This window comes from Cygnus olor, chromosome 19 (assembly GCF_009769625.2).
Source record: "Cygnus olor isolate bCygOlo1 chromosome 19, bCygOlo1.pri.v2, whole genome shotgun sequence".
Taxonomy (NCBI): Eukaryota; Metazoa; Chordata; class Aves; order Anseriformes; family Anatidae; genus Cygnus; species Cygnus olor.
The window spans coordinates 2,832,999-2,899,539 of NC_049187.1; the positions used below are offsets into that span (position 1 = coordinate 2,832,999).

Below are 66,541 nucleotides of genomic sequence, written 5' to 3' on the forward strand. Positions count from 1 at the left end.
TGTTTATATACATATATCTGACTGAATGGAAAGATGGGGTGGAATTTTTTTTTGTTGCTTAATATTTCCATGCGTTTTCTGAAATGATTTAACGGGTGGCTGCTGAAGTAGTTTGCGGTAAATGGGTAAGAGGCGTCAGCCTCGGAAACCGTACAGTTAGGCAACTCTCCTGCGTCTCCAAGGTCCCTCCACTAGCTCTTCGGCCGCGTGCAGTACGTGTCCTTGCACTGACACCCCAGTTCTACCTTTGAAGCCTTGCCCGCAGGGCCCCCCGGCTGGGTGAGGCCAGGATGGAGACCCCGGCCTCGCTGCCAGCCCCCTGTCGGAGGTACTTCCCGTGGGGCTCGGTGCTCAGCCAGGCTGAACAAAGTGCTTGGTCAAAGGAAAATGAGGCAGGAGCCTGGCATGAGCAGCTTTCATTCTGGAAGCCTTCCTGCCCATTATTTCAAATGATTTTTTTTTCTTTCTTAATCTACTTCTCAGCTCAGAACTGATTAGAAAATGAGTAGAAGTTGGAGTAATTTCAGCATCTGCATGTTACTTTGACCTTATCCGGTGCTTTCTCTACCCCTGACCCACACATCCTGTCCCAGGGGAAACTGCAGCTCCATACTCACCCTCCCAGAGACAGCAGGAGATGTTGGAGGATGTTTTCTGTTTATCTGAGGTGTGAAATATAATTACTTCTGCTAGATATTGCAAGGGTTTAAAATGATCAATTTTTGTGAAATCTCTGCAGTGGGAGCTGAGCCTTATCTCCTTCCAGTGCGCTGACAACACAGCCTGCGTAGACGAGTCCCCATTTATTTGGTTGAAATTTGCTTGTTGCTTCGTCTGGTGGGACTGCTCTTATTTCTGAGCTTGGCTGTGGCTTTGGGACCAGACAAACCATTAAATCTCTTGGGTCAAGCTCTGAGCTCCAATACCAGAGTATTGGAGGTTTCATCTTATTTTAAAAGGTGCCTGTGCTAAGCCACTGGATGGAGGGGACTGGGTGTAAAACAGCCCAGAGTGGCACGATGCTGGCAGGGATTTCCCTTTTGCAGTGCTCGGAGACCTCGCTGGCAGCGCGGCCATGGGCTGTGGAGGTGCACTGAATGTGTTCTGCAGTGCTGGAGGAGGGTGGCTTTGCCACGGGAACGTCTTCTACTGCCTGCAGCAAGAACATGAGGGCTCCAAAAGGTCTGTTTTGAAGTGACTCTGTAAGGTTTTGTGCATCTGTACGTGTGTGTTTGAGGGTGGCGCTCTGCTATCCATGTGGATGTGTCCCCAGAGGACAGGGGGACAGCACAGAGGTAGGAAGGAGTTCACACAGTGCTCAGAAGCAGGAGCCATGCCCTGGCTCATGGCCATACCCGAGCAGTTCCTCCAAAGTACTTGGCTTGCTCCTTTCCTCCACTATTCCCTTTTCCCCTTTATCATGACATTCTGCAATGCACGCAGCCTCCACCCAGAGCCAACCCTTCCTTGTGCTGCTCGTGTTTGGCTCCCAGCAGAAACCAGCAGAAACTGCCGGACTTGAATGTTTCCTTCCCATCGCCGTCTGTGGGACCTGCTGCAGCAAAAGGGCCACAGGTGGTGGGCTTGGTCCTTCCCCCCCGCCCCAATTCTGCTGAGGTGTGCAGCTCAGGAGCAGAAAATCTCACTGTGGGGAGCTGATTGTGCCAGGGTGGAGGAAAACCTGCTGTAGGGCACCCAGCCAGCCCCCCCCGTGTTTGGCTGCTGTTCCCCAGTCACAATTCCCACAGCTCCACACAGACAATAGTCAGGCATCCCTTGAGCCTCATCAGCCCCGTCACACCAGCAATTTGTCTGGCAGGTCCCTAATGCGGGCTTTCACCCTCAGTGAAACAACAATTTCCTCCCCTTCACAGCACATGCTGTGTGGCACTTCCAAGTCAATCATCTCCGAGCAATCAGAACCAAGATAAAACACCAGTTTTGCAAAGTACAGGGGAAGGAAAGACTGTGTGACAGAGCCTGGCAAAAACAAGGCAGCTTGAAACTACCCAAGGGTGCATCCATCTCCTGCCCCAACACAAAGTCGGGACGTTACAGGAGCAGGATTGCAGCAGACCTTGCCTCCAGCCTTTCAGATACACATTGCTGGGAGCTGTTTGCAGAAACCTTGGAGGAGGAGACGGGGCAAGTTCTGGGGACACATTGATCTGCAGAGGAGTGGTTCTGGGCTGGCTGCTCACTCCCGCCTTCCTTTCGCTTGTCCTGGCTGGGGCTGGGAGTTGCACTGCCAAAAAACAGCGTGGTATCAGCCTGTGCTCACCCCAGTCTTGCTGTGCTGAAGCTGACTGTGGTTGCAGCAGCAATGAGCCTGGCACAAAGTTTTATTTTATTTTTAGCCTGACTGGAAGCAGAAAGCAATAGATATTTTGCCGTTGAGCAATTTCCGTCTCCGTTTTGCAAACTCAAGATGATTCTGCTGCTCAGGTAAACATGCAGAGTGCCCCAAGCTTTGCACCTCTCCTTGGTTTCCCATCTCCTCTGCCCATCCTGAGCCACAGCAAGCAGAGAAGAAAGGCCAAGGCACCTGTATGGGACTTGGGTGGCTGGCGTGGAAGTCACAGAGCCTCCGTGTCCTTCCATCCCTCGGCTGTGTCCCTGACGGAGTCCAGTGCACAGGAGTGCCCTCAGACTGGGATGGTCGCAGGTGTGGTCAGAGCAGCGGCATGTAAATGCCACCTATAAATAACTGCCGTGCTGATGGCGCAAGCAAGACAATTTTGAGCCCATACTGAGCACATGGCTGCAGCTTGACAGTAAAGATGACACATTGAGAAATAATTCTCCTGGTTACGTCAGAGCCAGGAAACTCTCTCAATTAGAGAAATATCCTGTCCATTACGAGACGTACCCACCATTCACTTATCTCAGCACTCTCTTAATCCAAGGCTCCATGCCCTGCTTTGCAAGCACTCGGTAAGGAAGGTTTAATTTTGGAGCTGAGATGCCCCAAGGCTGTAGGCAGTGAAACGTCAGCTTGGTTTTTAGGGATGCTGCTTGTAGGTTGCAGCAAGGCTGCTTTGGTCTTCTGCTGACTTCAGTGGTTTGCAATAGATCTGGCAGCAGCTGCCTCTTTGATTGTGACGATCCCGGTGGTTCCACGTGGTAGGATGCAAAGAAAAAGGCCCATCCTCATAAGTCTCAAAACTTTCTACAAAGTTCTCAATTTTGTTTTAATTTTGATTTTGAGATTTTCCCCATGATTCAGAGCTTGTTGTTTTTCTGCTGTTCTTGCACCGTGGCCTGCTCCTGATTTACCCCAATACTAATGGAAGCAGAATCAAACCCATGATTCTCGTTCCCCACACCACACACAGGCTCCTCCAGTTACCACAGCCTCCTCCACCCTCTGCGCCAGGCTGTCCTGGGGCACCCTCCTGCACCTGCCGGACACCTGATCCAGGGCATGACGCTGTTTTCTTGCTCTCCATCTCCAAAGTCACCAGCTATCTTCCTGTGCTCTGTGGTGGCCACCTGAGAGGGACCCGGGGCTGTGCTGGGACAAAGCTGCTAGCCCAACATGGGGCTCTGTTACTCTGAACTTTGGGTGTTCTCATCCTCCTCCACCCCTTCAGATATAAAGCTCAGTGCTGCTGGCTTCAGCCAACCAGCCCTACCTGCTTTTCCTTTCCATTTTTTTAACCATTTCTGCTTCTCTATCTTCTGCAAGCCCCACTGCTACCTGAGCTCTGCATAGGCTGGGCAGAAGGTGCTGAGGCTGGAGCCTCTCCTAGCCCAGAGAACATGACCGAGGCCATTCACTGGTGTCATCTGTGGTCCTGTGGTGATGGGGACAGTCCGGTCACAGTGGGAGCCACATGGTGCTGGTGCTGCTCTTTGCTGTGTTAACCTTTTTTTTTTTTTCCTTCTTTTTTAGGTGCCACTGGCAGACTTCCCTGCCTGCTGTTGTGCTCGCTGATGTCTCCTGTGGGAACCTTGGCAGGCACCGGCTGAGCCTCTTCTCCAGCTGCTGTGTGGGAAGCCATCCAGGCTGAACCCTAATGGGCCCAAATATCTCAGATGGGTAAATGAGATCTTTGCTATTGAGAGGAAATTGATTTGGAAAATGCAGTGTGAAGTGCAAGCAAAGCATACAACTACTAAGCCCAAGGCTGCATTGCCCTGCTTTCACAAAGCTCCCTGCTATTGTTTCCACTTACTGGGTTATACCTCAAAGGAACGACAACTATATTTGTTTCCACTTACTAGGTGCTCTGCCTCTCCAGAATACATAAAAATGTCTTCCAGTTTCCTGAAGCAAAGACAATCTCTTCAAGTAGTTACACTGAATAGCTCACACTTTGCTAACCTCAAGCTGTAGAACAGGAGTGGGGAAAGAAGGTTTGCTAACATCTTCCCTGGAAATTCACTTTCCTGCACACCATAACACGCAGGGAATCTCTCAGGCCCCACACCAGCCTGCTTTCGATGCTTAGAAAGACCATGAGATGAACATGAGCTGCCCGTCTGCACGACCTGCACCTGCCTGGCACGAAGTGACACCAGTTTCTGGTTACAAGCACAGGGATTCCTGCAGTACCACTCCTGACTGTGCTTGCAAATTGGAAATGCTTCACAAATATCAGCACAAACAACTCTTCTCACATCTATTTCAGTGTAGCTTTTTTACATGATGTCAGTCATTCCTCCAGGGAGCAGAAGCACCTGCTCACGCAGCTACCCACTCCCCACAAATAGCAAGTGTAGGATGGGAACAGTCTAGCTGAGATTAGGGAAATTTGGAGGTGACTTATTGATCCCAAGAGGAAAATTAAGCCTGACTCTTCAGTGCTTTGCTTGTCTGCCATGAATGGAACCTGTGGGAAATGCATGCAAAGCACTTGCACCAGTGGAAGTGGGAAGCCTTGATTTGGTGCTGTCTCACGCTTGTTTTGCACAGATGGGTTCCTTCCAAAAGCTACGAAGTGGTGTAAAACCAGCCTCGTTTCTTGACAATAGAAAGCCGAGGCAGCCCTGCTTCCATAAAGCCCCCCAGAGAAATGACAACAAAAATAGCACTGCAGTCCTTACGGTTTCTCCTGGTGCTGTGCAGAGCGAAGGTCTTCGGGACTGGCTCTCTTTCTGTAACCAACTCTTCAGAGTCCTCCCGGCCTTTCTGAAGATGGTTTTTCAGTGCTTTCCTCCTCTCCTCTCTTCTGGTAATGGAGCAGAGCTCTCTTCTCGTAGCCCTGGTCCCGGCCGCGTCCCACCACCTCCTGCCGTCCCCAGCAGTGAATGAGGTGGCGGCAGGAAGCCCGGTGAGGTCTCTGCACCGCGGTTTCTCGCTCTGCGGTGAGGACGTGGGCATTTCTCACGTGGCAGCAGGTGCTGCGGTGCCAGCTCCTACAGCCACTGAGTGGCAGGCAGGGTTAACGGCTTTGTTTTCGCTCCTCACCCACAAAAACAAGTGTGGGTGCCGTCTTTCACTTTTAAGCTCAGAGGCTCAATTTGTCAGGTTGGACAAGAACAAGGCGTGGAGTGGATTTTCTCAGGGTCTCAGCATCTCACGCATTTGGCAGCATCATTTGGTGTGCCTGCACTCAGTGCTCCCAGGTCTGGCTTCCTTTACACTTTTATTTCACTGTCTGAATAGGGTGGTGGGCCAGACTCTTTTGATCACCTAACCAGAAACGCTGGGTTTTCTTCCAGCAGGGATTTTTTATTTATTTATTATTTTTATTATTTTTTGGCACTGGACAGCTCAGCAAATAATGGATCACTAAAAGAAAAAGAAAAGACTTGTGCAAGGTGTTTGCCCACTTTGCTGTCATGCTGGTTTACTGCAACGACTGTCAAGACTACTGCTGATAATGACATGGGAAATTTAATTATCAATGACAAGGACTTATTCTTGTGCAAGCAGGTAGCAGCTAGCTGAGGTCCTCCTCTGCCTCTAAAGCATGATAGTGCGTATTTATATTTATAAATAACTATAAAATTTCAGCCAAGCTCTCCAAAGGGCAGTTCAGGCAAACACCGAAAGCCTCTGGGCCCCACTCCATTTCGCAATGCTTGGCGGGGGGCACTGGGGGTTTCCTGGGGCAGCACCATGTCCTGCTCAGCACAGAGCCTTGCCAAGCAGCTGCCCTGCTGCCTGCAGCGTGAGCAGAGCCCTCTGAGAGCAATATTTCAGTATTTCAGGCATATTTCACCTGAACTCATTCCTCATGCCTACACATATCAGCTCAGAACTTGGCAATGTGGATGGAATGGGTTTGTGCTGGCATCCACAGAATGAAATGCTGGATGATTTTGTGATGAATGAAAGTGAAGTACTTTGAGGGCTGCATGCAATTCACCCCCTTCATTCCCTGCCATCCTTAGGGCACTTCCCCAGAGGAAATCCAAACTGGTTCAGTGCCTAAACGTTCCCAGACATCCTGGCGATAAGGATCTGGCTTTGGCTCTGCAGGAGGCAGAGCAGATGCAAAGACTGGAGGGGCTCCTTTTGTTTTCTTGTCTTGAGCAACTTATGGGAGGGCTTGGCAATGGCTTGGGAGAAACACAGAGGGACTTTTGGGGCTGGCACAGCTCTGATCAAAATAACTTCGTCTCCTATAAGCCAGGAGCAAGCACAGGATACAGCAGTGCAAAGAAGTGTGGGAAATAACAGCCCTGTGTGGCTACCATAATGAATCTGTGCCCAAAAAAAAGGAAACTGGAGAGGATGACTTTGGTGAGGATATCTCCCTGCCCTTCGGGACCTTCCTGGGCTTTTCCTGTACGAGATGACCAGTATGGGATATCTCCCAGGATCTGATACTGCCTGCTCTTGATGCCCCACTCTGCCTGTCCCTGCTGAACTTGCACTTGTTTTCTGTCCATGCGTTTTTCCATCAACCCCCATGGCCGCCTTTACAGACTCTGTGAACGAAGCCACAGCCCCAGGGCTGGCAGCGGCGACATTCCCAGCTGCTGCAGTGGAGCCAGTTTCCCCCCTGTTTTGAACAGACATGTGGCTTACTTGGGTTTAGCTGAGGTTTAATTTAATTTACTTAAACTAAAGCAGCATAAGGCTGATTAAATTTGAGCAGAGAGCATCCAGGCCAGCTGCCATGGCTACTTCATTCAGCTGAGCGCTGCAGAGCTGGGTGGCCTGGGGCTCCGCGCCTCGTGCCGCCTGCACCCTGCTCCCGGATAACCCCGATAAAGCCCACTGCTGGCTTCCTACTCCCATCTGCACTTTACCAGACGTTAAAAGCGCACCCCAAGGACTTGTGTCCCCTCTTGCTTCTTTATCAGGTCTGAAAGGGCCTTAAAAAATTCCTGTTCTCCCTCTCTGTTGTTGCAGCCTTCTCCTTTGCTCGGGAAATGCGTAGAGTGGTGGAGAATTAATGAAACTGTGACATCCTGGCAAGGAGACTTCTGCTGGGCTGTTTAAAGTTGTTTGCGTTAGCGCTTATTTCACTTGAAGCATTTTGCAATCGACTTGAAGCTCAAGACCACAGTTATTTCACCTGACCGATGGTAACACTCAGTGCTAATTAGAATCAGGCATGATTTTTTTTTTTTAATTCACTGTTGCAGTGTTGTTTGAAATGTCAAATTTAGGTCAAACAAGACAATTTATTAAAATCTGCATTTTTTTCTTTTTGAGCCAAATTGCTCCATTTCAGCATTTTTCAGTATAAAATGTTTCAATGTTACATTTAAAAATGAGGCTACAGTGTTAAATTCAGATACTATTTCATAAAAAAAAAAAAGCGATATAGTTTAATTCCCATGAAAATATGTAATCAGCCTCCTTCTCCCAACTTGTAATCTGTGTTTAGGAAGAAAAAAAGTTTAGAGTAGGTCTGACCTTAATTTTACATTAGACAGAAAAAATAAATGTATTAGTTCTGAATCACACATGCAGCTTTTGGAGGCTGCAGCATTGGTGTCCATCCCAGCCCACATCCAGCATCAGCCTCACAAGGTAGGATGCAGAGCTAGAGGGTGGAAAAGAGGGAAGAGCAAAGGGATCCTCTTCTTCTTGGTAAAGAGATCTGGGAAACCATCTTAGCTGCTCCTCAGTAAGCAGCGTGTACACACAGCCTTCAGACCAGCTTCAAGCACAACTTGCCCAAAGTTTGCTGGTCTCCCACTGCTTTCCGCAAACTCCTTGCATTTCATGCTGTGAAATCATTGTGCATCTTTGGCGTGTTTGCAGCAAGCACCATGCACATGGCCTACCAAAACCCAGGTCTTCTAAAAGCCTTTGTGGAGGCCACCCCACCATCAAGAGACCAGAGAAAACCCCACCAGCTCTGCAGGCTAACACAGGAGAATGTGTTGGGGGAACCAGGGAGGGGTGGGTGTCCATTCTTGCCTTTACAGAGTGAACCAAGGGCAGAGACACAGGGATATCTCCAGCGTAGGTCATCTCCAAGAGATACCTAGTTCTTATCAAGAGCCTTTGGAAAGAAGCCATCCAGATGGATCCCCATCGGCTGCAGAAGTTAAAAGCAGAGCAAAGCCCCATGTCCTGCTGTACCACCTGAGCTGGGAACAATGGTGGCACTGGGGACCCAGCAGGGTCTGCGCTTCTGCAGCAAGGCAGGAGCTGCTGTCCCAGCAGCTAGGAGAGGACAGAGACAGGCTGCAGGGGTGGCCTTTGCAGGGTGTGATCCAGCATATTTCTGAAGGAACTTTGTAAGTCTCAGAGCCTGCCCCGAGGAGACTTCACCCTGCCCAGGCAGTCAGTACCAACGCATCCCTGTCCCCACCACCAGGATGTTTGTTAATGCCCAACAGTACTTTCTTGTTACAGTTTAACCCTGTTCCTCTCTGGCATGTCTCAAGAAGCTATGATAAACAAGGACAGAGTGCCATGGGACAGGTTTTCACTTGGTATTAATTGGCAAAATTCCCCGGAAAAAGAACAAAACATATCCGCAAGGAACCAGACTGGGAAATCACACCATAAGATCAATGGTCTGTCATACCGGAGGAGTCAGGCCTGAAGGCATCTCCCATGCTTGCTGTTGTGATCTGCACGGAATTAGGAATGAATCAAGACTGCAGAACTTGGCTTTATCTGCTGTCTCTCCCAAAGGGCAGGAAGATTTCTAGTCTGGTCCCATGCTGCTGCACTGGCAGATACCTGGCCTAGAGCTCTTTATGAAAGACTTAGCATTTACATGCTAATTACTGGCCAAAAGAAGAGCCAGCTTTCAAACTCTGCAGCTCCTCTTCATTAACTCAGTGCCTTTCCAGGTGCCCGATGAGGGGCTGATTCCCAGATCAGTGTCCTACTAAATCCTCCAGCTCAGTTTCCTCCTCCCTTTCTTTTTTTTTTTTTTCTTTTCTTTTTCTCTTCTTTTTCCCTGCAGAACTACAGAGCTACTCTTCCCCCTCCTTCTCCCTGTCTTTCCCCACTCCTTGAATGAGTCTGGCAGTTTGATTTCTGTTGGTATTAATGTCTATAGGTTCCTTTTTTCTCAGGCCTGGAACTTTGCTTTTACCAACCAAATTTATCTCCATCAGAAATATCGACAGATCAGGGAATTCATCCAGGCATCTCTTATAATTGCTTTTTCCTTTTTGCTCAGTGGCGAGAAGGTCTGTTGCTCAGCAAAACAATATTGGGATCAATGGCCTAGTTGTATTTTCATTTCTTTATTATTAAAATCTTTGTGAAGCTAGTGTATAAACATCAGGAGCAGAAGAAAGAGCTGCAGCAGCCCTCTGTTTTTCTTTGTCTACCTGAGCTATTTCAAAGATCTATGCTGGTGTAAATCAGTGAAGACATGAAATGGAGCATTGCACCAGCTGAGAGGGACGTGCCCCACGCCGAGCTGTGGGGTTGCTGGAGCATCACTGATGCCTGTGATGAGAGCGGGGTAGAGGAAGGCCTCCTGGTCCGCTGGGGTTCTGCGTGCTTCAGCGTTTACATCTGAGGCTGGACGGTGCCTGGGCTCTGAGAGGTGATGGAGATGACAGCAGGTACCTCCACGGCAGGTAGGGTGATGCGTGTCCTCCTCGGCCTGCCTGGCCAGCCTGCTTCTCCTGAAAGAGAAACGGGCAATTGCTCATCAAAATCTGATTCCGGAGTCTTCGAGGAGCCAAAGGAGGGCTGCCAGCTGCTTGGCTCAATGTTTCCAGCCCCCAGCATTCCCTCACTCTGCCAGGGCTGTGCTGTCAGTGCTTCAGCTGCTCTGCTTGGCCTCCACTCCTCTTCCCTTTTGTAGTCCATCAAGCTGTCATGAAATCCCAGGTGAAATGAGGGTCTCCCCTGTGCGTGCACCTCTGCTCTGGGGGTCGTGCTGGGAGGGGAGCTGCTACTGTTCAATTCCCTTGTGCCATGAAGAAGCTCCCAAAGAAAAGGTTGAAATGAGATTTCAGGTTAAAGCGACTCAATCAATACGGCACAATTTGATCCTCAAGAAACAACCACAGTATTCACTCCTCTTCCTTCCCTTCCTATGGAAGGCATCTGTGGTACAATTACTGCTGCCTAGAGGGACCAAAACGGACACATCAGTTAAACGAAGTTTTTTGTAACTACCACCACCAGGCAACTGCCCCAAACCAAAAGTATTTGCATTGCTGGTTCTTAAGATGTTTATTTTATATCTCTTCACCTAAGCAGAGGGAGCTTCTTTGAGAAGGTGTCTGAGGAACATCCCAAGGTTGTGCCCTGGGGTGGCCCTGGTGCAAGAGGGCTGCAGGGCAGCATTGCCTGCTAGGTGTGATGGGTAGCGAGGGCATTGAGCAACACTCCTGACATCAACATTTCGCATTTTTCATAGCTCAGCTGGAAAACCACTGTCTCAAAATGCCAGACCTGTGGTTGAGCTGTGGAATTGGGTTTACTCTGCCTTTTTCTGGCAGTTTCCTCTTGCTAGCGTCATCTCTAAGATGCAGGCCCGAACTGCTGTAACACCCAGCCTGTCCCACAGGGCTGAGGAAGTCATTTCACATGTAGCAAGATGACTAAATCTATTTTTATTAGTCTGCAGAGTATCCAGTTCCATCAGCTTTTTCTTAGCCCTAGAGCAGATGGACAACCCTGTCACACCTCCTGCCTTACTTCCCCTCTGTACCAGCTCCATCCCCTTGCTGTCAGTAATAGCGAGGGCACTGCATTTCCCACACGTCAAGCACAGGTTGGATGAATTCAGCAAAACTAAGACACCTTCTGGCCTGAAAACCCCTTCAGACCCCTGACTGCCAAGCCTTCTGGGCTGTGCTGCTCTTCATCCAAGCACCTAGCAGCGTGCAGACAATTACAGTAAGGACACCGGCGTTCAGCTTTGTTTCTTCCTCCTCCTTCCTTGTGGCCTCTCTGAGCTTGCCCAGCGTCTGTGCCGCAGCTGGGTTCCCCTTTCCATGCCAGCTGCCTGGCAGATGCGTTCAGGAAGCGAGCAGTTCTGCTTCCGAGGTTTTGCAATGCTGACTCCTGCTCCTTGCTGCCCTTTCAGTTACTTCTCCTCTTCCCTTCCTGCAGGCTGGGACAAGGTGTAGCTGTTGCAGGAGCACCAGCCACAAGTGTGGCCGGCACCAGCGGTGTCGTAGCCTCATCCACAAATCATGCCCAGCCCTGTACTGTGAAAGTTTCCCAGGCAGGATTCTGAAGGGATGGGTACTGAAGGGAGAGATGCTGAAGGGACGGGTGCTGAAGGGACAGGTGCTGAAGGGACCAATCCCTTCAACAAAAGGTCTGCATGAAATCGTCGTGTCATATATTTGTGATGACAGGCACTGATACCCACAGTGCTACCCACACAGCTGGCCCAGGGGGTTGCCTACTGGCCACCAGCTACCAGCCACTCCTGGTGTGACATTCTTGCTGTCACCACAAGAGGAAAGCTGTGCGACTATGTGCCTTAAGCAGCCTGTGACACTGCCAGCTCTGCTGTGCACGGAGCATAGAGCTCCCCAGCGCATCTGGCTCCCCGCAGTGTCCCCACGCTGTGAGCTGCCAGGCCAGTTACTGGGAGCAGGCTGGCACAGCAAAGGACAAGTTGGAAACTTGGGACCTTCAAAGGTGACAGAAAAGGCATCCAGGTTCCCTAAGCACTTCTTAAATTTTACTCCAGAATTCTTTGATTTTCTGCAGCATGTGCTGCACATTAGAGTTTGGCCTTAAAATGCCAGGGCTTTTCTTTCGCTTTTGCAGTGGGAGCTGTCTTTGTCTTCAGCAGCAGAAAAGCAGACAACTATTCATTTGTACATACTTCATATGATGCTTTTGTTTGTTGTGTTCTCATCTCCTGGAAGATGTTGCAATTGGGTTCAGCTAAGCAGGCGATATTGTTTCCAGCAGTAGGGACTTAACACTCCTTAGTTTCCTTGAAACTCTCTGGACATATGTGACCAAATGGTCGGGGAAGTCACTGCTTCAGAGAGCTTAAAGCAGTGGAAATGTCAGAGATGTTGTTGACATCTCAGGCAAAGCTATGTAAACATGGCAGAGCCATGCCTCACGAAGCCCATACCCAACTTCAGGATGGTTTCGGAAGAGGGGAACCAAGCCTCTGCTTGCGAATGTTGAAGGAGGCCTGAGCTGCCAGTGCCTCTTGGAGATGCCCATGACGAGGTCAGTGTCGCTGTCACGGGGTTCCCCAGAGCACAGGGTGACGGGGCAGCCTCCCTGCCCGCATGCTGTCCCTCATGCCTCAGCAGGCCTGGGAAATTCAGCCCTTGCCGGTCTGTGGAAGCAGGCCAGGATCAGATATTTTACAGATTTGCAGACTCGGGTGTCTGCTGAATGCACTCGAGTTTTTCCGGTCTGGGACTAGTCGCTGGCACAGGTAGCTGCCTGGGTTTGTCATGCGTGCAAAAACAACACCTGAAAACCTCAGGATGCTTCTGAGTCTTTTGATCTGATGCTTCCAAGGCAAGGCAAGGCGGTCTGAGAATGAATCACTCCAAAGACTGGGGACCTTTCTGGTCTCCTCCTGTCTCCATCCCCATGAAGAACAAGGTGACAGCCACCTGTGGCGCCAAACCAGCGTTGTGTCAGGCCATAGCAGTTCACCCTCTGCTTGCTCCAGGGTGTGCCATGAGCTGGATACTGCTCTGGGAACACTTGTGCTGTGCAAGAACTGAGCGTGGCCAGCACAGCATCTTCTGGCACGTCTCTTCCCAGAGAGCAGGGCCTTAGCACAGACCTTGGACATGCACAGCTGTAGGCAGACATCACAGTCTGATTTCCTCCTTCAGCTGAGGTTAAAGGTTAAGAAGCAGATGGGTAGTTTTGTAATCTTGTTACAGTAATGACCCCATTATATAAATGATCACTTCTATTATACTGTGCTGCTTCCTTTCCAGCAATTCTACAAGGAAACCTCTGTCATGTCCAGATGCTCTGCTTGGGACATTTTGTTACTGCAGCTTCTATTACTCAGAGATGCTGCAGCAGCTGGATGCCTGTTAAACTCATCCCACCTCAACTCCAAAACCAGCCCATGGCTGGAAGGATTAACAGGAGAGCAAACAGGATCATGCCATGACCCAGATCCACATCACAAATTCCCAACTTTGCTTCACTCTGTGGTCAGTGTGGACAGATGACCTTAACGAGCACAGCTATGTCTCCCAGGATTGTCCTTTTCTCTTGATAGTTCATGGGAAACCTGAGGGGTCTTCGAATATCATACTCACACATGCATTCTGCTGCCACCGATTATTTATTCAAAGGGCTGGAGACTACACAGCTACTTTAAGTGAAGGGGAAAGGAAGCTGGTAATATTTACTGGGATATGCTGATTCATTGGAAGTTCACTGGAAGCTCCTCGATGGCATTTTCTTCGAGGATCACATCCAATTCACTGCTCTGGGGAACAACTGAGGAGCCTGCCTCAGACTCAGCCAGGTCTTCCCACCCCACACAGAAATCTGGCGTCCTTGTCCCAGAGGTGGGAAGGGGTTATCCCAGGGAGACGGGCCCCTATAGCCCAGCGCCACACTGTCCTTAATCATTGTGGTTAGAAAGGCACCAATTCTGCATCATCTGTTTCCGTATCTCTACAGCTTTGGTAAGGGAACCTGGCAACAAATGGAGGCCGAGACCCTGGTGAATACTGTTATCCCACCATTTCTCCATGGCAAAAACAGCAAAACATACAATTTCTGACTTAATCAGATCACTTCAGAGGATATTCCATAATGCATTACACATTGTGTGAAAAAAATAATTAAGTGGCACACTAGAAAGCTTTCTCACTCTAAAGATTTATTTTTCCTTCAGATTTTTCCCTGGTTGTCAGGTTTGGGAAGCTCAAAATATTTGTCATTGTTTATTCTCCTTATCAGTTATTCCTTTGGGCATGTCTGTTTAGTTGCCACCATCCCTTCCTGAACAAGTATGCTTTCCCTTATGGGCAAAAGCCTAAATATTTCCAAGAGCTTTCTCCTGCAAGCTCAACCCTGGGGATTTAAGTCACTGCTTGATTTGAAAGGAACGTGGAAATTGCACCAATGGGTAGGGACATCACAGGGGCAAGGTGAGGAAAATTTGATTACAACATAGTCAGCTCTCTTACCAGCGCAGGCTTCTCAGTTCACCCTTTACGTCTTTCTTTCCTCCCTGGCCCTGTCTCCCCTTCCCCTCTGTGCCCATGTCTGGAAGGCATTTCTGGGAAGGTGGATGGGCTTCCCATCAGCCCAGGGGCACATCCTCCCTTCCTTCCCTTATCTTCTCTCTGCTGGGGAAGAGCCTTGGGGGTTCATCTGATAAGGGGATTCCTGGTGCAGCTGAGCTCACGGCTCAGTTCCTCCCCAGGAGGGGACTCCAAGGAAGGATCTGTAAAGCCTTTCATTGACATCTGCTGGCATTGTAAAAAAGCTTAGAGAATAATATCCAAGTAGAGCTTGGTTTCCTTTTTACTGCAGGACTAAAACAGGAACATCTGTCTTAATGACAAATGAACTGATACAAGACACGTGCTTGGTTACTTGGTGCTTCTTTACGTTTCATTGCCATTAAGTTCCCCAAGGAGCAATTTGACATTCTGCCCTCACCTCAAAGCAGAACTGACCTCGAGCCCATGCAGCACAGGGGCAAAGCCCCAAGGAATTGAGTCTGGGACCAGCAGTCCTCTGCCTGCTCCATCCTGGGGCGGGTGGCAGACTCCTTTTGAGTGCAGGTATTTCTGTATGCAGAATTTTGCTGGCTTTTGTTAAAGAAAACATGCTTCCTCTATGCAAATTGCCAAAGAAGAAAACCAAATTTTTGGAATCGTCTAGAAATAGAATTAATAAGTGTAAGATTTATAAATAACAGAAATTAATTGAAAAAAAAAACCACTTAAAAATAAGCACTTAATCTATTAGGTTTTCAAAGTCCAATAGCTTTGTAAGAGAGCATAGACTTGTCTTGGATCATCCATCTGCCATTGGAAATCTTTATCCATTTAAAAGCACAATGTACGTCTTTAGTAATGTTGGAACAAGTAAGGCTATAACATAATGCTGTACATTTTAATGTCTCATATGTTGTAGTCCACCAAGGAGGTTATATCATATTTTAAATTTATTCAATTGTAATAAATAGCTTCAGGAACCAAGGAAAGGCTTGAAAATCAAGCGTGGCTTTGGCACTGAGTTTAAAATCCCAAGTGTTTACCATGGAGTTTTAGATGTTAGACCCAAAGGCATACATAAGGTAGAAATCCTCTGTTCCCATAAATTGGCATTCTTTTTTGGCAATTACATTTGTAAAAAGAAAAACAAACAAAAAGAAGCCACAAAACCAGTTACTGGTGATATTGTTAACATTAAAAAACAAACAAACAAACAAAACAGATCCTTTTGGCTTGGTTTGGAAAACTGCATGTATCATTCTTCTCACGCATCCTCACCCTAAAATGGGGCAGACTCAAGCAGTGCTGCAGAGCTCTGCTAGCATCTTGGAGCCAAGTAAATAATGGAACCTAGCACAGGGAAGACTAGATGGAAATCCTGCTGAAATCATACACTGCTGAACTGTTGACCTATACTGTCAAAGAAAAGTTTTTATTACTTCAGAATGGGTTTATTTAACATGTTCTGGAGTAGGATGCAAGCAGTTTTCCATGCTTGGTAAATATATCTGAGTTGATAGAAAGTGTCTTCTACCCATTCCTCTCCCTTCTCTGAGTTTTAGTAAAGAACTTCAAGAAGGTATGTTTAGGCTAGAACTAAAACCTTTGCTTCAGTGTTGCTAGAAATTTAATTATACGCAGCTTTCTGTAATTTCATCTGGAAGTTATTCAAGCTGCTGCCTCATGCATAACAGCCGTAATGCAATAGCCAGACCATTACTTAGTGCAGTGAACACAAGGGATGAGTAGGCACAAACTTGCTGTAAGAAATTCTTGCTTGTACAATGTAGTTTTACAAATTACCACCTTGCTTAGAAATTCAAAATGGCACCAGCAAGAGCTTTCTTTATGATAGACCCTGATTTAGGGTATAGGCATGAACAGAATTTGCCATTGGATCCTTGATTTGAGTCCCTGTTTCTGGTCTTCATGCCTTTGGTTTCCTTTCACAAATGAACCATTGACAAAGTTTCACTGAGAACAGCATTCAAATTTATATTCTAAGCTCAACTTCAATTTCGCAGATGCTCTTGATCCAATTTCAACTGCACAGTTGCCTTTACTTTACCCTTATGGAAATGTCCCGTGTGCCTTTTTCAGTGCAGCTGGCCTGGAGGGCATTTAGGTTGCTGCAAGAAGCTGCTGGAAATACCTAGCTTGTGTAAAGTTGGGGTCTAAGTTACTGAGCTAAGGTGCGTCCATCAGCCCATCCATCCTTATTTTTTGAACAGGATACACAAAACTGAGTGATATTTCATTTCAGGTTTGGTTTAGACCTCAGTCCCTGGTGTGATTCTGCGCAGCAGAGTGTTGTTAGCAATCAGGTGTTTAAGGACAGGAGGCTCAGTGCACTGCTGGAACCTTTTTCACTCTCATTCCTCCCTTTCATTTGACTGCAGTTTGCTTTCTTTTGTACAAAGCCAAATCTTACTGGGACACAAGTAAAAATGCAATTTTGCATCTAGAAAAAGAAACTAGTCAGTAAAGTAATACCCTTTCTATTGTAAATGTGTTGTTTTTAAATACTTTTTGTTATGAACTGCCTTGCCTGAGAAGCATGGAGTGCAGCTCCTGGCCAGGTATCAGGATGGTGCTGCTGCTTCAGCTGTGGCATTTTGCCACTGCCCTCCCTCTGAGTCTGTATCCAAAATGGACAGATGGGCTAGAAAATGATTTTATTTAGTAGGTAAGTTCTCAGAAGGGAGATTTTTTGCTAAAAATGAATGTCAGTTCAACCAATGATCTGATTGTTGTTTGTTCAGTTTCTCTTTCTCACATTCTTACTCTTAAATGCTAAATGGTCTTGCTAAATGCAAGGCAAGATGAAAATAAATCACGTTGGCTTTTAAGGCAAGCCAAGGCAAATCAAATTCTTTTTGTTGTGTTCTGATCAGTTCTGCTCATTGGAGTGGGGTCAGGCTCACACTAAATTACAGCCAGCTATTTTCACCCTCTGTGGGCTGCTTAATTTGGCCCAAACTGGAGAGGTCAAAGTCACATTAGTGGAAAATCATAAGCCTGGTCGCTTGCAAGCTGATGAGTATAGGCTTGAAAAGACCTACTAGGAAGATGACTCAAGCTATGTCAAGAGTTCCCTGTTTGTGATGAGATGGGTAGGTGCCAATAGCTCTGCCATTGGTTGTACTATTTCTGAGGTATGATTAATTCCTATGTGGGATGCTTCTTGCAACAGGAAGGGAGAGGCTATGTAGTCTATTGACTCCAGATATTCTACTGTTGAATAGGGAATATTTAATTTTAAAATTCCTGCATGTAATTTGTCTGAAATTGTATATACTGACCCACAGGGCAAGGTGTGCTTGCTGTTACCTACACAGCAGTATTTATAGTGGGCTCATTTGACTAAGCACTACAAATTGCACTCCAATCCTGTTTGTTTCTGAAGCAGGTAAGCATGTCTGAAATCATACATTGGTTATCTGGGACAACGCTCAGCAGCAGGCAGTGCAGGCTGGCCATTTTGAAGATACGTGAGCTCTTTGAATCAGAGGGAAAGTGATAGATTTTCCTGGCATTTTAATTGGAAGTTGCATTAGGATTCTTAGTGATTAGAGCCTATTGATTAGAATCAGGTAGCCTATTCCCATCCAGTTTTAACAGAACACTTGGGGGAAAACCAGTCTTTTCCTGGAAGTCAAGGAAGGGAAACTGGACAACATCCATAACTCTGGCCTCTGACCAAAGATAAGAACAAACTTTACCGATCTCTTGATGGCCTCTATATGAAATGAAAAACAATTTGATATCTAAGAAGGTTTTTCTCTTTGTGTCACAGAAGACAAACTTCTTTTCGTTAGTTTTCTCATGCAACCTGAACCCCATGGCCAGGAGATTCAACTCTGTCCAACCTTCATAAGACTCAGGCAGGACTGATCCAGCACTTGGTTCCTTGTAACCATTGTCCTGTCTGACATGGAGCCTCTCAAGAGAAACGGAATGACAATGGGCACATGGGCTTGCTGTACCCCTGTGCATCCCCGTGTCCCATCTGGGGCTGATTTAATGAATTCAGGCTGCTCCTCAAGAGCAGGCACAGTGGAGTCATCTGGTTCTGGCTCTGGCATCCTTCGGTTGCCTTGGTCAAAGTCTCAACCACTGTGATGTTGGGAGGCAATTCCTGGCCTCCTGGTAGGCTCGGTTTTGTTCTGGGAAGATTTTGAACTCGCAGCTGATGTTCAGAAGAGATAATAGGGAGTGAACCCTTCCCTTTGTTCTCTAAAGCATGGTGAGAATTACTGCTGATTGCTGCCAAGGTAATAGCAGGCCTGCCTCATGCATTTAATGTGGTGCTATTAATTCTTCTGGAAGGCCTTTGGAGAGATGTTTTGGCCTCTCCTAGCCAAGAAAACATCTGTGCTTTTTTTCTACGCTCCTGAGGGAGAGATATTGGTTTGGGGGTTTGTCATGTTTCCATGTGTATATTTGGTTTCCTTATTCTCTGCCTCTTTGCTCCAGGCCAAAGTTACTCATATTTTGCAATATTCCTGAAGTAATAAACTTCCCAAAGCTGTTCAAAACTGTTTGCCCTTGCTTCTCTACCAGATCTTCTTGGGAGGTTTTTGCACTGCTGTTTCATGATGGCCATCAGTTTTGGGAATCTGCTCGTTGCTGAGGCTGATGGAGTTCAGGACCAGCTGCAGAAAGGCCACACAAGGGATATTATAAAAGTTGAAGAACTAGAAAATGGCACTGGGAACTCTCCTGAAAGTTAGCAGCCCTCACTGCTGGTGCAGCTTTGACATAGGTGAATTCTGTGACCTTCTACTTCACCTCTGGTTCTCTGCTTTTTACCTTTTTGACTAGTTAAGCCATGAACAAGTCACTAGAGGTTAGTGAAGGAGCTCACCAGGTTGTCTACAGAGGTGTCTATGAGGTGTCACAGGTCTAGCATGCAGCACTGGCAGCATCTTAAGTCCCAGGTTGGTTTTCCAAGGTCTTAAGGGCACTCTTCTCCCTGGTTTTCGTTGTAGTGTGCCACGATGGTGTGCTCCTTTACCTGCCACCCGTGAAGTCTCTGTCTGTGCAGGGCTGACATCCTGCCCTGCTTCCAGCCGTGGCCCCAACCTCAGCTCCCCCCGATGCAGGACTTCCCAGGTGAGTCCTGACTTCACGGCCACCCATTAGTGATTGGAGTCGTCTGCCAGTCTCTTGGCAGACGGGCACCCAGGGATGAAAACCAGCAGAGAGATGTGACAGCCCTATGCAGGGTGTGAGACCCCAGCAGCTCAGCATGCCCATCTGAGCCCGGGATGTGGTTTGGGGTGCTTGGCTCCTTGCCTCTGTGTCGTGCACGGTGACCTGACAGCTGTCCCCGGTCTCCTCAGCACGCCTTGAACTGACATACGAGCAGCCATTGTGTCTACACCATGTGAAAATAAATTAAAAAACGAGACTCCTATTTTCCTTATCTTCGTGCTTTATAAATACAACATCCTGTTCCATTTCATTGGTGTGATAAGCCAAGGATGAGAGTAAATAGCAAAAAACCCCAGACTTCCCTAGTTTCCCCTAAGGTCCCTCTTCCTACAGCGGTATTTCCACAGAAACCTCTCACAGCAGCAAACCAAGCAGAAAAAGGCAGCCAGGAATAATGAAACAAGGAAAGTATCCTTTGCAAGCCAAGGGCAATGGGATTTGGTAACTTCAACATGAGATGAGGAAAGTATTTATGTCTGCGCAGAGGTTTCAGTGCTGGGAGCAGCTTCGTCTTGCAACCTTCAGACGAAGACAGGAAGAATCCAAGTTGGAGGTGGCATCGGGTGTTCCCTGCAGGTCAGAGAGCTGCTTTGTGGCTGGAGATGTTATTTGCTAAAGGTCGGAGAGGATAATTTGTAATGATGTTCACAAAGTGGGGAAATGCTGTCCCGATTTTGTAGCCAGGGTCAGTAAATTGCTGAGGCTGGAATCGATCCAAATGTCACCTTTGTGCATGTATTGCTAATGCATGCCTGAGTGCTGTTATCAAAATTGTTACCTGTGGTGTATTTAGAGTTGGTAGTTGGCATGTTAATGCAAAATAAGCAGAAAGAGAAAACTGGGCTGACTGTGGGGGGGGCTGTCCTCTCTGCCCATTCACCAGGGCATTTTTCCTACGTTTTGTCAAACACTTCCTTTTTTTTTTTTTTTTTTTTTTAATCTATTTGATGACCTTGAAGACAAAACTACCTTGTAAAATTCAAAAGCAACTTTGATTATTTTTTTTCTGTTGCTGACCTATTTCCCTTTTTTATTTTTCCTGCATGTCTCATTTCATTTGTATGTTAAAGGGCTCTTGGTTGTAAGCTTCTTCCTCTGAAAAATAATGTGAGTCATTTTCTGGCTTCTTGTCAGTGGCAAAAATATGCGTAGAACTAACAAATACCTACTCCAAGTGTAATGCCATTTTCTTCGAGGTTTGCAATGTTTGTTCATTGTCATTTAGTATGAAATGAGTGGCATGGTACTGAAATACCGACTCCTTTTGAGAGCATTAAATCCATTATCATTCTAAATTTTATTTCTCTGCAGCATGTTAGGTGTTTCTGTGCAGTGGTTTGAAAATGTTTATTGAAAGAAAACCATTAAGTAGGGTTCAGGACCTAAACTCGAAATTTAACTTGAATAAAAGTTGAATGTAACTAGAAAAATAATCCCAACGAGACATTATGATACACCAAATTGGGTATTTTTCATGGGAATATCATGTTTTAAAGCAAAACTTCTGGTTTTAAGATAAGGAAACTTAAATGAAAAATATCTGTAGGGGAGATGTTTTGAAACACCAACATTGGAAGTGAAATATATTTCTTTAGAAATTACAGAAGTTTTTGTTTCAGCTTCTTCAAAGAAAAAACATTCTTGGGTGGCTTTATTCAGTGAACTTTTACATTTTTACTTTTCGTCCCCCTTTAAGGTAGAAAAAGCAAATGTCAGAAATTGCCCTGGGATGGAAGTTCTGGTTTCGAGTGTGGTACACTGAGGCTTCAAGGCCACAACTGCCTCCATGTTCCCATCATTAAACTTGCTTAGAAAAAATCATTGTTTGTACAAATTCAACCTGTTCTTCCCTCTTTGCTTTGATAGTTTTGCATATTTGAATGTTAAATATTTCAAAGCTGTGAGGACTTTTACCTGAGGAGTAAATGCAGAAATAAGTGGTTTTTGGTTTTTTTGTTTTGTTTTGTTTTTGTTTTTGTTTTCCCCCGTATCTTTCACAGTCGGGCTTGAAGGAAGGCAAGCAAACCATTCACTACAGATCCTATGGCATGGAGATGACCCCTCACATTTTCCTTTGGCGAAAGGATGTAGGATTCCCATGCTTGTCCACTGGCACAGTTAGGTTCCTGTTACCTATGGGCGTCCATCACATTTTTCCAAACCTCAGCCTCTGAAATGTCAGGTTTGATCTAAAACCACCCCTGGGCATGTCAGGGAGATTCAGAGGTGACTTCCCCAGAGGAAAAGCTGTTCTGCAGCCCCTGTGGCAGAGTTCACTGGCGTCCAGCAGCTCCTGCCATCGGGGATGGGGAAACCAGAGTGAGCGATGCTCGCGTGCCTGCTCAGGGGCTCACAGGTGAGTGTGGCTCTCAGCAGCTCCCCTCTTAGGGTTTGGTCGATGGGAAATTGTGGGGCTGGGGCTTTGCACCTCTTGTGCAAGTCAGCCACAGGAGAAGAGGTGTCGAAGACATCAGGCTGTGTTTTGGAGGTCGAATGCCACGACCAGCCCCCTGCTCTTGGCTGAGAGAAGCTGCCTGTCTCAAGGAACTGATAAGACCCAACAAAACCAACATACCCCAAAACAAATATTCCAAAATGAAAATCCCAGTTTGCTCAGTGGTGTCGAAGAAGTGTGAGCTCAGATCCATCTCCTGGCTTTGCTGTGTAATTTTGGAAAGTGGAGTTATGTTTAATTTCCCCGTGCTACGGTCTTCAGGTTTTACATTTCTCCTGCCCTCTGGGTGCTCCGTTGCTTTGCTCCTAGACATTTCCATGCATTTCTGTGCTGTGTTCCTCCTTCCATGTCTCTTCTCTTTTGCAATTGTCAACATATCCCTTTGCATGTTTATCTTGGCTCCAGCCTTAACAGACAAGTCCTTAATTTTGCTTAAGTAAATTTGGGAAAGGAAGAGCACTTGGTGAGGTCCTGGGTGAGAAGCCCTGGTGATACCTACAGTGCTCAGTTCCTGGGGTAACTGCAGGGAGGCTGTCTGTCTGTCTGTGCACAGGAGACAAACAGTCAAAGTCCCAAAGTTTTCATGTTTTTTTTTTGTTTGTTTGTTTGTTTGTGAGTTTTCTCAGCATACTTTGTTTATTCAGTGAGTCTAGTTGAGTCAGGGAAGAAACATCCTAGGGAGGGATCCCTAGAAATAGCGATCCGTTTAAAAAAAATACTTGAAGGACAAAGTTGATAGCGACGAGCCATTCAAGGAGAGGTCTTGTCCAAGAACCTCGGTGCATGAACACTTGCTCAGTTCAAGCTAAAGCTCAGATGCAGCTCAGCTGTGCAGGCAGATGTTGTGCACATGGCTTTTGGCATGGTGCAGAGCAACATTTGTGCTCCGGTGCAGCCAGGCCCCTGCAGTCATCCAGCCTTTACTCACAGCATCTGGCAGTCTGCTCTGATGCAACTCTTGCCAAAAAGACCTTCAGTCCAACATCCCAAACTCCCGAAAGTACAGCAATCTACAAATCACACACTGCATGCAGGATTTATGGCTCTGTCAGACGTTGTTCAGGAAGACTCTGTTTTTGGAGAGATTAGTCAAATAAAAGGTTATCTCCAGAGGAAGAAATTCTTTGGACACCTAATCCCAAAGATTCCTATAGAAAAACGTACTTGGAAAATTCAAAGAGTCTGTGTAGAAGTCTGCATAAAAGCTTGTATACAGCTCCCTGGGGAGAGGAGGTGAGTGTCCTGCTGCCGGTCAGCCTCCCCTGCAGTGATTTACCCCCTCCTCTTGCTGATGCTGCCCCAAGGAGGCCAATGCTTTCTCTGACTGTGGTGTATCAGGAGCAGAGATGCTGCAGGGTCTCTGCAGGAACACTGTATTTATGAGCCAGCACAATTAAACATATTTTTCTGCTTGCTTTGGCATACTGCAGCAGTTGGGGTGCTAATTCAGCTGTTCTCTGGGATCTCTGGAGTGCAGAGTTTGACTTCACTCAACTGGAAACATCTGCAGGAGGTGATGTCTTACTTTATGACAGCATGTTGTCTCATGAGCTGTGTCTATTTAACGGGTCCAAGGGTGCATCCCAGCCATGCCTTGACATCACACCCAGGTGAAGCCCAGCTATCAACAGCCACTGCCCAAAAACCACAGCAATTTCCATTGGGGGGGACAGCTGGATGCTCAGGACAGGCGGCAGCAGCAGCTGGAGCTTGCATTTCCCACTGAGCTGGGTGAGGGAGGCTCTGGCCTGACATGAAATTGTTTGTATTCAGTGTGGAAAAAACTTCCTCTGATGCTGGTGGGATTGCACAGGCTCTGGGAGAGGACAGGGGCTCCTCTGCTGGACGTCAGCCTGTCCCATCGTGGTGAGGATGGCTGACATGCAGCCACTCACACTACTCATGGGAACGTTATTTAAGGGACTTCACAACATTTTATGAACAGCCTCTGGTAATTATTCTCTGGCACCCCCCCTCTCCTGCTTGTTGCAGCAGTTGGTGAAGGTGTTTCATGCCAGCAGATTTCCCCTCGGAGGCCCTGCCACGGCACTGTGGTCTGACATCTCGGCTCTGCATTACTCCTGGGAACTGGTGACGAGCAGCCAGGGGGAAACGTGGGGTGCTAACAGCAAAGCAAGCCACTTGGCTGGATAATAAATGCTTCACAAAAGTTTATTGCTTCACCACAAATCTGGAAGATGGGACAGATATCTGTTACCCAAAGGAGGTGCATGTGGGACCTCTCGCTGCCCCCGTGACTTCAGCGGTTTTGTGGGAGGCCGGGGAAACATCAGGGAACTGCTGACCTCCAAAAGCTCCACGCAGGCTTTGGGCAGCTGCCGGGCTGCAGGTGTACCTGCCTGCAGCTCCTAAGCAGCACTTGTCCCTGCTGCCCCCACCTGTCCCCAGGGCTTGGCAGGCTGCTGGCTTCCTGGCTGGTGACTCTCTGGAGTGAGACCAGAAACTGCAGTTGCTAATTAGAGGCTCTCATCTTGTACAGGTGATAATAAGTCTGAGAATGAAAGTGTATGACCATAATCAAGGACTGGATCAATAGCTTTAGCTCAGGAGCAGAGACAGCCCATATTAATTCAAAGTAAAACCCTCTAGGCTGGGATTAATCTGTCTTCCTTTTTTTTTTTTTTTTTTGTTTTAAATCTAATGATGTGTCTCCAGCAGGGCTGGATGAGGAGAGGAATGTTGTGTCAACATTGGCTTTGGTTTCCCATTAAGACAGCAACAGACTGGACATGAGTGTGGGGAGACACATTGCAGGGCGAGAGGAGAGAAGCCAGCAGGCAGGGATGGATGAGGACACAGAGGTGAGCCCTTGTCCAGCCCAATGGCCGCTGAGCCTGGCTGTGGGTGTTTGCATCTGTTGCAGCAGAAGTTGGAAACTTCTGCTCTGCTGCTTGCTAAGGAGCCTGATGTGTGTGTGCTCCAGTGTGTGCTCTGCTAGCTCATAATAACTGCTGGCAGCTGCATGGCTGTGGACCTTCGGCAGCTTTCCTGAGTGCAGGGTATTCCCCTTGCCGGTGAGGGTTTTCCCAAGGGTATCTGGTCCAAGGCACAAGTATGCTGCAGAGTCTGCCTGCCCCGGGACCATCCTGGAGATTTTCTCCTCTGTCCCCTCTGTGATTTGAGCTTTGCTCACTAAATCCTGACTTCCCTCCCCATTTCCAGTGGGTCACCACAATGGGGGTCATCCTCTTCATAGCCCAAGCTCCTCAGACAGGACACATCCCATAAAAACATCACGGGGAACACAGGAACAACCACTTTTTTACCCAAAGAGGGTTGTATTTCCACTGTATTTCCACTCTGTATCTCCAAATATATTTCCACTCCTGATGACAGACCATCAGGGGTTCTGCACTGCCCCATGGGGAGTCTGAGCATGGTATTCCTGGGATCCTTCACCCATCTGTTCCTGCACTCATCCTAGCTACCTCCTCAGTGGCCGCAGGCAGTGGTGGGCAGGCACAGCCCATGTCACAGTGCAGGGGACAGCAGCAGCCACCACTGGCTCAGCCTGTGCAGGAGGGGGATGTCTGCACCATCCCCACCTGCCCGGCTCCACACGTGGGGGCTCTTGCTGTCTCCTGACCAGCAGCTCCCACATCTGGAGCTGGGGAATGGCAAAGAGGTGAGAGGACAAGCGGCGACCCGGGGGGACCTGTCTGATTCCCTTTTCTTCCCCCCACTGCAGATTTCCTGTGTGACTGTAGACGAGTCATTTAGTGTCTCCGCACTTCCCCATTTGCAAAACCGGACTTTCCCTATCTCACAGGAATGATAAATGGATAAATATGCTAATGAGCCTCAGATACCCTCCCAGTGTAGGCCAACTGAATCCAGTTAAGTGAATACCTCCGCTGAGTAAAAAGCCACAAAATGTCCTGATTTTCTGAGAACACATTAGTTATTCCTAAGAAAACAAGCAATATATTGTATGACGGCATCAGAGCACGTGGTGGTGTTTGGGAGACATTCTTGATAACTAATTTCATTTGGTATTTATAGGATGCTGTAGTTTGGTTTCATTACAGGATGCTGCTTTAGGTTGTTGAATACAAGAAGGAAAGGCTGCAAAGACAGAGGAAACAGAGAGTATGGAGAACATAACGTGTTCTCCAATGTAGACAGTACATATTCTTGTTGAGAACATCGACAACAAGGAGCTCACTAGTGAAGGGAGCCATCTGTGGATGGGGATCAGGGCATCACTTGCAAGTGGGGTACACAGGTCAGAAGAGTGGTGATGGGGATGGGAACCTTGGCTTGGAGGCCAGGCCCATGCAGCAGGGCAGAAGAATCCGAGACATCTCAGAGGGCTGGAAAGCACCAAGGCAGTGCTAGAGGGTTTTGATATGGTTTTGTCAGCTGCTGTATTTTCCTGAAGAGGGAGGTGCAGCACAGAGGGATACACATAGAGCTTGAGCTGGTTTGGAGAAGTCCTCTCAGGGCAGGTGGGCTGATGGGGTGGCACTGGCTTGGGTCAAGAAGGTGTTAATGACAGCTAATTGGCTCCATTAGCCCCAACTTGCTCTGCTCCTGCAGCTGTGTGCTTGGGGAAGATGATATATGGGTGAGTGGGAGAAGCAGGTGGTTGTGTTGCACTGGGGTTCTTTATGCAGGGTGGGAAAGGGGGGTGGTCTGTAGTGTGTGCTAGGGCCCAGGTGTCTGGATGTGCTCATCACTGAAGGTATGGGGAAAAGTGAGGTTATGTCTTGTTTGGGGAGGCTGCAGCAGGCAGTTGAGGGAGCCTGGCTTCTTATGTTGTTTATTTAGTCAACTCTGAAAAGTAGTCTCTTTAAGGACATGATTGGAAAATGCTCAAATAATGCAATAGTTCAGGCTAATGCTTATGTGATGTTTCCTGTTCCATGTGACTCTGAGTTAGTGCTCAGCTTCTTCAGCCAAAGGCTTTCTCTGCACCCTATCCACAGAAGTAGTTGATAGGGATGACTACAGGGTGAGCGAGGAGACATCATCCTGCTGTCTGAGCCTGTTGGCTTGACTTCTGAAATTCCTTGTAAATCCCTGCTGTGTGGGAAGGCGGTGTTGTGGCAGATAGCAACCTTATGCTCCTCCTTAATCCCTGGAGCATGGCTCTCCAAGAAGTGTGGGGTGGGCTCCTGGCTCTGTGGCTGTGTGCTCTGGAGTCAATTGGTAAAGAAGAAAAGAAATACTTGAGTTTTTTTGAGGAGCCACATTGAAAAGGCTAACAAGCCAGCAGTATTCTGGCTGATCTGTTTTCTTTGTGTCTCCCAGATCAAAGACTAAGGGCACATAAAGATGAGGGAAGGAAGGCAGGACAAAAAGGTTTATCTTCTCAGTGGTGTTTCCTATCAGAGACAGGAAGCTAGCTGGGACTATCACCTAGTCCTGACCTCTTTGACTAAGTTGGTCCTTGCAGCTCCCTTTGACACAGGGCCCTGGTAAGGAGCTCTCTGCTCAATGGAGAATGCTCTCCAATGTTGCTGTAAGCTGACCAGCCTCTGGGTTATTAGCATCTGTGCTGATTCCTGTGGCTCCACATCTGACTTAGTAGCGAGGAAGGCCCACAGCTCAGATGCTGTATCCCTATGGGAAGGAAAGACAATGTGGTTGTGGCTTCTGATGAGGTTCCTCTAATGTGATACAGGTTCCTGGATGACAAGCAACAGGAAACGTGGATGTTGACACACAACTGTCGTGTTCCAAAGCCTCAGCCAAGAAGGAGAGTGTGTCCCAGACAAGACTAATCTCATAGCTCCTGTGCTCCAGGTGAGATGTGCTGCCCTGGCTCAAGTGCTTTTCTAATCTTCAGGCTGAAACTGATAAGAGTGTTCTGGCACAGCAGACATGGAATTTAAGGAATCCCTCAGAGGAAACTGAGGCACAAATAATTATTACCAACTTGTTTACAGAATTACTAATCTGTTCACAAGCCTTTGTTTTAGTCATGAGTTTAATATTAAAAGGAATAGGCATGAATGTACTTTCTGAAGTTATTGCTACAGTGGATGGTGATGCAATAGTACAGGAGGGAAATGCAACAAAACCAGTGATCAGACCCATGTGTTTTCCCTAAACAGCATCTTCTACCACTGTTGTTAAAGGACTCGCCTGATACCTTGGGATGTTTCTTGTGCTTTTAAGGTCTTCAGTCTTTTGCTTTAGTGGGAGAATGCTCTGCCTGCTGGGTTATTGGCTGGCAATGTGTCTCAGACCCCAACAGGCCCCCTGGGAGGTATGGGCTGTGTGTAGATCACTTGGTGAAGGGAGCAAAGGTACACTCAGGGCACTGTGTGAGAGCCTGGACATGAGGAACCTGCGGCTTGTCTGCTCCTGGTGTGTGTAGCTCCTTCCCTGGAAAGCAGGAGAGGGGTGAGATGGCCTTTTCCTGGGTCTGTGTGGTTTCTGGCTCTTGCTAGGTCTCTTTAGACTTGGCAATACTCTTGGCTACTGTACTTCTGTCACGTAAAAAGCTCCAGCTCAGAAGAATCACTTTTTAGTGGCACAACCTTGGAAGAAGGGTCAAGGGCTCTGAGAGCCTTTGTGGAGCATGGCAGGGCCTTCCAGTAGGGGACCCCTGGAGGACCTGCACTGTGAGGACCCTCACGGTCTCCAAGGTTGTTAGAAATCTCATTTCTGAGTGGACAAATTTTTTTCAAGAACTTCTGTTAAAGCTGCTATCTCCTCACAAAACCTCTTGTGTTACCAAGTGGTGTTCTGGGAGGTGAAGGGGTGACCTTCAGACACATACCAACAGCTTGTCCTGAGGCAGAGCCATTTGCTCCCGTGACTTCCAAGAATCTGAAGGGAGTGGCAGCGTTGCCCTGAGCATGAGGTTAGTCCGACTGCTGGCTTGATAACAAGTGCAAGAGAGGTCAAAGTTGCCACTTGGATTTCTTCCCCTCCTCCTGCAGCTGCAGTATGGGACTACTCTGAAGGCTGTGTATGACCATCATGGGAAGCTTGGTGTAAGAGAGGCCTGAGCTGAATGAAGTGTGCTGCATGCTGCCAGTACTGTATGTGTAATGGGGTAAAAGTCTGGTTTCCTTCCTCTGAGTGGTGGTAGGTTGCTTATTCAAGGCTTGGAGGAAAGCCACTGAAGGCAGAGTGTTCTCAGAAGCTGGGGTAGCGATTCCTGAGGTCAATAAATGATACTGGAGCCCTTCAGTGAGGACTAGGGGTGTGTTCTGTGAAGCACAAGCTGAAGTTGCTGTTTGTTTGCGACTTCTAAGCTGTAAAAATATAAAACTAAAAGTGTGACTGGTATTTGTACCGATCTGGCACTAGAGAAGTCTTAATGTAAAATAGTCTAAATTGTATTGTCTACTGTGGGAGGAGAGTTATCCTGTGTGGGAGCAGAGGGACCTGGGAGCCTTTGGGGTTGGGGGATGAGTTTCCTTCTAAAGGGGTGGCAGAGGTGGGTAGAGAGCAGAGACAAGCTATGCTGCGGCTGCGCACCTTAAGGAAGCTATCAGTTAGCTTCTTAGGCTACCAGAAGATGGGTATAAACCCATAACTTAGGAAATAAGGACGGCTGGCTTTAACACTTGAAGTTTTTATCCTGGTGATGCACATACTAAAGGGGGAGTGGAGAAATAACACAATTCAGAACTGCTGGGTTTGGGGGTGTCCCAGCAACTGCCTGGTGTCCCTTGGTGTCCCTTTTCTCCTGGTCTGGGCCTGGCTTGGGTTGCAGAAGACACAGGCAGGTAGACCGCAGGCACTGCTTTGACCTGTTCTCTGCCTGCAGGAGGTCAGCCCTGAGGTCACGGCTGACTCACTCCAGTCATGATCATAGCATGTGTGCCTTCCTCTGGGATTTTCCACGAAGTAGGGATCAGGTGCTGGTGTAGCATGATAGTCAGCTTTATCACTCAGGAGATCCACCCTGTGACACAGTGAGGCATTTCTGGGAAGAAATTACATGAAAATTCCTTGTGGCAACTGTGCCAGCGTGCTGCTTTGCCCAGGATCATTGCTGTAAAAATAGTGGGTTTTCCTCAGCTACCTCTTGGGAACTGTCTATGAGAATAAACAAACTAAAACTTCCTTAAAGAACTATGGTGTCCTTGTTGCATTTACAACCTTAAAGCACAATCCCCACGGTGCACCACTGAAGCAAGAAAGTACTCCCACATAAAACTGTGCTTGCCAAAAAAAAAAATGGTTTGTGGTTATGTACTTTGCTTTGAATCATTGCATAAGTGCTTTCCTGAAGTTTGGACTGTAATTGAGGAGCTGGGGTAAGGAATAGTGGATGTGCCAAATGAATAAGCATCCAAATCTGGTTTATGACTGTAGAGGGGCAGCAGTAATGGGATATGCAGGAGATCAGTCCCATGTTCCTAGCCAGAAGTGACAACTAGATGCAGACAGTGGGTAAAGAAAAAGCCTTCTTCAGTCCTCTTTGTCTCACCTCTTCTTTTAACCTCCTCCATTAAAGTATGAAGGGATGACCTCTGAAGGAAAACTAATGAGATGCCACCATGATTAAGGTGGTGGTAACAGCCCAAGGAACTGTCTAGTTTCAGTGGACCTAGATATTTGTACAGACAGGGGAGTTCTCCACACATTAATACCTACTTGCCAGATAATTCAGTAGCAAAGAGGAACAGTCCCACTGCTATAGGAAAAAGTTGTTTCATATCTCCTTGTTTTTGTTCTAGAGATTTCCCTGATTTACATGCAGAAAAGGAAGTGGGACATCTGCAAAAAGTGAAGTCATCCAGCTGAAGGGCTGGGGCATAAGCAGCACTAGCCGTCTCTTTGAAAGGATGCTGTTTTCCATCCTTTGCTTTTAGGAACTGATGAGAAAGGGGAAGTGTAGTGAACAAAACTATTCTGCATGATTTGACAGATAATCCTGCTCTGGCAGCTGTTTGCTTGATTAAGTTCTCTTCCACTTTCACCTTTGCGTACACAACTGCCTCTGTATCCTGCCTGCAGAGGGGAGACCGCTGCGTGCCTCTGTGGTAATCCCCTGGCTAGACCATCAGCAGGAAGCAATGGACCTCTTCCCCTCCTGTGGTACAGGGCAGGGCTCTCCTACTTTAATGAATTTATATCAGATAAAGGGGTGGAATACAAGGGAAAAGCCAGATGTCTTGCTGTAGTCTTGGTTGTTGGAGGGGAACAGCCACAGGGGCTGGTGCAGTAGCCAGCTTCAGGCCCCAGTTCTGGCAGCTGCTGAGAGGCCGCAGACCAAGCTGCTGACCCAAACGGTCACTTTCTCAACCCAGAACTGAAGCTCAGTGTGTGATTCTGACTGCTTAACCTCAGCTGTGCTGGAATTTCTAGTTGTACGCAGTTAATAGAGAAAGGGAGATGTACCCAGAGAGCAAGTCACCCCATCTCCCTCTGACTGTTCAGGAAGTCAGACTAATGGCAGGCTTCCAGACTGCACGTAGGAGCCACCACTAACTTTAGTTGACAGCCATGAACAAAATGTGTTAATGCTTTTTTTTAAGGATTTTTTTCATTGCCATTCTGGCAGAAATATTAGTTTATAGGGTTGGTCAAACGGATCCTGTTGTAAGACTTCAGAATTCAGTTCACCCACAAGTTCTTTTCTGGACTGCAGATGTAGTCCTGCTCAAATGTTATGAAATTCTATACAAATCTCAGAACATAATGAGTTTTTACTAGATCTTACTGGTATTGAGCGGAAAGCAGTTAAATAGGGATTTTTTCATACCAAAGCATGGTAGGTGGTTTTCAGGATGTACTGACTCTTTGGTTTGTGTTTTTTTTTTTTTTTTTTTTTTTTGCCACAGAGTTAAGCACCTTAAATGATGGTGAGATTCAGCTAGCTTTGTCTGGGGGAAGGGAAGGGGGAAGAGTAGCGAGACTATAACTTTCAGTTCCCTGATATATGATTGTACGCTGCTGGACCAAAATATTCTAATTGCAGGCCTTAAAACAAAGGCTCAAGAAAATGTCCAAAATTGGTCCTCAGACGAAGAGGGATGAATTTCACTGCTCCTGAAATATTAGGATTAATAATGTCCTGAGTGTATATTCTGAATGCAAATGTATTAATAGCTTGCATACAAAAAAAAATCTACACATCTTTGAAATCATGTATTATTTGAAAAATATAGCACACTTAACCATGTTGTTATGGGTAAACAAATGTCTGCCTTTCCCAGCTGTAAATATGAGCACTTGGTAGATATTAGAATACAGACGGACTCAGGAATCAAGGTGAATAGAAGTGCTTTTATTTTTTATTTTAAAGCATATATTTTAAAAAATATTTATAAACTTCCTTGTCAGAAGACATCAAAGCCATCTACTAAAGTAAACAGCTGTTAAGTTTAATAGATCTCAACTTTATACCATGTTTTTTGCAATTTCTTACATATAACTGACATCTATATGTACAGTACCAATAAATATGCAGTAAACATTTTCAGTGCCTTTTTGACATATTGATAAAACTCTGCAACCAATGAAAACATAGCTTGATTTGTACAAGAATGAGAGCATCTGGAAGCTAGTTTAGTTCATAATTCAGCAAAACCACCCAAACCTTCCTACTTACGGCACTTAATAATATAGTATTTAATAATTTAAGACTTAATGTAATATTAACTTAATGATGTACTATTTACAGTAACCTGGTGTTTATGGTACTAGGCTCTAACTTTTGAGGCCATGTCTTGCATGCTATTCCAAAGGACTTATAGTAATATTTCTAAGGCAAAATGAATTTGGAACTGCTGCTATTAATAAACTTGGCTTGTTTCTTCACTTTTGAAGAGATTCCTGTCTGGCTTTGGCACCAGGCGTCGAAAAAAACTGAATCAATGGATTCTTAGCTTTGAGAGCCTGTCTGACAGCTGCCGAGTGTGTTGGAAAAAATTGGCTCTTATTCAGCTGCCTGTCGATGAACAGAGACTTTTGAAGTAAAGTCTCTTCCTATGAGTGTTCCTTCCATTCACCCGCTTTGTCTCCTAAGCATCTTGCAGGATGGAGCACCAACTGAGACAGTCTTCAAGCCCTGCCAGAGTGAACTCAAAGCTTCTCCCAAAAGCTGGGTGTATTAAGTGACTTTTGAACTTGTTCCCAGCCTGGAAAATGGGCCTTCATGCAAGAACAAAGCTGGTGAGCAGCATATCTAGCTGTGGTTGGGCACCTCAAGAAGTTAAACTTTCCTACTGTCCCGGGTGAATTTAGTGGAATAACAAATGCATCACATGAAAGTAAGATTCTCCCTTCACCACCCATGTCCATGGATGTAGTTGTTAACACCAAACCTAGTGAAGATTCTGCTCAGGCAGTAACTATCTGGACAGCTTTATCCAGCCTTCTTGGGAAGGGAGTGCAGTGATGTTTTGGGGGCTGGGGAGAGCTGTCCCTTGCTGAGTGCTGCTATTATAATCTCACTTGCATTTAGCTAGTAAAATATTATCTTTTTATACATTCGTCTGCAGCTTTAGGAGACAAGAAGGTCTTATCTCCACCCATTCCAGGGAAGATGGCCTTTTAGAAATCTCTACCCTTGCTAGAAAGAGAACATAGGAATTTATTAAGAATATCCAACTTTTGGATGAGAAAGGTAGGGAAAATGAAGCAAAATCCTCCTGTGGAGGGAACGTACATGCCAGCGTATTTAGACTACAAAGATGGTAACTCAAGCTACTACTGCTATGTTACTGCCATTTCACTCTAAACAGAGTAAGTACAATAAAACAAGGGAATTCCGCTTAGCTCAGGTTAAAGCGGGAAGATTAAAAAAGAAAAAAACACCTTTGCTATTCTTTGAATCTGAGGTAGCTATTGAATTCAAAATAAACGCACCTTTTTGTTGTGGAATTCTTATGGAGGAAAGCCTGTTTCCTACTAATTAACTCTTGGCTGCTCTACTGAAGCTGCCACCTGCCTGACAAAATATCTCAGGTATGCGAGTGGATGAAAGCCAGGGTAAACATGCTTCCTCCATCAGAGTTTCCAAGTGAAAACCTTACTTGAGCCAGAACACATAGCCTTAAATCAGAAATCACTTCTGAATTAACTTAGAAATGCTACTTGGCGTTCAAGCCAGGAAAATGACAAGTTGTGGAGATAAGAAATATGCCTACTGGGACAATGTTTCTGAATTCTTCTAGTGGAAAAGGAAGAGTTTGTGTTCTTAGCAGCAGAGGATTGAAGATAACACCATCCGGGATGAGAAGTACATATCCAATGGGTACTGCTACTACACTGAGAGTGTAAGGACAGAAAAGCTCAGTGCAGAACAGGACTAAGGGTGCCCAGAGCTCTGTTGCCTTCACTCAAGACTTGAACCCTCATTTAGCCAATGCTTCCCAGCTGGGTTACGTCTGACAGTCAGTAGCAGAGAAATTGGAAATGCTGAGTTCCTAAGCTGCCAAGGTGCTCTCATGTATCGCTGTAGTCAGTGCAAATGTTTTTTTTTTTTTTTTTTTTGTCAGCTAGTGATTTTCAAAGCTGGCTGGAATAACATGGTTCCTGTCTCCCTTATCTGCTCAGCTTTGGGCCCTGACTCAGGAGTGACAGTATGACTGCGACGCAGTTTCTGATGAGCATTGCTTTTCCACAGGGCTTTCTTCAAAATATACTAAGAAATGACAAAGGAAGGAAAAAAAAAAAGGAACCAGCTGTTTCCCACACTGCAAAGGGGAAAAATGAATGGAAAAGAAAGTCTGGTCGACTTTTGTTTTGTCTTTCGAAAGGGAAGCCCTATTAACTCCTGGGGCAAAGAAAAATGTTTGAGTTCACTCTGGTGCAGAATTGCTAACTGCAATAACAATGATTAACACACAGCAGCATGGGTGTTTGGCTGTATTAGCTGATCAACCTTATGCGTGCAGTTGGGTTAGTGTCTTTGGAAGGGGACCAGGATCAGAAGCTCTCACATTAGTTAACTTGCATTTTTATTATCATAAAATTTAGAAACAAAAAACTAAGTCTGTTCTACTGGTAAAAGTGAACATCAGTACTGAAGCATAAGACAATATACAATCACTTAATGAAAATACATTACAGTAGCAAAATGCTATACTGGTGCTTAATACCCAGATTTGGGCAAAAATTATTGATGCTGTCTGATTCTTCTAAAGAACGAATTTTCTCCTCATTTCTCATCTGAAATGATGGGCCACCCAGGAGATTAATAAACACAGAGCACAATATGGTCAGTTATACAGAGTTCAAAAATGACAGTCTTTCAAAATATGGTTTATCTGTATTGAAAATCACAAGTAATACCTTAATCCATCCCACTTGGTCTGTGCTGAACTTTGATACTGACTGGTCGCATCCCTTCCTTCTGGGGGTCTACTCAAGCTGATATCTGCTAACTGCGACGTCCAAAATCATCTCAGCAGCCTACTGTTTGTTATTTGGGTCGTGTTTTACTAAGGAACATGACCTTTAACTTTCCACCTCTAGACCCTAATCCTGCCAACATACATGTGCTGACGATGGTCTGTGTGAGTGCTCCTTATTTGGGGGGTTACTCCTATATTGGGGGGTTCCTCCTATAATGGTGTAGTTCAGGGTAAACACAGGTAAAACACATCGCTTTTAATTTGATTTTACTCCTCCCATACACCAGATAGGAAAACTGAGCTCACTTTTACAATGTCACCCATCTTAGGCACATGCTTAAGACTAAGTAAAGCGTATGTTGGTAAGATTGGAGCTGTAACCCTTTATAGCTTGATTTAAATTTACTTGGATATCTATACAGAGAGAGAGTTAATACTTATTATTAGTTTTTAAGGGGAAAGGAAGCAGTAGGTAAGTGAACCATTGTATGAATTTGGGTTATATTTAGTGTTAGCTTTTTGGAGATCAAAGTGAATGGGGAAGAACAAAATCCTAAGAACAAAAATATTTTGATCATACTTCATATTAAAAAATAAAGTTTATTTTTCTTTCAATGGTTTTGTTCTGTATAGTGCTTAGATATCTCTTTTACTGGAAAATGAAAGGGTCATAATCTGAAATCACATAATTATTTTAGTTCATGTAGCACAAGCTGCCTACTTGAACCCTATTCCTCCAGCTTGGAGTTTTTCTTATAACTGTTCTAGTTTCACATCCACCCAAAACAAAACATATTTTCAGTCTGACCACAAACTGAAAGGTCACTTGTTCACAAGGCCTGATTTCATCATCTTCTCATTCAGTTGAAAATGCTGATGTATGTGCATTTTCACATCTCCAGAAATGATTTACATTAAAGAAATTTTCTAATTCAATAAATGTGATTTTCTGAGAACACTTCTGTCCTTATTTAGCTCTGGGAAAATCAGATCACTTGCAACTTGGGTTCAGTCTACTTGCAATATTTCTCTTTGAGCCTGAATTCTATTTTAAGCTGCTTTACCCTGAGGTTGTGCCATTGGCTTCTGTGGAGTCCCTGGGTCAGAATCAGCCCGTGTGCTTGCTATTATACTTGCTAGTCACTATTACAGAAACATTAGCGCTGTACGGAGGGAAGGGGAGAAAGGGAGAATTTCCGCTGGGGTAGATGTGTGCACGTTAATATGCCTGCACCACTTTAAAACAAGTAATGCCAGATAAATTACTTTATGATATATATAAAGTGTGCTACTGTGCTAAACGTGCTAGAAGCTGGTGTAAATAATGGGGTAGGAGAGCTTGCTATGGACTAAAATATTTTTGTGACATGGCTAATGGAACAAGAGTCATACCTGTATTGTTAGAGCAGCAGGCAAGTTTTTGCTTGAGAAAATTATCATCAGTGTACAAAAATGATGTACTTTGTTATAGAAGGGGCTTGTTATTGCCAAAGCACTTCCTAAAACTTGTATGGAATATGTATAAATATATAAACATGTCTATATGTGTATGTATTCCCTAGAAGTTTCTTTTATTATGTTATATACTGCACGCACAATTCCTGTCCCCTGAAACTCCCATTTATCATATTCGGTGCAACAGTCATTAAGTGATGATGACTTTAGATATAATTTTTATGGAAATCTGCTCTACAAGCCTATCAGGATTGCCCTATGGCCTCAGAAGAATGCTACGTTATCTCATTTGTAGAAGTAAAGAGCTTTCTGAATTTCTGTAACTTAGTACAGCTAGAATTTGCACTCCAATTTTCTCCAAGGATACATCAAATTCATCCTCTATAACTTCATAAAAGCTTTCCCACATAGTTGCTGAGAATCACCTGTCCTGGAGAGGTCACTTAAGTCTCCTCTTTATGAGATATGCCATGTTCTTTGGTGTGCTAGTCACATTAAGTGCCTCCATGTGGTGGTCTGCAAGACCTGCAAATGTCATGTTTTCATGAATTTGGATCGTATTTTGGGCACACAACGAAGGGATCAGCAGCTCAGAAGGACTCAGTATGGGATGCTGAGAGAATGTTTGAGAAAATCTAAGAAATGGCAAGTCTTAGGGTTTCCCTGAGAACAACCTTTTCCTGAACTTGCGATCTCACCACATTTTTTGATGGTGTAAAGGGAAAAAATGGGATTTCTGAGCAGTAGGAACAGCCCTGCCAAGGTGGTGAATGATGAGTTGCCCTTTCTGAGAAATAACAAGACCAGATAGTATGCTAGGTGCTGAGTGGATACATATGGAATAACTCCTCTTGTCTCCAAGAGGTAGTTTTAGCATAAAAGACTGAACAGATGAAGGAAACGTAGCAATAAGGGTTTAAAAATGGAAGTGAATCTAGCTAATAAAAGAACTACAGGATGTTTTGGCCAAGAGCATTTGCAGCTACTAGCAGGTACACTACCTTTACTTTCTGCTGTCTTGATCTATTTTCAAATAGCAGTTTTCTGTGCACTGGGATGATTATAAGAGAGAAGTTGTGTGTAGAAATTTAGGTTTGGGCAAAGAGGTGTCCTTATACTTAATGGATAGGGCCAAGAAGGAAGGAAGGTGCCTGAGGGAGAAATGGATCAAGAGGACAGCTGAGATGTGGGTGTGGGGAAAGTGAAGGACAAGTCAAAGAAAGGATGAGAAGTTAACTCTAAGGAGGTTTTGATGCAGCAGCAATGTCAAGGTGTCTTAGGTGGGCTATACTGCACAGCGGACCAACATCTGATGCCTAGGCTTAAGGAGGAGCAGGAAGTAAGAAAGACATCCGCTGAGGAAAGAAGAGCGAGGAAAGATGCCAACATCCTAGCTTTTAATACTGTGTATTTTAATACTGTGCTTAATACTGCCTCGGTGTAGATAGAACAGTGAAGGGTGACTGAGAACCTACTATGGGACCAAGGCACTGCAGAATAGGGAAGGATGGTCAAAAAGCTTGCTTTTCTGAGATGATTTAACTAGATAAAAGATCTGCTAGGATTAAGAAGCATAGTCTTGCTGTTAGCCCAGAAGTGCTTATACCCAAGCAATGAAGAGGTAGAGGCCCAGATATTGCCTGGATTTCCCACCTCTCTGCCTCTCTCTTCCCTTCATACTGTAATCTGCTTGGCCCTTCTCTGTGCTTCTGTTGTGTTTTGCCTTCTCACCTCAAACAGATCTTTATATAGCAATAAATTGTCTCTGCTTGGAAGTGGCTTGCTGTGGCCAAAGCAGCCCACTGCTGGTCAGGCTGCAATGTCGCACGTGGTCTTTTGTAGTTGGGCTGCCTCCACCAGAGAGCTCCTCTGCCCACTTGAGCCCTTCAGCTGCGAGCCCCTGTCCCCAGTCCCGTGGGTTCTCTAGCCTTGGTGCCTCCCTGGCACTAACAGCGTGCTTTTGGGCCCTGCCATGGCTTTGGGTGGAAACAATAGCTAGGGAGTGACGCCTTGCTGTCGCTTCCGACCAAGAAGTAGAAAATGGAGGGAGCCCAATGAGGTAAGGCAAAAAAAAAAAGAGAGCTGCAGTGAGTAAAGCCTGGCCACTAGCCAGCCCCTGCAGAATGGCTGAGTGGTAGGTGCTCAGGTGTGAGACCTCTGGGCAGTTAAGAGTGTGAGGCCTGCATCTACTGGAACGTGACCTGAGTCATTGTCAGTGATGTATTTATTGTGGGAGGAGAAGGAAAGCTGCGGAATTTCCCTGAGAGACAGCAAGTCCATGAAAAAAATAAGTGCGAGATGGGAAGCTGAGTGCTCCTGAGCTCTGCACCTGGCCGTGGCACACCATGATCTTGTCTTTGGATCCGAGAACCTTTTGTATGGGCTGCTGGTTGGCAGCCCTCGCCCAGGCAAAGGCTGAGGAGTCCTTTGCGTTTCGCAGACTGCTGTAGCAGTGGTTGCAAGGGGGGAGAGCACCAAGGCAGTGATTTCTTTAGTTGCACTTGCTTTGCATTAAACGAATTGGAAAACCAGATATTGCAGAAGGTTTCTCTTGAAATTTTGTTGGTTGATTTTAAATAGTGCAGAAAATTTTGTTGCGTGCCTCTGCCTTGTTTTTTTCTGTTTTCCTAATGTTAGGATCTGACAGGGGGATTCCGCTGTCATGCTGAAACAGAAAGCATTTCTGCATGTTCCCTAGAAGTTTTACATAAAGGCTTAAGCCTGCATATTGACTTACATAATTGTAAACAATTTCCTGGAGGAAAAAAAAATCAGGTAGCTTCTGCAAAATGCAATATAATTTTAATCTACTTTACAGGGAAGTTGGAAGGGATTAATTAAGCAGTTAATGATTAATGTGGGTTTTATATTAGTGCAAAGTACTGAGCAAATCTATTTGTAAGGAAATGACAAAAAATAATTACCTTTTAGAACTGAGAATCTGAAGTGAGGTAATGCAAAACTATACTGGAAGTGTTGGGGAAAGTTTAAAACACTTTTTTTTTTTTTTTTTTTGAGATGAGGAAATTGTATATTAGAAGAGGAGTTAGTGATGCAGCTTAGCTGTAGTATTCAGGATAAATAGGCCTATCCCACACATATAACAGGTCCCTCCCCAGCATACAAAGTTTTGAAGAGCTCTTAGCTTTTGCTTTCAAAACCTTCTATTTTCCTCTAGCCTGACTTGCATTTTTCTGGAGTTTTTTGCTTTGTTTCAATTCAGCCTGCGGCTTCAGCTTTCCCTACCCCTTAATTTAAGGCTGCAGAGAGTGCTGCAGGTGAGTGACAGTACAGAAGGAGAACAGAACAGCGACCAGCACCCCAACACGCCCCCACCAAACCAGAGTCCAGCAGGGCCATGTCAGCCCCCACCAGCTGCTGCCAGAGACCTACAGTAAAAAGGCACCGAAGAAGGTTTTGTGCTCCTTAGTGTAATCCACCAGCTTAATGTTGCTAACGTTGACCATCAGCTTGTCCCCTACTTCTAAGGAGACCACGGCTCCCAGATAAATGGGCTGGAACCAGCTGTTCCCTTCTTCACGGAGGGTCTTGGTGCTGGTCAGCAGCTGGGTGGGCTCAGGGTAGCTGTCGGTGACTTTGGTGATGATGGCAGTGACAGAATTCGCTTTCCCTGAACTTTCAATGGGCCCTCGGAAAGTGACCTGAGCATAAACATAGTAGTCCCCAGACACAGGTATCACCAGTGAGTTGCTGAAATAACTCAGGTTGTTCTTGGTAAAGGCCAAGCCTTGCTTGTCTTCCCACTGCAGGATTGGCAGGTGGTTTCCCATGGCGCTGGAAAGGTCTTGTTTCTTCACTGCAGGACAGAGAGAGAGGGAGAAGAGATGGGTTACTTTGCTCTGCCTGGGGAAATCCCACTGAACGTGATAACGGATCTCTACTCCAAAGGGGAATTAAAACACCAGGAGGGAAAGGTTCTTATTTTACAGCTAGAAAGCTGAGACAAAGTTCGCTGCATGCCAACCGGCAAGTGGCATTTTTGGACCGTGTCTAGTGGTGTCCAGATCTGAGCCATCAGGAGCCAAAGCTGGAAGACCTCGGCCAAAGCAGGCTGCCTGCAGGGCTGGACTACAACTGAATGTCCTAAGTGGTGCGACAAGGCCGTCCTTCCCGAAGGCCGAGTCTCACAGCACCATGGGGAAGTACAGACTGCTTTACACCCCGGCTCTCAGAGTATGAACCTTGTCCTTAAGTGAAAGCAGTGCTAGGGAGTTGTACAGACCTGTGCTGCGATGGTTCACACCTGTACATCTTGGTTCAGGGCAGCAGTAAGAGGCATTAGAGCAACATTTTCTTGAGTTGCAATGGACTGAAGTTATGTTTATGCCACCATAGTGCTAACGGAGGATAACAGCCACTATTTGCTTGCAAAAGTTTCACAACAGTCAGCGTGATCTGTCATCGAGCACTGAGACCCCTGAACTTCTCTTCCTGCCAAGTTGCTTTTGGTTAGCCCTTGCACCCAGCTTTCCTTCTGGGTGTTCACAACGAAACCTTTTGCTGTACAACTGCCTTTCGTTTACTGGTGCCCTTTGATTTTACCATAAAACTAGAATACCCCAATGTGCTTTAAAAAGACCAGTTTCAAAGTAACACATATTAAAACCCAGTTTTACCTCAGTGTTTTGAAAATGTTTTGATGGAGCAAAACATTAAGCTTAATGTTATCTTCAGCTTTATTTCTTACTTAAAAACAAACAAACAAACAAAATGGTCTGGCAGTTAACAGAACTCTAATCCAGACCCTAGCATTGGTCTGATCCAAGCAGAGGCTGAGGATGCTCCCCAGGCTGCAGAGGCTCTCAGGAAGAATCAGGGAGCTGCTGCCCTCTTCCCTTCACCTCTCCTCTGCTGCTCTGACTTTATTCACGTGACAGTCAGCAGAACAAGCCCTAGCACTTATTCCTTCTGCACAGCAGCAGAAGAGTTTTCTCTGCCCTTAACTGACTGCCACATAAAATTGTTGTGCTAAAACAGCAGCCGAGGTGGTGGAGAGCATACATACCACTGAGATTCTGCCAGGTATTACAGCAAACCTGGAAAGTTGATGTTAAACACTGAGAAAGACTGAATCAACTGATTTCCAGGAAACCAACCCTTTTTCTTTTTCATGAACTTAGGTTAATGTTTAAAGTTGATTTTGATTCAGTGTTTGGGGAAAGGGTGTGTGTGCATGGGCAGGGAGGCAAGCTGAATGCAGGTAAGGGAGCGCTTTGAAGTGCTTGGCAATGACCTTTAGGTTTACCTTGGGTGACATGAGATTCAGGAAAACGAATATGCTCAGTCCCATGGCATCCTTTTTTTTTAATGGCAATAGATAACCGATAAGGAGACAAGCTGATGTTAGAAGTGCAATTTCCTGCATATTCTTCAAGTAGCCCAACAAAATAATGGCTTTTTTTTTTTTTTCTCAGCCTGCCTGTCAGTGCTGCTGAAGAATTATATCTGTCTATTTTTTCCCAGGAGGCAAAGCACATGAAGAGAGTATTTCTGTATGGGAGGGCAATAGACAGGGATTGTGACAGCAAGCCAAGCTAAAATATAGAAGTATTATAAGGACTATGAGGCTTAGAGCCAATGAAGCGTTGCCTGATACAGAAAGAGAGGAGTAAAAGAAAGTGAAAGTATTTGTGTTCTGCCTTCATCCTCCTCTGCTTTCATCTCATCTGCCTCGGGTGTCCGTCCAGGGACTGGGCTGCATCCTGGCAAAAACTAAAGTAGCGCTTGGGTCATGCTGATTACAACAGCTTGGGGTAAGACCTCTCAGAGATGAGGTGGTAACAGAGGGAAGCTTGTTTGAGGTAGAAGATCAGAAAATTTCCCAAAAATGTCCTGGGCTCTTTTCCATCTTGTGAAGTTTGGGGGAAAATTGAGGAGAAGCTTCATGAGAATTTTTTTTTGCTGTGTACAATGACGCACTTAAAATGTCAGTGACACTCAATTCTTCACTGTTTTTAAATAACTAAAAGGCATCTCGAAGTACATGATTTCATAACTTCTAGAATTAGGCAACTCTAAGTTTTGTAGCTATAACCTTCCTTTTAGGCTAGCGCTCACTGTAATGATGCTCTCTGTTTCCAAGTTGGTTATTTTTTTCTATGCTTTAGAGATATGCCAAGAGGAAAAAATGCATGTTCAAATGCCTTTGAATACAGTATAGCTCCTTTTCTAGCAGTATTTGTATTTGTCATTGATTTCTTAAATATATGGAGCCGCACTTTCAGCAAATATATATATTATGCTAATCCTCGAAGTAAATAAAATCCGCTTTTAGTAAGGGATTAATTGCTACATCTCCTTCAAGTTTCCTCTACGTTTTTAGTTTCTGGTATCACTTACATGCCAGATTTCTTCTCTTTTCCTAAGATCCCTTTCGGTTTAGTTTCTTGTTGGGGAATCCCCATTGCTTAGCAGCTCTTGGGTGCATTCATGGCATGTTGGTGAACTTGTGGGGTTTCTACAATTCATGGCCCTCACTGGTGTGATGGCCTAATACTGTCAGCTATATTATAAGAAAGAGATGAGGGTCTGAGTCTCCTGTGGAGTACAGCTTTGTGCGGCATGCCGTATTGCAAAGCGCAATGGCTGCAGAGTCTCTGTTGCTCAAGATCGTGCCCTGGGAGTTTAATAACTGTACTTAGAAGGTTCAACAACCAAGTAGAACCAAAAAGGGTTTTTCTACCCAGATTTAGTGGAGTGCTTATTATAATTAGCATTGCAGCATGATAAATGCCAGCCAGGTACTTGATGGGGTTTCTGCAACATGCTGCATCCAGCTGTGCTCCAGGCTGGTGACAAGGAGGAATAGGCACTGGTCTGCATCTTCCCCTGAAGTACAGCCCAGTACAACAGCAGGGATGATGGCACAGCGTGGAGCAGCCAGCACCACTGGGATGAACTAGTGCATGGGGCAGAATGGGGATGGAGAAAAGTCCCAAGTGATTATTTATGCTGACCATGCTATTCTTTACTAGCTACAGCCACCAGGGAGATGAGATGTCAGCGTCATGATGGGTTCAACATGCTCAATATGTGTTAAAAAGGCCAAGAGCAGGTGGAGAATTTTTCATAAAGGAACAGAGACCAAAACATTGAGTCATCCTGCTACTGTTAATTCAGTGGTGCATTCCCATGCTAAGTACTCCAGCTGGTTCTCATTCCCCTCACTCCTCTGTTCTCACCTTCAGAATATATGTTCCTAAATCTAGGAGGAGACAGAGAGGAGGAGATAAGGATCTGGAAGAGATTTCCTGTGAGGGAGAGTACCTAGTCTACTATTTTCACTGAAGAAGGTGCCTGATTTGGTGGAATGTAAGAAATATCTAAAGAATAATTATTCCTTTTTCACTTTCTATGCACAAGTCAGTCACAGATTCTGATAAGCAAAGAGTAGGATGACACTCAAGAAGTTATTATATAACAAGTTTAGAACCGCACAGCTTTCTGACTATGACGCACCACTAAGTTTGGGAAGTCATTGCTTACAGGGTGCAGAGAAGCCCCAAAATATGCCTGGGCTCAGCAGGCTGCCCAGAGGAGCTGTGGGTGCCCCATCCCTGGCAGTGCCCAAGGCCAGGCTGGATGGGTCTGGGGGCAGCCTGGGCTGGTGGGAGGGATTAGATGGATTTGGGATTAGATGGGCTTTAAGGTCCCTTCTAACACAAACCATTTTGAGATTCAAAAAAAAAAAAAAAAGCTTAAAGACAAGTTCATGGAAGTCTGGTTTCCTGATGGCTATATAGCACAGCAGCCTAGATGCCTTCAGCTCAGGTTCCCAACTCCATTTTGCACAGAAAAGGAGTGAGAAAAAACATCTCAGCTTTTTCCTTCTCATGGCTAACAGTGATGGGGCTGAAACATCAGGCTGAGGAGGACAGGCAGCGTCCCAGGGGCACTGCTTGGGAATGATGGTGAAGGAGTTCTTGCAAACGGGAGGCCTGAGGAAATTTGGAGTAAACTGTTGGGTGCTTCCCTGCAACAAGTGGACTTTTGTGCAACCCAGGGAAGTTCCTGTCAGCAGCGCAGCACTTCGGCTGCAGCTCTGAGTCAGCCACCCCGGGAGCTTCTGGGTCTCAGTCATGTGGCAACTTGGGAAACAGGGGGACCTACATTAGCAGACGTGGTCCTTCTGCTCCTGCCAGCTTGCATTTACGCAAGGATGTGCTTTGAGCAGGGACAGGCCCGTTTGGATGTTCTAGCAACCTGCGTGAGGAAGGAGATGGGACCGAGGGTGTGCATTAAGAAGGAATTTGTGGATTAGCAAAAGTAAACAATGCCAGGGAAAAACTCAGCCCTGAAGCACTAGTTGCTTCAACCCTGTATGTAAATTTGTGTGAAGCTTCATGCAGCGTCTTGCGTGGTTCAGGTTACTACGGTGCTCCCCTGGGACAGCGCACGGGGTGCTGGGGAAGACTCTGCAGTGCAAATTGCCTTAGTGGACAAATGGGAGAAGCTCAGAGCAGCTGGGGGGCCCTTCAGCACTCAGTCCCATCCAGATGGGAACCCGCCGTGAACCTGTTCCCCTTCTGGTAATCCCTACATTTTCCAGGAAGGTGGACCTGGAGGGAGGGGGGAGTGCTCAGGACAGCGGCCTTGGCGTGATGAGAGCCCCAGCTCCACGGCGAGATCACCTGCCCCACAGCAGCGCTTTGTGAGGGCATTTTTCTGTCACATGTATGGGCTCAGAGGGGTTCAGCTGGGCACAGCTCTTCCCTTGTTTGCTCCAACGTGTGTTAGAGATGATCACACCAAAAACAGGTGGCTATTTCATAGGAACGTAGTGTGTGTGGCTTCAGTCAGGGCTTACAAAAATAGGGGCCCTAAAACTGGACTTAATGACCTCATTTGGCTTCGAAACTGGTAGTTCTTCGTAGATCACAGCTCACTTGGGCTCCTTTCCTAAGAAAGTGGGCACTCACTGACGCTTGGTTTCAGAGGCCCGAGTGCTCACTTGGTGACAGCAACCACCAGGAGAAGTGGCACCGGTCCTGGCTGCCTCTCCTCTGCAGGCCCTTCCCTACGCACACCGCTGTGGTAAATCTGCAGAGCAAAGCAAAGCTCTAAGACTATTTCTCCCCTGCTTCTTACAACACCTGATCCTATCAGAGCCGTATAAACCGAGGTTTTTGCACTGCGACAGCTGTAAGGCCCGAGGGGAACGCTTTCGTATTGAACAAGCATTACCTGTCAGGTGCGCTCTTGGCTTCTCTGCACTGGGAATTGTATCTGTAACTGAGGGGAAAAGAGAAAAAAAAGAAGGGTTAAGTGAGTGGAAGGGGAGCACTCCCCTGCTTGGCTGGGCGCAGGGTGTGCACGGGCTCCCGAAACAGCACTTTGGCTCTCTGAGGGAGTTTTACTGGTCCCAGTGAGCTGCTGGGGAGGTGTGGGCCCGTGCTGGAATGGGGACAGAAGTGCTTGCCCCTCGCTATGGCCCCTGCTGTACCCCACCTCCCTGCCTCCTGTGGCTTATTCCGCCCTGCCTTGCATGGATCTGGGCCATGAGAGTGGGTGGGGAGGTGTCGGCCCTGGGTGCAGTGGCAGCAATTGCAAAACCTCAGTAAACAAATGTGCCGGGGATGGGAAAGGGACGGCAAACTGACCAGTTTCTACTGCCCGCTGCTTCAGAAGGTGAGAGCCCCTCTCGTCTGTGACCTGTGGGAGAGAAGTGCAAATGGTTAGCTCCAGGGCTCCTCCACGAGGGTCCAGTTTGTGTTATCCCAGAAAACATGAGATGTTACACTGATATCTTCCACCTCAGCTACAGCTTTTAAGTAAAAGGACAAGCCCCAACAGAGCTTTGCCTCATTGCAAGAGTTTTTTTTTTTTTTTTTTTTTTTTAACTGTTTGTGTGAAACCACCCACATCTCAGAAGAGGTGCCAGGGACAGGAGCTGGGCTCCTGTGATGGCTGGGTTTGGCTCCAGCCTCGTTCATGGGCTGTGAGCCTGTGGCAGTGCTGGGGCAGAGACCATTGCTAAAGATCTTATGGGACCATGTGTCCACCCAGCACCACTGCTTGGTGACTCCTGTCTCCATCCATGCAGTGAAACAGAGCGAGCAGAGCAATGTGAGACATTCTTCCCTTCTTCACGCCTCAGCAGGGCTGAGCAAATTGCATCCAAAACACTAGCAAAGAAAGTAAGAGGTGTACCAGCTACAGACCTGCTGCTTCCCCTGCTTCCCTTTCTGAGTTATTTCAGACTGTAAGTCTATCACTTAGGTCTGCCTTGAGTTCTTGGGAGCCCCAAGGCAAGGCAGGCTGTTTCATGTTCGCTTGCATCTTAAACGTTCCTCTAGCACTGAGCACCAGCATATTTATGACCCGTCCCTGTGGTAGCAGGGCCTGTGCCAAGCGGTGCTGACATTTGGGTCAAGCAGCAAAAAAAGGGCAGCCACCGGCTGCATGCCGTGCGCCTCCGGGTGGCTCCTGACTCATCCTGCATGGCCCATGGCTCCTTGCCAGGAGCAAGCCCTGCTATGGCAGCCTGAACCCAGCATGCTGCAGGGGGAAGGAGGGAGCTGCGGGATGCTGACACTGGATGCGGCCTCCCCGGGGCATGGGGAGCATCGTCCCTTGTGCTTGTGCCGGGCATGGTGCTTGGTAGGATGATGCTGGCAGTGTGGCTGCAGGTAGCCAGTGGTTGGGGATATGCAGCCAGCTCGGGGCTGCCTGGTGAGGTATGGTGTGCATCAGGGATGGCTGCAATGAATTTGTTGGGTACAGCAAGCTGCCACTGATCATCTTGCAACAGACGGTGTGATGCGCATTGCTCAAAAACCAGGCTGAAATAATATCAGCATGTAGGTGCTGAAGTTGTCTCCCGGTGGCTGCATCTCACACAGCTCCAAGTATTGCAGGAGAAGTTGAAAATGCATAATTTACACAGGTTATGGCAAGGAGAGTATGTGGGGGGAAGAATCAGGTTGTATGGGACTGCTGGCTGCTCTGGTGAGCCCAAAGATGTTTCACCAGCAGCGAGCAGCCATGTGCTGCTGCAGAAAAACATCATTTCTGAAATAATGGCTCCAGTGTGTTGGAAAAGAAATGGAGAAGGAAAAAATATCTTTTTTTCCCTCCCTTTCTGCTGCGAACACACACACACAGCTCAGGCACGGGGGTCATCTGCCCTGCAGGAAATGTCATCTAGGAGAGAGGCTGGGAGAAAGCTCGGTGTTGGCCGAGAGAGGAATGGTGCCAAGGTGTCTGCGCCTCTCATTGTCACCAGCAACTTTCTCTGAGGTCCTGCCTGCTTGCTGTGGTATCTGAACACAACTGATGGGACACAGTCACAGCCAGGTTACTGTCCTTCCCCTGGTGGGAAGCACAAGCTCGTGTCGAGGATTTCCCTCAAACATCCCCCGTGCTTTCTGCCAGATGCCTATGTGTATATTTGCAGCTTTATTTATGTGGCACTTTCTACATATTTATCAAGTTACATATTTCCTAACAATGCTAAGAATCACAGGGAGCTATAAATCAATCACAAACCTGTGTTTAATCATCTAACTTCAGTGGGACTGGTTATTGAAAGCCTAACTTCTGCTGAAGTAGTTTATATATGCGCAGCGTTGCAATACAAGCAGAAATGATGGGGAAGTGGGAAGGATCTCAAGAAGAATCCTGCTGCTTTATCAAAAATGCTGAAATGGTCTTGACTAAAAATCACAAAGAAGCTTTTCATGGAACTTCAATTTACTCGTTTCCAAAGAATGCCGAGTGGATAGTCCTCGTGAAGCAGCTGCTTTTCTACGTGCTAAGGGGCAGTGCATAAGCAGGGTGCTACAGAGTTACAGAGTGTGAATTATTCTTTTAAGTGGGAAAGGTATTTTTTTCCCCATTGTGTTGTTTGATAGGGATACAAATCTTCTAAACTTCCAAAGAAAAATATTTCAGTACCAGAAAATGCTACATAATGTCCAGGTATTAATAATATTTGTCCTAAAGATGTACATTGATGGCGTAGTGGAGATGCATAAAGAGTTTTCAGGATGAAGGAAATGAGGGAGAGCCAAGCAGCATGAGACAGTACAGAAATCATTTACACAATTAGATTTTTTCTCTATTCTCCCTTATTGCTTAGCTGTGATTCTGAAAAGTTCAGACCATGGTCTCAATTTTCCCTTCAGTTACACCAGAGAGACTGTAGCCAGTGCCAAGTGACTTTGAAAATCCCACCTTACAGCTGACCTGGGGACAAAGGACTTCTCCAACTGCTCTGCTTACCCTGAAAACTGCAGCACACAACACTCTGCTCTGTTGCTTTGATACCAAGAATGTCCAAAAGTCCCAGTGCATCTACATCCATGTCTCGCTAAAGCCAAGGAGAAGGACCAAACATCCCCTGAGCATGCGCTTTGCCTCTCACACCTCAAGGAGGGGCTGGGGTTGTCCAGGGGAACTGCCTGGGAAAAGCAGCTTGGTGCTGGAGGCAGGGGGATTAATAAGCAAAATCCCCCCCAGCTCCTCCACTGCTCTGTTTTCAGCGCAACATGCTAATTTACAGGCAGGGCTCTGCAGGGCATGCACGGTACCTGCACCTCCAATTTTGCTTGCTCCAGGGGTGCTGCATGGCTTGGACAGGACATGTCTGGTCCCCTGATGCTGAAAAATGCCTCCAGTGGGAGGTTTTTGGCTGGGCCATGGCATGTGCTGGCTTCTCTGCCCACGAGAGCCATAAGCATCATCAAGCAGCAGTTTCGTAGTTTTTGGAAAGACAGTCCCACACACGTAGGACTGGATGCAATGCTCCCTGCTGCTCCCCAAGCACCTCTCCATCCCTAAGGATCATGAAGCCATTTGGGGTTCTACTCCCATTTGGACAGGCCATAAGGGCTTCTGGCTCTGGACAGGTTATAGTTCTGCCTGTCTCATCTAAGCTTTGCTGCTATATCCTTTTGTACTGCAGGAGGGAGATCCAGGAGGAGCTGCTAGGACTTTAAAGTCCCTTCCATCCTGTGGCACCTCCCGTCTCCATTGTGAGGCTGACGTGGCACACATGTTCATGTGCAACCCTTTGGACAGTTTCTGGATTGAATTTCCCTTTTCACTGCTTGTGGCCCTGCCATGCTAAGGACGCCACCAACACAAGCCCAAGTACCAACATCTGCAGGTCAGGACTTGACTCTCTGCGTTACGGGGCTAGCAGAACGAGTTGCTAAGACAGATGGAGATGCTTTCCTGGCTGCTGTGCTCTTCCCCTTGGTGGATCTGTGCACTCAGGCTGAAATTTGACTTCCCTTTTACAGATTTCCTGCTAATAGCCCAAGCCATGTGTCATTGCTTAAAGAACTCTATTTCCTCACCTCGCTCTGTCTTGAAGCACGGAAGAAAGTGATTTGTACTTCCAAAAGGGAAGCTGTGTAGTGAGCCTGGAAGGTGTCCAGAGAAACCATCATCAAGGCATCAATTATTCATGCAAGACGCAGCATACCACAAGAAAGAGAGAGCCGATGGTTAACACATGTTGCTGTAACGACATAATTTGCCCTGCTCTTTCCTGAAAAGGGCATTTCCAGAGGAAAAGGTGAGTTTATACCCCTTCCAAGGAGAATGTGACAGCATGTGCACCCACACAGAAGCCGAGATGAGCAAACTGTCATACCCCGCAGGCAAACTGAAGAGGCACACCCCTGTTGCACAACCCTTCTCCTCCTCCTTGCTCCAGGAAGGACGGGTTCAGGGATTTACTACGTCTGCTTCTCACCTGCCTGGCTGCACCAGTGCCTCCCAGGAGGTGCCGGAGCCAAGTCCCTCCTGCTGCCCCGGGCTGGCCCAAGTGCAGGAGGAGGGGACAATCCGGTGGGTGCGGGCTGAGCTCTGGGCCTGGGGCACCGAGAGAGCTCCTCCTGTGAGCTCATTGCTGCAAGGGACAGCGAGTCAACCCACATCTGGTGCAAACTGGGGCCGGTCTACCTGCTCCCAGTACGCCCAGGACACCTGCACCCAAAAGCTGTGCTCAGAGAGCTCCAGCACGCATGCCTGGTCCCAGACAAGTTCTTCTGGCCCAGGATATCAATGGGGTGTGTGAAGAAGGCATCCTTTAGCCATGCAGTTCTCACTCTTCAAATGCAGATGGAAACATGAAAAGACGTGATTCTGAGAGCCTGTACACCTAGAAACTCTCCGCTGGACTGAGCTGGGCTGTGCTGAGCTGCAGGACTGAGCACCCACGCTCAGCCCGTGGCACAGCTGTTAGGGGGGGATTAACAGCAAGCTCCGCAGGCAGACAAATCCGCCCAGCTGCGCTCTGTTGCTGGACAACACTGGTGACACCATCAGTGATCCGTGGAGTGAATGAAATAGGCAGCAAAGGCAGGATCCTGTGGAACTGCAGCTAGGTGCTCCACCCACTCGGCTTGGCACAAGCGCCACAGGCAGGCGGCCAGCCCTGATGATTTTCCCTCCCTCACTGGGACATGCAGCGGCTGTAACTCATCTGATCACCTCGTTACATCACTGTGGGAATACTATGCACTAATAAGTCAGTGTAGACGCATGGAAATACATGCTCACGTAATCGAGGCTAGAGCAAATCTAATGGTTTATGTTGCGCTTTTCCTCTTAAGAAGCTAAACCCGGTCACAAATGTTTTTCTCCACTAACTCTTCCAGCAGGGTTAAGAGCCAGGAACACGCTAGTCCTATCAAACAGCTAACATTATGATATTATTTCTTTTTACGATTGTTTCAAGAATGGAACTTTCTGCTTGGTACTGCAGAACCTCAGAGGATGGGAACAGAAAGAGCAATGAGACCGTCCGAAATGCCTTTTCACTCTGTGCGCGCCTGCTCCAACTGGCCTAAATAATAGTGAGAGGGACAGCGCAGCAGAATGTACACGTGCGAGAAATCAGCAAATTTAGCAGTCTGACGTACTGTGCAGGGCTGCCACACTTCCTTTCAGCTGTGCCTGAAGTTACAACCGGGTAACGTGGAAGATGCACTCAGGAGCTGGCTCTGCTTGGGTGTGACACGCCGGCTGTGCAGGCTCGGGTTCAAAGCAGGGCTAGTGCTGCTCCGTGCAGCCGAGCACGCACATGCGTGCAGCTACAGACACAGCTGACAGACTGTCCAAACATCTGCAGGCAAAATGTTTCCTACATCTGAAGTTTGCTCTCAAGGCCGCTTACTAACACTGCTTTCTTTTGCTGTTCCTAAGTATGCATACGGCTATATGACAAGCATGCTTATTAGGTGGGGAATTTCAGACCTGAAGCTAAAATTCCTTTAAACCTTAATTCTTCAGACCCAAATGCACAACTCTTCCATCTGGCATGTGGCAGTCCTGCTGGATTCATAGTCTGCAGTGAGTGTAGACACTTGCAGGCTAACATAAGCAGGAGTAGGGCAGCACAGGAGAGCATTAGAAGTGACTGCACCAGCCAGCCTGTATTTCTAGGAGCAAAGAAAGTTTAGCTGTCTGTCAAAGAAAAAGAGCTCAGAAGTTCCCTGGATATAGAGAAAGCTTTGATGGGGAGTAAAAAAGTGGGATGCAAGCTTTAGGATCGGACTGTAGTTGTCCCAAATCTTATCTCCGCAGGAGTTTGCACTGATAATACACGAGAGCCCCAGCTGTCTGCCCAATCATGTACAAACGGCACTGACCCACTGACATCAGCAGCACACTCAGCAGATGTTTGCTGGAACAGGACATGGTAGGGGAAGTCTCAGAGCTAATCCAACAGTAAGGAGGAAAATGAGCCGTAGTATCAAAATCTGTCTGAAATCAGCGGAGAGACACAAATTTCCATCAACTAGAGCTATCTCTTAAGCATTTTCTGCAGCACGCCAGTAAAAGTTTTAAAGGTGTATGCTGTGCTGTGACCTTAGTGAAATTACGACAAGAGGAACACAAACCATTAGTTAAAAAGATCGAACAATCATAAGAGTTGTCCCTGGCAGACTGGCTGAGTAAGGAAGGCGGAAGGTAACGGCGAACTTCTCGCCTTCCCTTAAACATGAGAAACTCATAAAGAGAGAAGAAGAACCAGAAAAACAAATAAGCAAACGATGGGGGATGGGGAACGCCACGCTCCCCTCCTCTTAGGGCAGCAGGTCCGATGCACGGCAGAGCCTTACCTGGCCAGAGCAGGAGTTGGGGGCTCGGAGGTTTCCAACTAGCAGGTAGGCGGTGGGCAATGCCAGCAGCAGCACGGCCAGCAGGCACAGCAGCACAGCGCATCGTATCCTCCTCAAGTCCTCCTTGAGGTGCATCCTGGAGGCTTGGCCGATCACCGGAGCCTCCTCCTCCAGGGTTATCTCAGCCCCGCGGTCCATGCCGGCGCTTGACGTGTGAGCTGCCGCTGAGCCTGGCTGGGAGCTGGCAACAGCAAAATCTCCTCTGGCTTCTGCCCTGCATGGAGACCCCCATTAAATAAGAGCTGCCCCGAGTGTGGGAAGGCACCGACACACGCACACCCTCCCTCCCGAGGAATGCACCGCCTACAATAGAAACCTAGCTCAGGGAAGGGAGCACCGCGGCTCATCGAGCTCCCCGAGGTGCCTGCTGCCTGCCTCCCTCTGCCTTTTTTTCCCCTCGCGTGTAGGAGGAAGCTAGGAAAGTCCCAGTGGGTGGAACCAGGATAAACTCTGATGCCGGGCTGGATGAGCTTGAAAGCTTTTCCGCGTGGCAAAGGGAACGTGAAACCAATGGGAGTGAAAGTGAGAAGCAAAGGGGGAGCACGAGGGCAAGTGGCTGCAGCGCCGCAGTTTCAGCACGGCCTCGGGATGAAAGGGAAGAGGCTTTTAGGGAAGGCGAGCAGGCTGCAAGTGACACCCAGAAGGAGTCTGTTTCTCTAGGATGTCACTTTGTTCCTGCGTAATAGCAGACCGTGAGGCAGGTTGCAGGCTGCACGATGAGTGCCTTTTGCACCAAGCAGCCTGGGTTCAGGCCCCGGTCGGGTGTTTGGCTCCCCGGCCAATGGGGGCTTGCTCTCTGAACTCGTCGCTATACTTTCCCAGGAGCCTGTTATCATTACTTGGAAGGGGAAAAGCTGTGACTTTATTGCACTTGGGAAAATGTGAGGTCATTTTGCCTCATTGATAGCTGCTATCTGAGATTAAAAAGGGCTGCTGCCTATCAGCACCCCAGGAGCTGCAGGGCAGCACGATTTGGGGAGGCCAGCTCAGCCGCAGTGCTTGCTGGCTGTTCGCTACAAGGGCTGCCTGCATGCTTGCCCCGTGCCGCGCTGTCCCCATCCATGCACTGGCCTCAGGGGGGGCTTGGTAGCAGCCTTTGATGGAGATGAGGCCATTTGGAGTGATCCAGGTTTTTGAAACTGGAAGGTTTTTCCTGTGAAAACATGGTCTCATCAGAAATGAAACTTTGATTTATACACACACACATGCTGATGCATAGAAACTTCTTCTTTTTTTCCCTCTGTGTGGAAATGTATTTTTTTTTAGTGAGAGAGCAACAAGTTTTGGTTCCCCCCATCTCCCGCATTAGAAAAAAAAAAAGACATTTTTGTTATTACAAAACTATATGTAAGCAGGAAAAACTTTTGTTCATATCCTAATGTCTGCCACTCCCAACCCCCCACCCCCAATCACTTGGGGAGGATGAATAATCAATCAAAATTCATCCAGCTGTTATCACTTGCACTTTGATAGCACTGTTAGAAATCTGCCTATTGCAATAGTCCTGTGCAGCTGAGTATATGCTAGGAAGCCAAAAGCCATGTTGTGAGCAGAAGGTGTCTCTTTGCAGGGATGGCCAGGGCTGGGATCCTTACTGGGGCACAGCGTTACAGGTTAGGGAAAGTGTGAAGGTGAAGCGGGAATTATTGAAACACGGTTTGGTTTAGGGTGGTGGGATGAGAGCTGCTAAAACACCAAAGGATGTGTACTCTAATCTATGCTAAGCCACATAAACTGTTTGTGACCTTAGACAGGTCTCTGACTTTGTTTCCTTCTCTAGGTATTCTTCCTTCTTCATTCTTTGTGTTCATTTAGGCTGTAAAATCATGAGGACAAGTACTATCCTCTGTTTTTTTTTCCAGCATCTGGAGCTGATTTGAGGGCACGTGTGGCTCCATTTGTCATATATTTAAAAAAAAAAAAAAAGGGCAGGAATGTGCTCCTAAGAGTAGCAGCAGAAAGAAAACTCATATTTCTGTGGAAGTGCTGTGGGGAGATGTGATTTTTTGTTTGCTAGAATCCCAGATGTTAATTCTAGGGCACAGTATTACAAAATGAGTACTTGTATTGTGAAGATGAGCATCAGAGTTCATTTTCTCTTCATTGTGAGTACCTCCAACTACTTAATGTATCTTCATGTTATGTGATGTAAAAGCAGGCAGCCACTGCTATCCCCACCTCCAAGCCAGCAGACCCTCTGGAGTTGATTTTTTTTGTTTGTTTTAAATTTATTTTCCAAGGAGTTTGAATAGAGCCAGTTCTGAGCTAAGGCAGCTCGCACCAGTTTGTATTGGCCTGAGAGTCCATGCAGTGGCATGCGACCTGCGGACCCCGGGCTGGAAGGGGATGAGCTGCCAGAGCCCTTGGGATGAGATGGGGGCAAGTTCACACCCTGCCCCTGGCATGTTAAACCAGGCTCTGTGCTCACAAAAATCACTAGAAAGGAAGGAGAATTTTTCTTTTTTTTTTTTCTCGAGAGAGCTCAAGTGCACCTGGCACACGGCGTGCCTTTTGTTCGCCAGAAGGCGGCTCAGCAGGAGCAGCGCAAACCAAAGGCACAACTGCAGACCTCCTGCAGCCCAGCTGTGCTGCTAGGCATGGGGAGCACCAGGTTTTGCTGCCATCCCCTTGCTGCCCAGGCAGGACCAGTGACCTTGGGTGCACACGAAGTTCCCATCGCTCCCTTCCGCAGCGCTGGGCTTGTGCAGGCATACTGCAGGCAGGGGCGGTCCTGCTCGGCTGTCTGTCTGTCTGTCCTGGTGCTCTCCAGATGCCTCATGCTGCTCCCCTTCTGCCCCCAGCTCAGCCCAGTGTTGGGTAATTTCCCCTGCTCATGTCAGGCATGTCCCCGCCTGCAATCCCTGACAAGTTTGTACTAATTAGAGAAAGTCTGCAGTGATTACCAGCCAGCTCACTTCCATGGTTTAGTGACCTAAAGGGGGGGGGGGGGGGGGGGAGATATTTTACTGTAGAGTTAGATAGGACTTAGAGATGTTTTTGAGAAGGAAAAGTACCAAGGGAGTGAGGCATCCTCAAGAGGAGGAAGAAACAGCTTGTCATCAGGGCTTGCCGCATGCATGCTGCTGCCTTGTCTCTTCTTTCCGCAGCGTTTTTTGTTCTTTCTGCAAGCTTGTGCATGATATGCATGAGGACATCTTGTCTGAGGTCAAATATGCTGAATCACATATATTGTGAGATAAAGTAGTACACACACAGGTGGTACTGCAGGTACTGTTTGGTCTCATTTTGGCAGATACTCAGCACACAGCATCTTCATTCATTCCTTTTCTACATCAGGTAGTGGCTGCGGTTTTAGTGTTTAAGCTTGCAGCAAGTTTGGAGAAATATTAATCAAGCATTCAAAGACTATGTCACACATGTTCTGAGAATTTGCAAAGTGCTATTTTTTCCTGTGTTCAACATGGTTAATGTTTCATCTTTGAGATTTAAGCCTGTGTGATTCCCTTTAGAAAGACAGAGCATCCTTCAGCTGGGAGGAGAGGACCAGCGTGTGATATCTGCCCCCCTCAGCCTCGCCATCTCCATCTGGCTTGGTGTCTTGCGAGGAGGGATGGATGCTCATCCTGCCGTGTCCAGCAGCACCTAGGAAGAGGACGTGCGCTCTGCCTTGTGCACCAGGGCTGTGGGAGGGTTTGCTGTGGGCACGGGCACGTGCGGGTTTGTGTCACGAGGGGCTTTTCACACCCATCTTTGCTGTTACACAACCCTGCTCCCAGCCACCGATGAGCGGAGGTAGGCCACGGCCGGTGGCTGTGTGGAAATGTTTCCGGTTAGACTGGGTTTGTCTCCAGAGAGGAGATGGGGACCTGCTCCTCGAGCTGCCCCTTGCCAGGGCATGACGTGAGACGGGAAGGAGTGGGAGGGCACGGGATGGTTCCCTACCTGCAGCGCCATGTCCCGGCCGTGACCTCTCATCTCCCCGCATCCGTGCTTCCCTCCTACGCACGCCGAGGAGACGATCAGCATTTGCAAACTCTCCTGCGGTGCCAGCAGCTGCAGGAGAGGGAATGTCATGGCCCAAGAGGATGCCGCTCCCGTGTCCTTGGCACTGGCCTTGGCTGGGGAGGAGGCAGGGGCTGCGGGACAGGAGCTGCCTCCCTGGCCATGCCAGCGCCTCTGCGAGAGCCCTTCAGAGCAAATCCTGGTCTATCCCATGTGTGTGCTGTGGCAAATCGTGGCCCCTGTCAGCATGACATAGACAACCTGAAATATCTTGAATTTAAAGCGGCTGCTCTGGGCACCGCTCTTGTGACTGTGCTGAACTGCCTCACCCCCTACTGCCGCCAGGAGATGTTCCCGGCAGCAAGACACTAGATGGGGCATGGGCAAACCAGATCTTTGGGCACCAGATCACCAGATCTCTGGTGCCCAAGCAGCCTTTCTTCACCCCTGTACCTTTACTGCAAGGAGAGAAAGGCAAATACTTCTTGTATTGAGGGCACTGGGGTAAAGTGGGATGGCATAAGGGGGGGGGGGGGGCAAGGGCACAAGGTCTCCAGAATAATTTTGAGGCAATGTATTGACCCAAATCTGACATGGTTCCTGTGGGGCGTAGACCCTGGAAGAAATCATCTTGCATCGCCCCACCAGGGAAACTACTTGGTTTGCCCCAAACTGGTGCTCAAGAGGGAATGACAGGCACAGCTTTTAGATGACCAAGGGATAAGGATCATGGCATGACACAGGGAAGAGCCAACTAGACAAGGGAAGAGCGCCTTGGTGTCTACCCAGTCTCTCGAAGCCAAGAGACCTGAAGTGCAGGGCTCCCTAGTTCTCCTCTGATTCAGCTTTCTTCATTTGCTCAAGGTATTTTGCTTCCAGCACTTTCTTAAGAGCTCTGGTGGCTCAGCAACACAGGGTGGTTTACTTGCTCAGAAATACTTTTGTGGTGATCTGAGATCCTTTCACTGTCTTTGTTCATTTCCATCCGTCAGAAACTCAGCTTTTCCTTATACTTTTCCTCCTAAAAAATTTCCCGGGATTAGAAAATAGTCAGAGATAAGGAGGAAAGGTCATGATTAATACCAGTGGAAAATGTTGTTCTGTGAACCAAAATAATAATTTGCCATTTAGTTTTGCAGTAGTCCATGCACAAACAGTCACAGAACTGAGAAAAGTATTCTTAGCCAAACTTCAAGCAAGGTTTTAAAAAAGATGTTCAGGGGCAAGTGCTCTACTTCAGACCACATCAGTACAGACGAGCTGAAGTCAGTTCATGAAACCAGTGCGCATCAGTCAAGAATGAACTTCCCTGCTTTTGTCCCTGTGAGGTTCACACAATGTACCTGTGCATGATAGCAAAGTCTGAACCCTGTTCCTTGTCAAGAGGTTGTTTGGGAATAGACAGTACCTGAAGGAAATAATATGATCAGGTTAGACATATGGGGTTTTTCTCCTGGGCTGAGTACAAGGTGTACGTACAGAGGCATTGCTCATCCCCGTCTGTTGCTGGAGTGTCGTCTTGCTCAGGTTTTACAAGAATGCATTTGTATTTTAAGTAGCAGGTTAGCTGGATGTTTTCCCACCTGTTTCAGTAACTACAAGTAAGCTGGCTCCATGAAGTGTTCTTTTCATGATGCAGGGTTTTGTTTTCCTCCTTGCTGCTAACAGTCCCTAGCAAATGAACCAGTGAATCAGGGCTCTTGACTCCCAGGACTAACGTGCCTGTTAGTCCTACAGAAGCACACCACAGCTACCAACTGTTGTCTTAACATTGAGAGGTTGCTGAGGATACACAAAACAACATCACTGATGCATATTTGTTTGGTAAATGCAAACAAGTGAAGAAAATCTGATTACACAGTGCAGTTCCTGGTAATTTTGTAGAACGGATTATATGGCATAGATTGGCGGAAGAATGACCTTATCTTTACCTTACTTTTATATGTCACGGCCCGTCACAGTTGAACTTTCCTTTTCCTGTTGCCTTCTCTGGGAACAATGCAGTCTGGAAAGTGTCAAGTGTGAGCAATGGGATCAGAGTATCCTGCAGCTCACTTGCTCCAGACTCCAGCTTTCTGCATGCAGGGCATTGGTGGCATACTCTCAACTGAAGGTCTCAGCATGTATCGTCCTACGTTCCCAATGTCCCCTATGTTCTTTGTGGCTCAGTCTGCCAAGGCATGTTTGTGAGTGATGCCCATTTCACTTTCAAGACAGGGATTCAAGTTTTAGGCTGTTACCAGCATATGACGTGTGCAGGTGCTGGGATAGGGTTAATTTCCTACATAGTACCCGGTATGATGCTATGTTTTAGATTCGTGATTAAAACAGTGTTGATAAGACACGGATGTTTTAGCTGTTGCTGGGCAGCACTTACACAGTCAAGGTCTGTTCAGCTTCTCACCCTGCCCTGCCCGCCACCAGGCTGGCGCACACAAGGGGCTGAGAGGGGACCCAGCCAGGACAGCTGACCCCAACTGACGTCATGTGCAGCATGGGGAAAGGAAGAGTTATGCTTATTTTCCCAAATAACTGTTAGATGTGATGGAGCCCTGTTTTCCTGGAAATGCCTGAACGCTTGCCCACCATTGGGAAGTAGTCCTTATTTTGCTTTGCTTGTATGCACAGCTTTGGCTTTACTTATCAACTGGCTTTATCTCAACCCATGAGTGTTTTCATTTTTGCCTTTCCCTGTAGGGATGCCCCATGTCTCCTCAGAAAAGGTCTGCTGTTTCCATAGATGACATCTGCCAAATTAGTCCCAGGTGTGCCTGAAATGTGGGATGCTGCCGTTGTGCCAAGCGGCAGGGCTGCGTGCCAGCCAGGCACACGGAGCCAGAGCTCAGCAGAGCCAGGGTGCCATTGCCACCGCTGCCCTTGCTCCTGCTCCTCCGAGCTGCAGGGGCATTGCCAAAGCATGCAGGGATGCATTCACAGGCAAGAAAAATTAGGAAGCAAAAAGCAGATGCTTTCAGGCAAAGCTCAGTGAGAAAGAGTTGTTTTGCACAACGAGTCAGGAATTTCAGGAGGTGTCTTCCAGATATGCTCTGAGAAAGTTTATGGCACGAGTTTTGTGTCGGATCCAAACATTTTTCACTGTATTTCTAGTTTAGCTTCAGCTTTTCTCCAGTGCTGAAAAGCCATTTCACAAAGGAAAAGGTTCTGACATCAGACGTGGCTCAGAGGTACAGCGAAGAGAGGTGTCTGTGGAGCCACAGAGGGAACAGCTTGGCAAGCCCCCTTGCTGACTGAGTACTGAGATGATTGAATGCAGACTCACTGTGCTTTCGGAAACAGAATATTACTTGGGATCGAAGGAAGATTGCTCTGCTTGTATTGGAGCGTTGTTGTATCACTTTGCATAAGCAGTATAATCGTAAAACCTCATCTCAGGCATCAGGCTTGGGCCAAGGCAGAGGCAGGAAACAGAAGTCAGTGTGGATTAACCTCAGCATTTCTATGTCTCTCTCTGCATGCCAGTAGCACAGCGAACCTTAGCTTTTGCATCTGAGAGTAGTTAATGTTCTCTATGTGCTGACAATTTCCCAGTGCTGACATGACCCTGTTTTTCTCTTGAAATGAGCTGTGAGGTATTTTCATTCCTATTTACGCATCTCCTGCCAGACTTTGTTATCAAATATTTTGCCCTTCATGCATTTCTCTATTAGCTTTAAGGCTTGCTTTGGTGGAGACTTTATGGCCCATTTCCCTTCACTACCCTAGCAGGTAAATAAACAAACACAGGGCCAGAAACCTTCACTCACCCTTATTTCAGAGTCCTTCTTCCCCAATGGTCCTGGAATATGTGTGAGCAGAAGAGATGCTGACCTCATAGCCACATGTTAGACATACGCTGGAACTTTGACTCCTCAGCACACAACTTGGAGGTAGGACTCGCCTTTGGCCCAGCTCAGCCACCATTGAGTTTTGTGATGCATAGACCGGTGGCCTGTCACCATATAAAAGTTATTAGTGAGCATCATGATACAGAGAAAGCACTTGTTTGGGTGGAGAGGATGTAATAAGTGCATGAGAAGAAACCTCAGTGAGGTCATTGCCTCTCTGGTTTTGGGCATGATGCTCAATCTTCAGCAAACCAGAATTTTAGATATTTAGAATATTTAGATATTGCTGGTGAGGACATCTACAGCTTGGTTCACACTGGGGTCTGTGAACATCTCAGGAACTTGCACATACACTTTATTAGCCTTCACTGCCAGGTCTTTATGTCCACCACAACCTGAACCATTTAAATTAAAGATGGGATGGGTTTGCCAGAACTTAATGAAAATCCAGCAGGAGAGATGTCCAAAAAAAAAAAAAAGTATTTTATCCCCCTCCATATTTAAGCCATAGACCTCCTTTTTGTAGGATAACGTGGATGCCGAAAGTTGATTTGGGTTTAAGGGCTTATTAGATACGTTTATAGAAGGGAAGTTCTCTGTGGGTGGCAAATATTCAGAATTTGTGTCTGTCTCAGGAAGACTATGGGCCTCCAGTTGCTGGAAGCTGGGGGAATGTTTTGGTTAGGTATTTTATATGCTTGCCCTATACATCTACATCTGTATCAGGGACAAAGATATTTGGCATGTGCCTGCGGAGATGCCCTGGTGGAGGATCTCCAACTGCAGGCAGCACTGGGACACATCTGGAAACATCTCCACAGTGACTTCCTGATCCTGGTGACTTACCACTGCTTCAAGGGAAGGAAATAGATGGAGTCACTGGACTAGGTCTCGAGGCTATAGCTGCAGAGTGGTATGGGTACATCTTCATGACCAGCAGATGATGGGCACCCACATCAAAAGAGGCCTACGCTCAGGCTGCTTCCTTCTTTTGTATTAGTAAAATTAGACATTTCCTGAGCTGAGCCTTTCAGCCCACTTGTTTGTCTTTTCCAGAAACTTGGTCGTTTGAGTAATACCTCTACGGTTTCCACAGGTGGGTTGCGGAAGAGTATCCCCAAAGGGATTGCTGGCAGTCGCCTTGTGTGCTTGGCGTGGGAGAATCCTCACTTGTATCGCTCCTCTCCTCCCACCGACACACCCTTTCTGTTGGCTGCAATTCTAAAGAACCTCTTGCCCACACAAAACTCTTCCCCTGCCTCAAAGGAAATGCAGATGCTTGAGATTAAGAAATAAGTGCACTTTAATAAAGGCTGGAGAGTCAGCTTGGTTCACATGTCTGTTCCTCAGGAGCTGATCTTCGAACCATGACGTATTGTGAGAAATTTCAGGTTTCCAGGGTGGAAATAGGATGGGAAAGTTCCCTGAGACCAGTTTTGCATTTCTGAACCTGTGAAGGAAATACACGTTTCAGATCTGAAGTAGGCTGAAAAGGGCAGGGAGATTGTATGCAGCATTTTTTTTCAGTCTGATCTTAACATTTCAGCTCCTCTCTCTTTGAGGTCCTGTGTGAGACTGCACAATCTCATTAAAACAGAAGGGATTTACTACCAATGACACAGAGATTATGAACTCACCACAAGTGTCCTTTTGTTGAATTAGAGGTAGAGACAAGCAATTGTAGATTTTTGTTATGACAGAAAAAGGGATGCAGGCACTAATATTGGTCAGGCTTGAGCTCATACAGTTTACCTTGCAACGGGGTAATTGCTGCTTGTTGATTCTCCTCCAGTAAAAAATACGTTTATTGGTTAATGAAAGCAAATATTTCATGGTACTGCAGCCCAAATATTGCTTTGTAGAGATGAGAGACAGCAGACTGTTAGATGTACAAGAAAGCATGGTGAATATCCTTCTGTTTCAAAGCTTTTTGTTCAAGATGGATTAATAAATATTGTATTGCCAGAGGCACAGGAGATGCTCAGGTCTCGGTGAGGGGAGGACAGTGAGCTCTCAGTGTCAGCCTTTGGTTGTGTTTCTAGATACGTACTTGGATGATGTAGATATGTACTGAGGATAATGTTTCTCTGTTGCAAAACTATCAATAAATGTATACATTTTCCATATGTATATACATATATCATACACCTGTATGGCCTGGTGATAAGAGACAAGTTGTCAACTAGCATTAACATTGTTTTCCATCTATCCATAAAGGGTTGACCTTGATTTTTGTCCCTGGAAATGGCAATGCATAAGTGGCTCTGTTGAATTAATATACAATAAAGTTCTTTGTGATTCATATGGGTGTTTCAGCCTGAAATGCAAGAAAAAAAAAATCAAAAATCAAAAATTAGAAAATCAAAGCAAGAGACACTGTGGACTTCAGGACTCAGGAGCCGCTGCTGTTGGTGGACAAATGCTTTGTATGGTGAGCCAGGAAATCAATCACCTTATACGAGGATGAGTGGGACAGCAGAAAGGGAATTACAAAGAGAGAGAAGATACTATTTTTGTGTTGTACAAAATATGCTGTCATGCCTTTGAATGCAGAAGTGACACAAATGTGAACGAAGAGGCCTGACTCAAGCCTCATTCACTAAAACTTTGCTATATTTAGTGATGAACAGAGTCGTGTTTCAGAGCTGAAATAAGCATCTGGAAAATCTGAATAGAAGAGCAAAATTATGTGGGTTTTATAGAATTAACAAAACAATCAGATTAGCTCTATGCATCATTTACCTTGAGTGTTTACATGGCTTCTCTCACTGTGTTCTATCAATATTAACTCACTGCACCGCTCAGCACCCAATAATGCAGATATTGTATGAACCATTACTGAGATCTGCTTTTCTTTGACAGGTTAGACCTGCTAAACTTGGACTAATGTTCAAAAGAGTGAAACAAACTGCAGCTTCCCCAAAATCAAAGTGGTGCATTCCTGAGATGCACGATTTGAACGGGAATGAAGCCAGGGAATTCCCTATTTTCTGAGCTGACTTTTGTGTGGAGGAAAGTCTCCTATCAGGAGAGCTATGTGTTTGCATGCATTTCTTCCAATGCAAGAGCTTTGAGTTTTTTGCTTCAAGATTCATAATTTGACTTGAGATTTTGATTTCAGATTTCTAATTTCATTGAAATTGGTCAGGAAACTGGGAATTGGTGCCCCCTTATGATTCATTGTGGGACTATATTCAGTGGCAAAAGTATGCCTGCAGCTTACACTGGCTAGCTAGTAAGCTGGGACAACATCCTTCTGCAACCTTGTGGTGCATGCAGAGGGCTCACTGCCCAAATGCTGACCAGGGAGAAAATAACTATCTGCACCAAAGCCAACTACGGACCAACAAACTGAGTAACAGTACGATGGGACTACTAAAGGGAACTGCCCAGGTCACTCTGTAGAGGGGGTATATGAGCCTGGTGTTGGTAGGAACTGAAGTAGGAAGTGAAGTTCTGTCATGAGCAGAGCAGATTAGGGAAGTGCTTAACGTGGACGGTCTTGAACCATGGACATACCCGGCTTTGTGGATAGATGTGGCAGAAGGAGCACAGAGAGCAGTCAGGGAAGACTTGATCTGTGGAAGGCTTGATGGCTGAATCTCATGGTTAACCTGTGCAGAAGGACTTGATGGAGCTTGGTGATTGCTTAGCCACTAGGGTCTTGGTTGAGTGGACCTGAGGTGGGAAAATGAATCTGCCATATCCAAGAAACCAGGTTAGAGAAGGCTTGAATGCAACCAGATAAAGTGTGCTCCAATACTGAGCCAGTTTTGGTAAAAGTAGTGGTGTAATTAGGATGAAGCTGCACCTCTGAAGCCTATCTGTTTGAGACAGTAGAAGAGCATGAGAGGAGGGAAGATTCATCTCAGTACAAGAAAAAGCCACTGGGGTGTTGTGGTTATTAGGCAATTCACTGCAAGGTATTATTACTCTGTCAGCTTCCTAGGTTAAATTACCTCTTGAGTGGGTGAGGAGGGAGACTTGTTGGAACAGCCCAGGTTCAGATGAAGGCTCCTGGTAGGAGTCTCTGAGGCTAACGTTTCTGGCTGCTTTCTGAGGTCAGAAGTTTGCTTCTTCTTAATTGAGCCTTTCTCAAGTGCCGAGGAAGTTAATGAGTCAATTCCTGAAACTTGTGGCAGGTTGGTGTCCCTTATCTTTTTTCCTGGGATCTCTTGGCAGAATCTCACCTGTGGGATGAGGAGCCCTCTGCTACTTGCCCAGTCCCAGTTTGTGGGTGTGCTCTCAGTCTATGCCCCTCCTGCAGGCCAGAGCAAGAGCTGGGACCACACCATCCTCTGGGTGCTCGGGGATGTGCGAGTGTGGGCACACAAATGGGGAGAAAGCCATCGTGTGCTCCAGTATGTCCATGAGCCTGGACAAGTGGTGCAACAGCCCTCATCTCCCAGTCCTGTTGTGTGGGCCAACCCAGTGAGTCAGTAACCTCTGGGAAAGAGCAGAAATTATCTGCGCGGAGCATTGGAGCTGAGATTTCCGGTGGTTGAAATAATAGGGTTGCTGGGGTATAGCAGTGGCTCTTGGAAGGATCACTATCTCTTGACACAGGATGTGACTATACCACAACCAAAACTCTGACTTTTTGACTATATGATGAGGCTGATAGGGTCTAATTAAAGCGCATTACTTTTGTGGAGCTGAACTCTCAGCTGAAGTTGCTATAGGAAGTTATTGGTTAACCTGTGCAGATACTGAGCTGTAAACGTTCAATTTTTAATAGCTGGGATCAAGGAATTATGTGAAAAAGCAAAATATGCTAACAGCTTGTTATTTTGTCACACTTGTGACCTCTCTGGCACAGCAAAACAAAAGGACAGTAGTGGATATTAAAAGTATTACGCAGGAAAAATTCTGAGAAACAGCTGCTCAGATAAATAACATAGTCTGTGCATTATCACAAAATTGTACCAAGTTATATAATTCATATCTTTAAGTGCACCTCATTTCCCAGGTTAAACATCAACTTGTCTTTATACTTTAGTCTAAAGTCATTGTTACTTACATATAGATGTCATACCATAATGCTTCCCAAATGCTCAGCCTTTAGAAAACTTAATTACCCAATTTGTTGGGATTTGAACCAAACAAATTAACACACTGCCATTGGTGATCTGAACACTTTCTGATTTTTGAGTCTTATAAGTGGAGAAAAAATGTCTTGATATGTCTAAGCTACGACATGGGTAGCATGCAGGCCTCTCAGAAAGAAAGGATGCTCCCTGATACCCGCCCCCATTCAGTTGTTAAAGACAAATCACTTCTGGTTTTTCTTCGATCTGCAAAGTTCTGGCCATGGTAATCTAAAAATAGAAGTGTGGTGAGACTGCAGGGGGGGGTGAGAACGCTGCAGGAAGTAAAAATTCTGTTAGACAAATGATATCCTGCAGTGCAAGGGAAGAAACATGTCAGAAGCATTCTATGTTCTTCATCCAGTTTCACCTTGCTGCATCTAAATGTCATGTAACATACACACAGATAGATTAAAGTGTTCTGGCCATATCAGCCAACAGTGATGTGTCTGTCCAGAAGGCACTCTGGACCCAAGTACATCCTGCTCTCCAGGCACAAAAGTGCCTTCCCAAGGACATTTATTTCCTTGTCAGCTGTGTG

The 66,541-nt window shown here is 46.7% G+C and overlaps 1 protein-coding gene and 1 long non-coding RNA gene across 2 annotated transcripts; one reads left to right on the forward strand and one right to left on the reverse strand.

Annotated features, from left to right (window-relative positions):
- The first annotated feature begins 26,081 nt into the window (after positions 1–26,081).
- On the forward strand, positions 26,082–44,576 carry LOC121057493. The gene is made up of 3 exons (XR_005813809.1): positions 26,082–26,906; positions 27,849–27,970; positions 40,719–44,576. It is a non-coding gene; the product is annotated as an uncharacterized LOC121057493 (long non-coding RNA).
- Positions 39,155–54,078, reverse strand: TNFSF15 (TNF superfamily member 15). The gene is made up of 4 exons (XM_040531781.1): positions 53,046–54,078; positions 46,569–46,620; positions 46,153–46,200; positions 39,155–40,765 (listed from the first exon to the last, which is right to left on the reverse strand). The coding sequence occupies exons 1-4, from the start codon at positions 53,241–53,243 to the stop codon at positions 40,338–40,340; spliced, it is 726 nt and encodes a 241-aa protein (XP_040387715.1). The 5' UTR covers positions 53,244–54,078; the 3' UTR covers positions 39,155–40,337.
- Between the last annotated feature and the right edge of the window lie 12,463 nt (positions 54,079–66,541).

Excerpts from the sequence above, each read along its gene's own strand:
- TNFSF15 (XM_040531781.1), bottom strand. The coding sequence starts at position 53,243 with ATGGACCGCGGGGCTGAGATAACCCTGGAGGAGGAGGCTCCGGTGATC. Across the intron at positions 46,621-53,045 it reads CCAACTCCTGCTCTGGCCAG|GTCACAGACGAGAGGGGCTC; the intron begins GTAAGGCTCTGC and ends TCTCTCCCACAG. Across the intron at positions 40,766-46,152 it reads GCCAAGAGCGCACCTGACAG|TGAAGAAACAAGACCTTTCC; the intron begins GTAATGCTTGTT and ends TCTGTCCTGCAG.